The sequence below is a fragment of the Pipistrellus kuhlii genome, unplaced genomic scaffold (genome assembly GCF_014108245.1).
Source record: "Pipistrellus kuhlii isolate mPipKuh1 unplaced genomic scaffold, mPipKuh1.p scaffold_m20_p_16, whole genome shotgun sequence".
In the NCBI taxonomy this organism is placed as follows: domain Eukaryota; kingdom Metazoa; phylum Chordata; class Mammalia; order Chiroptera; family Vespertilionidae; genus Pipistrellus; species Pipistrellus kuhlii.
In genome coordinates, this window is record NW_023425471.1 from 32134926 (window position 1) to 32207014 (window position 72089).

Genomic DNA, 72089 nt, shown 5'->3' on the forward strand with positions numbered 1-72089 from the left:
TGCCAAATAGAATAAGAGAAAGTGAATGACCACTACTGCACATTTTTATGCTAATTTTTCTATTTTTTTATTTTATTCTCATTTTTTACATCTTTTATTTAAGAAACAATTTTTTTCTTTTTTTCTCACTTGATTTTACCTTTTCAATTATTACATTTTTAGTTTCAATTATCATTATTAGTACTGCTATTTTGCATTTTTTGTTTCATTTTTCTTTTCTCGTTTTTAAGTACCATTTTATTTTCTCTTTATTTTACATTGGGATTAGTCTTCTTCATTCTATTTTCATATCTACTATAGCATCATTCAACCCTATCTCAACTCGACCTTTACGCCATCACTCTCTTACTAACCTTTCCCCTTTTCATCTCCTGTTTATCTTAACTCTTTCCTGCTTTAGTTTTTCTCTATTCTTTCTGTATACCCCCTGCTAAAATTCTCACCCTACTTATATACCTAATTTCCAACCCGCTGCTCCAAGTGCATAAATACCACTCTCTTCACTATATTAACTATTAAAAAACAAAACAAAACTGTTCTCCTCTCTGTCCTTTTGTTGTTGTTGGCGTGAATGTTGATTATATTGAATTTTTATGCTTTTTAGTGAGATTGATATGCTTATTCTTTTGTTGTTCTTGTTGCTTACTATTTTTTTAATTACTTTGTTTTTGTTTGTTTTTTTCCTTCTGTTTATCCTAGCCTTGCTTAATATTAGTGGGTATTGTAGTTTGTATTAATCTTCAAGTATTGTTGCTGGCATTTGCTGGGATTAGTGGTTGTTCTATTGGAATTTTCTCCACATATAGATATAGTTTGTTCCCCTTTTCTCTCTTAGTTTGATTCTTCTCTCTCTCTCTCTCTCTCTCTCTCTCTCTCTCTCTCTCTCTCTTTCTCTCTTTTCCTGTTTCCCAATTTCATTTTGCCACATTTTTTCTTTTTTCTTTTTTCTATCTCTTTATTTATCCCTCTTCTTCTTCTTCTTCTTTTGTTTTTAACTTTTCTTCTTTCTCTCCTATCCCTTAATTTGCTTTTCTCTAGTGGTTACCTTTATTAGAGGTTATTAATATCGCAAATACATTCCTGTTCAGTGCCTTTTGTGATGTAGCTGGTAGTGGTATATTTTATGCCTTTAAGTCAAGGCAGGAGAAAGAGAACTATACATAACCAGGCATCCTGAAAAAAGCTTCCAGCAAACAAAAGCCCAGGGCCAGATGGCTTCACAGGAGAGTTTTACCAAACATTCAAGGAAGAACTAAAACCTATCCTCCTCAGACTATTCCAAAAAATTAAAGAAGAAGGAACACTTCCAAACTCCCTCTATGAAGCCAGCATCGCCCTAATACCAAAACCAGATAAAGACAACACAGTGAAAGAGAATTACAGGCCAATATCCCTCATGAACATAGATGCCAAAATCCTCAACAAAATTCTAGCAAATTGGCTCCAGCAGTAAATTAGAAAGATCACAAACCATGACCAAGTAGGATTTATTCCGGCAATCCAAGGATGGTACAATATCCATAAATCAGAAAACGTGAAACATCACATAAACAAATTGAGAGATAAAAATCATATAGTCATATCAATTGACATAGAAAAAGCATTTGATAAAATCCAACACACTTTCCTGATAAAAACTCTCAACAAGGTGGGAGTACAAGGATCATACCTAAACATAATAAAAGCTATATATGATAAACCCACAGCAAACATCATACTCAATGGGCAAAAACTAAAACCATTCTCTCTAAGAACAGGAACAAGACAGGGATGCCCACTCTCACCACTCTTGTTTGACATAGTACTGGAAGTACTAGCCATTGTAGTTAGACAAGAAGAAGAAATAAAAGGCATCCAAACTGGAAAAGAAGAAGTAAAGTTATCCTTATTTGCAAATGAAATGATATTATATATAAAAAACCCAAAAGACTCCATCAAAAAACTACTTGACCTAATAAATGAATTTGGCAATGTAGCAGGATACAAAATTAATGCCAATAAATCTATGGCATTTCTATACACCAACAGTGAACTTACAGAAACAGAGACTAAAAAAGCAATTCCATTGACCATCGTGCCAAAAAAACTAAGATACCTAGGAATAAAGTTAATGAAGGAGATAAAAGAAAACTACATGACACTAAAAAAAAGAGATAGAGGAAGATGTAAACTAGGGGTGTCGAACTCAATCAGAGAAGGGGCCAAAATCTAAAATCCAGCCTAAATCGTGGGCCGAATGGTTTACTGAACAGTCATAAACTGTCATTGTGATGGAAATGCAGCGGAGTGCAGTGATGACAGCGCGGTGCGGGCCACATTGCAAGGCCTGGCGGGACGGATTTGGCCCGCGGGCCTTGTGTTTGACACATGTGATTGTAAACAGATGGAAGAACATACCATGTTCATGAATTGGTAGAATCAACATAATCAAAATGTCCATACTTCCCAAAGCAATTTATAAGTTCAATGCACTCCCCATTAAAATACAAAGGGCATACTTCACAGACCTAGAAAGAACTCTCCAAAAATTCATCTGGAACAAAAAAAGACCCCGAATAGCCACAGCAATCCTGAGAAAGAAGAATAAAGTAGGAGGGATCTCAATACCAGATTTCAAGCTGTATTATAAAGCCACTGTTCTCAAAACAGCCTGGTACTGGCACAAGAACAGACATATAGATCAATGGAATAGAATGGGATAGAATAGAAAATCTAGATATCGATCCAAACCTCTATACTTAATTAATATTTGACAAAGGAGATAGGAACATACAATGGAGTCAAGACAGTCTCTTCAATAAATGGTGTTGGGAAAGTTGGACAGACACTTGCAAAAAAAAATGAAACCAGATTACCAAGTTACACCATACACAAAAAATAAACTCAAAATGGATACAGGACTTAAACATAAGATGGGAAAGCATAAAAATACTAGAAGCATCCACAGGTAGCAAAATCTCTGACATATGCCAAAAGAACTTCTCCACTGATACTGCCCCTAGAGCAATGGAAGCTAAAGAAAAAATAAACAAATGGAACAACATCAAAATAAAAACCTTTTTTACAGCAAAAGAAACCATCAACAAAACAATAAGAAAGTCCACTGTATGGGAGAACATATTTGCAAATGTTATCACTGATAAAGATTTAATCTCCAACATCTACAGACACAGACAGCTACACAACTAAATAAAAGGAAGATGAATGATCCAATTAATAAATGGGCAATGGACCTAAATAAAATCTTTTCAAAAGAAGACAGAAGGAAGGCTAAGAGGCACATGAATACATGCTCAAAGTCACTAATTATCCGAGAGATGCAAATCAAAACAACAATGCAGTACAATCTCATACCTCTCAGAATGGCTAACATGAACAACTCAACAAAGGACAAGTGTTGGTGAGGTTGCGGAAAAAAAGGAACCCTCGTGCACTGCTGGTGGGAATGCAGACTGGTGCGACCACTGTGGAGAACAGTATGGAGTTTCCTCAAAAAACTGAAAATGGAACTCCCATTCAACCCAGTAATCCCACTCCTAGGAGTATATCCTAAGAAACCAGAAACACCAATCAGAAAGGAAATATGCACCCCTATGTTCATGGCAGCACAATTTACAATAGCTAGGATTTGGAAACAGCCTAGAAGCCCATCAGCAGATGATTGGATCCAAAAACTATGGTACATCTACACAATGGAATTCTATGCTGCCATAAAAAAGAAGGAATTCTTATCATTTGCAGCAACCTGGATGGAATTGGAGAACATCATGCTGAGTGAAATAAGCCAGTCAATGAAAGAGAAACACCACATGATCTCACTCATTTATGGATAATAAGGAACATTATAAACTGAGGAACAAAATGTTATATACAGAGACAGTAAAGCAACAAATAGACTTTCAAATTACAGCGGGAAGGATAGGGAGATATGGGGGAGATAAGAGATCAACCGAAAGACTTGTATGCATGCATACAAGCAAAACCAATGTACAAAAAACTCTGGGGAGAGATGGCACGTATGGGAGTAGGGGGGGCAGTGGAAAGATATGTACACATATAGATACAATACTTTAATTAAAAAAAAGAAAAAAGAAAAGATAAACACAGCCTAATACCGGAAATATTGCTTATCTCTACTTTGGATGTACCTCCCAATATATTGAGGAACAGTAAGCAGATAAATATAGGAACTTATTAGATTTAATAAAATAGGTGGGTGTATCTTAAAATGTACCTACACTCTATTGGGGCCCTGAAGTTCCTTGTACATGTTGCTGTCTAGAAGCTGCATTGAAACTATTCTAGATCAAATAAGTTTTCAAACTTATCAGTTGTGTTGAAAAGTGCTTTTAAAACTAAACTAGGATATATTTTTTTCTTTTTTTTATTAAGATATTACATGTGTACATATCTTCCCATTGCACCTCCACCCAGTTTTGTTTTTTAATATTGAACTTTTTCAAAACATAGTCTAAAATTTTGTGCATTCATAGTATTGTACGTTATGTTGCTAAGGCAGTTTGATTCAAATTATATAAATATACATGAAATATTGTTTTGAAAGTTAAACAATTAGTACTGAGACAGAGAAATTATTGTATTTTAAATGGTATAATGTCACATAAGAATACATTTTCTTTTTAGGGGAGAACACCAATACAGTCCCCCACTACCACAAATTATGCAGTCAAGTTTTCCACATTTGGGGAAATCGAAGGGGTCAGCACTTCTGAAGTACAATGGATAAGCTTCACCCTGGGAAAACCAACTTCATGATCTTGGTGTCTCTACTGCCAGGTAAGTATAGGAATATATTTATTTATAGTTTTTCTTTTCATTTTATATTTACAATGATAGAGAAAAATGTGTGAATTTATAATAATTATTGGGGAGACTAAAAAAAACTTTATACTTTCATTTGATATAATTTGGAAGCAGTTTGGTCTCTTGTCAGAGACAGTTCAGTTTTTATTTTTTTAGAAATTTTAAATGTAAAAAAAAAGGCTTTAAAAGGGCTGTAATGACTGTAATGATGCAGTAGAAACTTTTGTACTCTAAATTAACAAGCATCTGCATTAATCTTGAAAGTAGGGGCAAAGAAAACATAGTTAGTTTAGCAATTAGCATATTGGTCCAGAATTACTAAAAAATGAACCTTATCATTGAAAGTATTACATAATTCCTCCTTACCCCCCATTGACCTCTTCCAGCCTCCTCTCAACCCCCAAGCCCTTACCACTCCATTGTCTGTATCCACAAGTTATGCATATATGCATAAAATTTCATTGATTAATCTCTTCCCACCCACCCTATCCTGCCTTCCCTGAGGTTCAAAAGTCTGTTCCATGCTTCTATGTCTATGTATCTATTTTTGTTCATCAGTTTATTTTGCTCATTAGATTCCACATATGAGTGAGATCATGTGATACTTATCTATCTCTGACTGGCTTATTTTGCTTAGCATAATACTCTTCAGGTCCATCTAATATTTTTTAAAATATTATATATACATCATCTTTTATAAAGAATATAATTTTTGATGCAAGTTAGTTTTTAAGACCAATATTTTAAGAAAGATGTCTATTATTTGCAAAAGCATTAATGTTAAAAATTATATCATCATTTACACTCTTTCTCTATGAGGACCTTGCATATGGTAAGCATTGCTCTTCGGCAATGAGAATACATGAACACATCCAACCAGCTGATAATAATTTATGTAAATTTTCATAAAATACCTTATTGGTAATAACCTGTTGAAGTTTATTTCAACAAGGAATTTAATGAAGGACAGTAATCAATAGTTTCCCACTCTCACCAAAACCGGTTTGGCTCAGTGGATAGAGCATCGGCCTGAGGACTGAAGGGTCCCAGGTTCGATTCCAGTCAGGGGCATGTACCTTGGTTGCAGGCACATCCCCAGCAGGGGATGTGCAGGAGGCAGCTGATCGATGTTTCTCTCTCATCAATGTTTCTGAGTCTCTGTCCCTCTCCCTTCCTCTCTGTAAAATAAATAAATAAATAAAATAAATATATTTTTTAAAAATGACAATGAGATACCATATCACACCTGTCAGAATGGCTACCATCAGTAAGTCAATAAGGGAAAAGTGCTGGCAAGGATAAGGAGAAAAAGGAATCCTTGTGCCTTGTTTGTGGGAATACAGACTGGTGCAGCTACTGTGAGAAACTCAAAAAATTAAAAATGGAACTCCCATCTGACCTAGAAATCCCACTTTTAAAAATATATTCCAAGAACTCAGAAACACCAATCAGAAAGAATATAAGCATATCTACATTCATAGCAGCACAATTTACAATAGCTAAGATCTGGAAACAGCCTAAGTGACCATCAGCAAATGAGTGGATTAAAAAATGGTGGCACATCTACACAATGGAATACTACTATGCTATAAAATAGAAAGAACTCTTAGCATTCACAACAGCATGGATGGACCTGGAGAACATTATGCTAAGTGAAATAAGCCAGTCAGAGAAAGATAAATGTCACATGATCTCACTCATTTGTATAATATAATGAATAACATAAACTGATGAACAAAAATAGATCCAGAGACATAGAAACATTAATCTGACAGTCAAATCTCAGATGGAAGGCAGGAAAGAGTGTGAGGGGTTAAGAGATAATCAAAGGACTTGTATACATGCATTTGAGCATAACCAATGGACACAAACAGTAGGGGGTGAGGGCATGTACTGGGGGTGGGAGTTTCCGGGGAGAAGCCAATGGGGGAAAAAGAAGTCATATGTAATACTTTAAACAATAAGTAATTTATATTAAAAAATTCAAACTTGGGAAAACACTGAAAAATAAATAACAGATAATGGATTAATATCTGTAATATCTGGATATCACAGACATGAAATTAGAATATATGAGACACTTCAGAAGAAAATTTTATTAATAAAAGGGCCATAAATATAAAAATATAAATATTGTCAATTAATTTTTGAAAAACATTTATCAGTTAAATCATCAAAATTCTAATTGATTAACAACATAGTTTTTCTCCTTTCAAACTAGCAAAAATAGTTATTATTGAGTTAGTTCTGGCAAGAATATTGTAAAATTGGCACTAATATACATAGAAATGGAGTGTAAAGCAACATAAATTATCTTGTGGGGAACATGGCAATATGTATGAACAGTCTTAAACAGTTTTACATCCCCTGACCTAGTTAATCCACAGATTGGAAATTATTCTGAAGAAATAATCAGTGATACAAGGAAAGATATATTTAAAAGGAGGCTTACTGTAACATCATTTTAATAGCAAACGTTTGGAATCAGTTTAAATATCAATATTAGGAATTATTTAAATAAACTACGATGCATCCAAATGATGGAATATTAAAAAGGATGTTTTAATATCATATGTCGGAGAGAGACAAAATGGAGGCGGGAACAGACAGATGTGTCCCGAACCTTGTCCCAGAGCAGATAGAGAGAACAGCTGAAACTAATAACATCCAACCTGAGTTGGGGAAGGAGTCTCAGCAGGTGAGAAAGTTTGCAGTGGGGAAAGGGCAGAGGATCCCTGGAAAAGGGTAAAGTTGGGGTGCTGGGCAGGCAAGTCTGCCAGACCCCTGAGGGAGCCTACATAACACCAAGCCGCATCCCTGGGGACAGGCACAGCATCTGATGGTGGAAAGAAGGGCCACAGGACTGCTGGACCACAGGGGATTCTAGATCTGTGTGGTACTAGCAGAGCATCAGCAAGAGAGGAGCCCACAGAGACCCAGTCTCTACCCTCTCTATGGTCTAAGCCTTTCTCCACTGAGCCTAGTTCACAGGACCCTTTGGATACAGACACTTACCTGCGGCTGAGGTGAGGGAGAAGGTGCAGACTCTTGGAGTCTGGGGAGAGTTGGGGGCCCAGGAGAAGTAGCAGCATGTCTGGCACTGAGTCATGCCTGAGCCTGGGACCTGGGTTGCCATTTTGTCCTGAAGAGATAGCCCCTCCCTCCAGTTTCCAGGCAACCAATACAGCCACACCCAGATTCCACAATGAATAGCAAAAAGGATTTGAGAAGAAAAAAAAAAATCCAAATAATCCCTGAGATTCCAAAGGACTGCCCAAAAGACAGTATAGAAGACTGAAATCTTATGCCAGCCAAAGGAACGACACTTTACTTTTTCATTTTATTATTATTTCTATTTCTTTCTTCTTTCTTATAAGCTTACCTGTTTTTAGTTTCTATTTTTTTGTTTTATTCTGCTTTATTTTATATTTCTTTCTGTATTATTGTTCCATCACTCTATTTTATTTTATTGTTATTTATATTTTTATACCAATTTTGAAATAAACTTTTTTGTAAATTTATTATCATTATTATTTTCTTCTCATTCTATTTCTTCTTATGCACCCACCCCCCCTCTGCTTCCTCTACACTGAACTGAGGACTTCCCCATGCATTCAATTCTTAACCTTATTTTCTGTATATAAGCTCAACCTCTACAGATTCTGCCCCCACCCTCTTTGCTGGGTGTTTGGTGTTTGCATTTTTTTTTTTGGTTTATCTATTGGTTCTGTGGTGTTTTCTGTTTTTCTTCTTTTTCTTCCTTTATCTTCTTTCCTTTTTCTTTCTTTTCCTTACCTCTCTTTGATATTATTTGTGCTCTCTTTTCTCCCCCTAATTCTCTTTTCTCAGGTGGTTACTTATAGTGGAGTCATTGGTGTTGTGAATATATTCATGCTTTGTTCCCTTTGTGTTGTGTCTTATTGAGGTGATTTTTATACAGTCTGGCCAGAAGCTAGAGAGTGAGCCACATTAACCAGACACCTAGAGAGGAAACTTTATCCACAAAAATGTTAATAACATCCCAGATGCAACTACAGAGGCAGGAAGAAGGCGGCAGTAAGGGAGAGAGTATGAGTGAGAGGCAGCAAAAGAGGAGTGTGTGGTAATGTGGTGTGTGTGTGTGTGTGTGTGTGTGTGTGTGTGTGTATGTGTATGTGAGTAAGGCACAGTTAGATCCCACAGAACCTTCGGGGGCAGGCTAACCAGGCTCGCCTAACAGGGCAGCCTCTGCTACCATTTTAAAGAGTACTGGGAGGCCGGCTTGTTCTCAGAGGCCTATCCTTTTTGAAGGGGAAAGCTGCTGGAACTGGGAGCCCAGCGTCACCTCCACCCAGGGTGCCCTGAGAGAACACCTGGGACTCTACAGCCACCTCTGCCAGGGTCCTGATACCTCAGCTGTGGTTCCACGGTCAATGATAAGGTGAGCACTTTTGGCGGGACAGTCCCGATTTCTAACAATTTGTCCCACATCCCATGGCGTTTTTAAAAAGTCCCATTTTTGAAAAGTATCAGCTACCCTGGGCACAGGCTTTCTGAGTTCTGAAGCAAGCTCCCCTCTAATTGGCCCAACACTTTAGCCCAGGGCACTGCAACCACAGGAGCAACAAACACATGAGTAGCCCACTCCCATCCAAAGAGCAGCAGCCTGTGAGCAGCCCGCCCTGGCCTAAGAGCAGCAGCCTCACATGGCCTTCCCCTGTCCAAGGAGCAGCACAAATGCCAACAGCCCACCCCATCTGAGGAGCAACAGCCACAAGAGCTTCCTGCCCCACATGTGAGTAGCGACAGCCCTGCCCAGCCTGCCCCCAGCTGCTGCATGCAACCCGTACCCTGCACCTGTTCAAGGAGCAGCAGCCACACAAGCAGCCTGCCCCTATCCGAGGAGCAGCAGCAGTGTCAGAAGCCGGCACCCATTTGAGGAGCAGCAGCTGCCTGAGCAGCCTGTCCACATCCAAGGAGCAGCAGCCCTTCACAGCCCGCACTGGTCTGAGGAGCAACAGCTGGCTGAGTGGCCCGCACCTAGCCAAGGAGCAACAGCTGCATGTGCAGCTCACTCCTGCCTGAGGAGCAGCAGCCTCGCAAGCAGCCCATCTCCTGTCCAAGGAGCAGCAGCTGTGTGAACAGCCCAGCCCCATATGAAGAACAGCAGTGCTGCGAGCAGCCCACCCCCATTTGAGGAGCAGAAGCCACCTGAGCAGCCCGCCCCAGACCAAGGAGCAGCAGCCAAACGAGCAGATCGCCCAACTCCAAGGAGCAGGAGTCCTATGCTGCCCGCATTGGTCCGAGGAGAAGCAGTCACACACAACCTGCACCTGTTCCACGAGCAGCAGCTGGGTGAGTGGCCCACCCTCATCCTAGGAGCAGTAGCTGTACATGCAGCTCATGTCGACCTGAGGAGCAACAGGCAAGAAAGAAAGCAGCCCATCCTCCATTTAAGGAGCAGCAGGTGCGTGAGGAGCCTGCACCCATACAAGTTGCACCAGCCTGGCAAGCAAACTTCCCCTGTCCAAGAAACAGCAGCCTCATGAACAGCTAGCCCCATCTGAGTGTCATGAAAAGGAAGGTCAGCATGCAGCCAGCCATGATCCACAGAGCAGCTACCATGTGAGCGGTCCAGCCCTGTCCAAGAAGCAGCAGTCACAGGAGCAGCCTACTCCCCCATCCAAGGAACAGCAGCTGTGCAAGCAGCCTTCCTCACAAGCCAGAGGAGACACCACTGCTGTGAACAGCACCAACCAGAGGAGCTTCTGCCAACTGAGGAGCAGCCACTTCAGCGACTGCCTGAGGAGTAACGGCGGCCTGAGGAGCCACTGCTGCCCAAGGAGCAGCCCCTGCATGACTCTACATCTAGATCAATAGGTGAGACCAAAAATGGGTAGACAAAGAAACCCCCAAAGGAAAGAAAAGAATGAAGCACCAGAAAAGCAGCTAACCAAAACAGAGGCAAGCAATATGTCAGAAAAAATAATTCAGAATAAGGGTCTTATAGTTCATAAACCGAATGCAGGAAAAAAATCAACAACTTATGTAAGAATCAAGAAGAAATGTATGAAAAGATCAATAAATTATGTAAGAATCAAGAAAAATGAAGTGATACAGCTGCAATTTAAAAAACAAAAAAACACCATGGGAAGTTTCAACAAGAGACTAGGAGAAGCAGAGGACCCAATTAGCAAAATTAGAAGACAGGGAAGCAAAACACACCCAAACTAAACTCCAACTGAAGAAACAAAATAAAATGAAGAAGAGCCTAATTGAGCTATGGGACAACAGAAATGCAGCAACATATGAAAAATAGGGGTGCCAGGACAACAGGAAGAGGAACAAGGGTTAGAAAACCTATTTGGAGAAATAATGTCAGAAAACTTCCCTGATGTGGGGAAGAAAAAAGTAACACAAGCTCAGAGAGTCCCAAACAAACAAGATGAACCTGAAAAGACCCAAATCGAGACACATCATAATTATTATGGAAAATGTTCAGGACAAAGAGAATCCTAAGGGCTTCAAGAGGGAGACAGAAAGTTACATACAAGGGAGCTGCCATTAGATTACAAATGATTTGTCAACAGGAACACATAAGGTCAGAAAAGAATGGAAGAAAATTTACAAACTAATACAAATCAAGGGACTGAATCCAATAATAATCTAACCAGCAACCAGCAACTCTATCATTCAAAATTAAAGGGGAAATAATGAGCTTCATTGACCAAAACAAACAAAACAAAACAAACAAACAAAAAACTAAGGGAATTTATTACTACCAAGCTAGCAATGCAAGAAATGCTAAAGGTACTGCTGTAAAAAAAAGAAATGACACAGGCAAAAAAATAAAAATGGCTACAATTTCCTTTCAATAATAACTTTAAACAGAAATGGACTAAATGCCCCAATCAAAAGACATCGAGTGAGTGAATGGATAAAAAAAAGAAGACCCATGTATATGCTGTTTACAAGAGGCCCACCTTAGAACAAGGGACTCACACAGAATGAAAGTGAAGGGATGGAGAAATATATTTCAGGCAAATGGAAATGAAAAAAAAAAGCTGAGATAGCAATACTTATATCTGACAAAATAGATCTCAAAGTGAAGGCCATTAAAAGAGCTACAGAAGGCCATTTCATAATACTAAAGGGATTGACACAACAAGAGGATATAACCCTGATAGACATATATGCACCCAAATGCAGGAGCACCCAAATACATTTTAAAAAAAAAAAGCCTCCTTGAAAATATCAAGAGAGAGATCAACAACAACACAATCATAGTAGGGAACTTTAGTAGACCATTGACATCACTGGATAAATCTTCTAGACAAAAAATCAGCAAAGAAAAAGAAATCCTAAAATACTCACTAGATCAGATGGACTTAATTGACATTTTCAGAACATTCCACCCCAAGTCCACAAAATATAAGTTCTTCTCAAGTGCACATGGGACATTTTCAAAAATATACTGCATGTTGGGTCACAAAAAAGTCTCCCCAAATTCAAAAAGATTGAAATCACATCAAGCATTTTCTCAGAACACAATGTCATAATATTAGAAATAAACTACAATAAAAAAGCCCCAAAATTCAAACATTTGGAAGTGGAATAACATGCTATTAAACAGTGATTGGGATACCAAGTATATCAAATAAGAAATTAAAAACATCCTGGAAACTAATGACAATAAAAACAGAAGCATCCAAAATCTAAGGGATACAATGAAAGCTGTCCTGCAAGGGAAGTTTATAGTGATACAGGCCTACCTCAAATTACAAACAAACAAACAAACAAACAACAACAAAAAAAAACAAGAAAAAATGATAGTTAATCATCTAACTCTACAACACAAATAATTAAAAAGTTAACAATAAGAAAAACCCTGAGTGAGTGGAAGGAAGGATATAATATAGATCAGAGCAGAAAAAAATGACATAGAGAGAGAAAAAAATACAAAAAATCAATGAAACAAATAGCTGGTTCTTTGAGAGGATAAACAAGATTGATGAACCTCTAGCCAGGCTCACAAAGAAGCAAAGAGAGAGGACCCAAATAAACAATATCAGAAATGAAAGAGGTGAAATAACAACAGACCCCACAGAAATAGAAAAGATTTTTAAAAAATACTGAGCAACTCTATTCCAACAACTAGACAACATGGAGAAAATGGACATATTCCTAGAAAAATACAACCTTCCAAAACTCAATCAGGAAGATTCTAAAAGTCTTAATAGGCCAATAACTATGGAATAAATTGAAGCAGTCATCAAAAAGCTTCCAACAAACAAAAGCCCAGGGCCAGACAGCTTCATAGGGGAGTTTTACCAAACATACAAGGAAGAACTAAAACCTATCCTCCTCAGACTATTCCAAAAAATTCAAAAGGAAGGAACACTTCCAAGCTCATTCTATGAAGCCAGCATCACCCTAATAAGAAAACCAGATAAAGACAAAACAAAGAGAATTACAGGCCAATGACTCTCATGAACCTAGAAGCCAAAATCCTCAACAAAATTCTAGCACATCAGATGGAGCAATACATCAGAAAGATCATACACCATGACCAAGTAGGATTTATCCCAGGTATCCAAAAATAGTATAATATCCATAAATCAATAACTATGATACATCACATAAACAAATTGAGTTATAAAAACCACATAGTCATATCAATTGATGCAGAAAAAACATTTGACACAATCCAACACCCTTTAGTGACAAAAAATACTTTCAGCAAGGTGGGAATAGAAAGATCATACCTGAACATAACAAAAAGCATAATACTCAATGTGCAAAAACTAAAAGCCTTTCCACTAAGAACAGGAATGAGACAGGGATGCACACTCTCACCACTCCTGTTCATCATAATATTGGATGTACTAGCTATTGCGATCAGATATTATAGAAGATAAAATAAAAGGCATCCAAATTGGAAAAGAAATAAAAGTGTCCTTATTTGCAGATGCCATGAAATGGTACATAGAAATCCTTAAAGATTCCATTAAAAATTATTAGACTTAATAAATGAATTTGGCAATGTAGCAGGATAGAAAATTAACACCAAGAAATATATGGAATTTCTACACACCAATTCTGAACTTATAGAGAGACTAAAAAAGCAATCCCATTTACCCTTGTACCAAAAAAGTTTAAGATACCTATGAAAAAACTTAACTAAGGAGGTGAAAGACCTATATGCAGAAAAATATAGGACACTGAAAAAAGAGATAGAGGAAGATATAAACAGATTAAAGAACATACCATGTTCATGAATTGGTAGAATCAACATCATTAACACGTTCTCACTACCCAAAGCAATCTACAGATTCAATGCACTCCTCATTAAAATACCATGCGTATTTTTCCAAAAATTCATCTGGAAGAAAAAAACAAACAAAAACGAATTGTTGCAGCAATCCTGAGAAAGAAGAACAAAATAGGTGGGACCTCAATACCATATATCAAGCTGTATTACAAAGCTGCTGTTTTCAAAACTGTCTGGTACTGGCATAACAACAGACATATAGACAAATGGAATAGAATAGAGAACCAAGAAATGAACCCAAACCACTATGGTCAATTAATATTTGACAAAGAAGGCAAGAACATACAATGGAGTCAAGACAATCTCTTCAATAGATGGTGTTGGAAAAATTGGACAGGTACATGAAAAAAAGAAACTAGACCACCAACTTACACCATACACAAAAATAAACTCAAATGGATAAAGGACTTAAACATAAGATGAAACCATAAAAATACTAGAGGAATCCACAGGCAGAGAAATCTCGGACATATGTCAAAGCAATTTCTTCACTGATAGTGCTCCTAGGGCAATGGAAGCTAAAGAGAAAATAAACAAATGGGACTACATTAAAATAAAAAGCTTTTTCAAAGCAAAAGAAATCATCAACAAAACAAGAAAGCCCACTCTATGGAAGAATATATTTGCCAATGTTATCACTGATAAGGGCTTCATTTCCAACATCTGCAGGGAACTCATAGAACTCAACAAAAGGAAGATAAACAACCCAATGAAAAACTGTGCAAAGGACCTAAATAGATACTTTTCTAAAGGAGACAGAAGGAAGGCCAAGAGGCATATGAAAACATGCTCAAAGTCACTAATTATCCAAGAGATTCAAATCAAAATGACAATACAGTACCATCTCACACCTGTCAGAATGGCTATCATCAACAAATGACAAGTGCTGGGGAAGATGTGGAGAAAAAGAAACCCTCGTGCACCTCTGGTGGGAATGCAGATTGGTGCAACCACTGTGGAGAACAGTATGGAGTTTCCTCAGAAAACTAAAAGTGGAACTCCCATTTGACCCAGTGATCCAAATTCTAGGAATATATCCTAAGAAACTATAGACACCAATCAGAAAAAATATATGCACCCCTATGTTCATAGCAGCACAATTCACCATATCTAAGATTTAGAAACAGCCTACGTGGATCAGCAGATGAGTGGATTAAAAACCTGGTACATCTACACAATGGAGTACTATTCTGCTATATAAAAGGAGTTCTTACCATTTGCAACAGCATGGATTGAACTGGAGAGCATTATGTTAAGTGAAAGAAGCCAGTCAGAGAAAGATAAATTTCATGATTTCACTCATTTATGGAATATAATGAACAACATAAACTGATAAACAAAAATAGATCCAGACACAAACATCGATCAAACATCATTAACCCTTAGAGGGTGGGGGTAAAGGGTAGAGATCAACCAAAGGACTTGTATGCATGCATATAAGCCTAATCAATGAACACTGACAAGGGGGTGAGGGCATAAATGGGGGAAAGTGGGGTAATGGAGGAATAAGTACACATATGTAACACCATAATCAATAAAGAAATTTAAAAATATATCATATGTCATGGCTTATAAATATATATAATTTAAATTTATATAAATAAATCAGAATATGACACATAATTTGAATACTTTTACAGCATTTATATACTCAGAGTTATATTCAAAATATTAAACATATACAAATTTTAACGATATTTATTTTTATGCGTTGAGATTTTTTGAATAATTTTTTCTTGTTATTTTTTCTTTCAGATTTTATTTTCTATAATGAAATGCATTACTTTCTCTTATTTTAAAAACGAATGATTCAGAATATTTACATTAAATTGCTGCCATTAATTTTCCAATAGAGGTTTCCTTAAAAAAGCACAGGATATGAATCCATTTGGAGCCTACCTACAGTGAGGTACTCAAAATTTATTTCAACTCAGTATGCATAAAAAGAATAATAATTCAGAAATGTGAAAGTCCTACAGATAGCAAATGGTCAGCCTGAATAAATATTCCTTTTAATATATTGATGTAGATCAACTGTAGAAAGGGAAAAATAAATTCAACAAGTTAAGACATAATTATAATATCAGCATGAAGGGGTTAGTGCAGTTCTTTGATTACAAAGAGAGAAATCACATTTTACTAGTTTCTGAGACAGTTTTTCATTTAGCTTTTTCCTTTCTATAATGCATTATTTTTTTTTATTAGATCCACTTTGTTGTAAGGATGGATTTAGTCATTTAGCATTATATTATCAAGGTAAGCCCACTAGACAACTCACTCAAGGTCATTTTTTTATCATGAATAAATAATTTAAGAATTCCATTTTCAATGTTATAAGACCTTTAAATTGGTTCACAGCATGAACCTTGGTCAACTGGACACAGTCCTTTATTTGTTGTTTAAAGTATTACATATAGTAGTACATATATCTCCTTCCCCCCCGCCCCATTGACCTTCCTCCAGCCTCTCCTACCCCCTGTCGCATGCCTTCATCACACCCCACCCCCCAGTGTCTTGTGTCCATTGGTTGTGCTTATATGTGTGCATACAAGTCCTTTGGTTGATCTCTCTCCCTTCCCCACTCCCAAACACTTCCCAGCCTTCCCACTGTAATTTGACAGTCCTTTTTAATAGTGCTTTTAATACCGTTAATTTAAAATTTAATGGCCAAATTCAGGGGGGAAGGGAATAAGAAAGGTAACATGTGCTTCTTTCAGAATTGATGACAATACTAAAATGGCAGATTTGCCTGCATTTAAATAGCACATTCATGGAAAATGAGCTATTTTTGCATATAATAAAAAAAAGCCCCATACACATGGATAGTCATAGAACTTACAGAGGACAAGTACCTAATTCATCTTTTTAAAAATATATATTACTGTAAAGTATTCTGAAATGTTCTCTACAAAATGGCTTTTACAATATTGGCAAAGGGGAAAAATTGCAACTGATGTGATTACAGTTCTAATAATCATGAGATTAAAATACAATTTAGTTATGGGTATTTTAGCCCTTTAAAATAAAATGCATAGCTATAGGGCATAATGCAGTTACTTTATTCCCATTATAGAGACTGAATCACCACTATTTGCTATAAGAACTAATTAGTACAAAAATAGAATTTACAGGGATGTACCTGTCTTGGCAAGATAACCTTGTAGGTGGCTACAATTTGGAGTATGTATTGTTTTCCTTTCACAACACAAGATTGGCACTAAAGTGAATTGGGCAAGAAGTATATTTTAACATCAATAAGGTTTATATTTTCTCATATACAAATAATAAGAAGCTGGTGGCCATATCTGGTGGCCATGGTTGGAGCTTCCTCCCATACACAAAAGGTTCCAATTCCTAGTCAGTGCACATACCAACATTTCGGGTGCAATCCCTGGTCTGGACACATAAGAGAGGCAATCAATCGGTCTCTCTCTCTCTCTCTCTCTCTCTCTCTCTCTCTCTCTCTCTCTCTCTCCATCTCTTCCAAAACAAAACAAAACAAAACAAAACAAAAACAGTGAAAACAAATGCAAGAGCAAGATCCATACTATCATATTGCATTTACAAATTTTTGTAGATAGTGAAAGTGTGTGTGTGTGTGTGTGTGTGTGTGTGTGTTTCCATGAGTGGAGGAGGAGAGGGAAAAGGAAGGAATAAAGAAGAACATTTGAGAGAACTAGTATGGAGCAAGAAATGGGTAGTAGATTGTGGGGTTAAATAATAAGGATCCACTCCAGCTAATTTTTTTTAAATCATCTAAATAAGTAGTATCAATAAGTAGGTCAAGCCAGGAATTTGTGTCTTAGTCACTGCAACATATAGTGAAAACTTCTCATATCTCTCTTGTTTCTTAATGCATTTAATGCTACTAAGTAAAATATTTTAATGGCTACCTTGGTCATTGTTATTCTATTGTTTTCAAAAAACAATTGGCAAAGTATCATATCAGGAGTTCACATGTGGAAGCCAGGAGTTTGAAACCTATAAAGAAACATAGATAAATTACAACTGAATTTTGAGGACACTGGAGTTAAATGGAAATGAAAAATTGATTCTAACATAGACCCAATATCATCCAATGTATTTGGTGCAAGCAACACTCTCTACATGTCAGGTATATTATGAATTCTACCTAATGCTGACACATGTGGGGGGCTTATTGGCACCAAAATTTAGAAATATGTTCTCTCTCTCTCTCTCTCTCTCTCTCTCTCTCTCTCTCTCTCTCTCTCTCTCTCTCTCACACACACACACACACACACACACACACACACACAGTTTTATTCAACTCAGCTATGTTACAGAAGACATGACTTGAGAATACATGATAGCAGGGAGTTAGTGTGGTGAGAATGTAAGTAGTACATATAGAGAAAAGTGCTACAAATAATTTAACCTCACTTCTTTATGTATCTAAGTTATACCTTCTTTTTCTCCAACTTCTCCCACACTCCAACCATCTCAATGGAATGTGTTCCCTTACTCTTCTAATATAAAGGCCGGTAGCAGAAAGTTAAGTGTAGATTAGAAAAGGAAAAGGTCAATGCAGTGAAAATTTGGAAAAAAACATTTTTTTAAATCTTGATATAATAAAAAAAAGTTCATTTCACCAAACATATGTTGTGTGCCTATTATATTTCAGGACATTGATAGCACTAAGAGTAATAATGTGAATATACATAGGCTTTGGTATTAAGAAGGTTATAATTTAGAGAGGGTAGAAAGGCAAAATAGTTCATTTCATTTTAATGTGATAACTGACAAAATGAACTCTAAATTCCATTTAGGCAGGAGTCAAGCCTAATTTCATTCACTCATGTATTTCTATCATCCTAGCACATTGTCTTTCACATGGTAAATTCTCAATGAGTACTGAACAAATGAACAGTATATGATGGGTATTATGGGATTAGAGAGGAGGGCAGATTACAGTGTGGGGTTTAAGGAGAGTGTCTTTTTTTTTTTTTTTTTTTAAAGCTAAAGCTTTATTGTTAAAAGTATTACCTATACTCTCCTTTCTTCCCCATTGACACCTTCTAGTACCTCTGTCCCCTGCCCCAGGTCTTCACCACCCTATTTTCTGTGTCCATGGCTTATGCATACAAATTATTTGGTTGATTTCCTAGGGAGAGTTTCTTGAAATTATAGCTGAACTGAATAATAAACATTAAAACTTTAGACAGGTGTGTGCTTTTTTAAGTGGGAAGGTCCCAGGAAAAAAGAACAACATAAGAACAGACAAGGAGGCATGAAATGAATGTTGGATATAAAAAGCTATAAGAATTTTGATACTAACAAAATATATTTATATGATCTACAATTTTTGAGAGCTTGGGGATTTTAAATGGGAAAAGAGGTGACATATTTATATAACCTTCATATAATGATTATGGTAAAATATAGTCTTCTATACTTTAACATGTAAATTTGAGCAGAATTGATTTTAAAAAAATCAGTTCAAAATTATGTTAAAAAATATGTATTTATACAAAGTGAACAGTTACCAGTCAATGAGAATAGTGCTTTGAATAGAAGATTTATTCTGGAACCAAGGGTGAATTTACTTTTAGCACTAACTGCTGCTTTCCATCACTGATGGTCTTAATAGTGATTTCAGAAGTTATATAAGTGAAAATATGCCATCATGGAGCCGGATGAACCCAAACATAGCCCCAAGATTAGTCACATAGCCAGAAATTTTATAATTATTTGTGCAGTTATAATCTCCTCTCTAAAATTTGAAGAATATTATGTCCATGTGGATGGTATACTTTACTTTCAGCTCAATCAGTTTCTCTTTGAAATGAGCTTCACTAATGGGTCAGATGTGTGATAATTCAAATACTTCCTGACGTATGAATTCTGAAGACAGCTGCAGGATTTTTTTTTTAGCACAAATCATTTATTTTTTAAATACCCAGATAATACATGATCATTTTAGAAAACAAGAATACACAGATAAATAGAAAAAAAGTTAAAATCATTTCAAACCCCACTATTCAGAGTTAACCATTGCTAACATATTAATATACATACACACATACCTTTGTCCTAAGGGCTTACTGCTTAAGGGAATGGCTGTTCAAGTTTTTTTACTAACAAAACATTGAAATACAGTGTTCCTTAACTGGGTTTTAATTTTAACAATATGTAATTAATATATTTTATGTTAAATAACTACAGGGTTATATATTAATTTTTATAGCTTCATAGTATTTAATTTATAGTATATAATGACTTAATGAGCTTTCTTTCCATGAACATTCAGGTTCTTTTCATTTTTCAGCAATATAAACATTACTGCTATGAATACATATATTCAAATATTTTTACATTCCTTTTCTAGTATTACATTAGGAAAAAATCCTCAAAGTAATGTCAATTAATAATAGTGAAGGGTATGCTATTTTTAAATTTTAATTCTTTATTGTTTAAAGTATTACATAAGTCTCCTTTTCCCACCCATTGACTATTCCCCAGCTGCCCCTAACCACCTGCATATGCCCTCATCACCCCCCTCGTCTGTATCCATTGGTTATGCTCATATGCATGCATACAAGTCCTTTGGTTGATCTCTTAATCCCTCATCCCCCGCCTTCCCTCATAGGTTGGACAGTCTGCTCCATGCTTCTATTACTCTGTTTCTATTTTTGTTCATCAAGTTTAGGTTGTTCATTATATTCCATAAATGAGTGAGATCATGTGATATTTATATTTCTCTGACTGGCTTATTTTACTTAGCAAAATGCTCTCCAGTTCCATCCATGCTGTTGCAAATGGTAAGAATTCTTTGTTTTTTTACAGTAGCCTAGCATTTCATTGTGTAGATGTAACTACCGCTGTGTTTAATCTATTCATCTGCTGAAGAACACTTAGGCTGTTTTCAAATCTTAGCTATTATAAATGGTACTGCTGTGAAAATAGGGGTGCATATATCCTTTCTGATTTGTGTTTTTGTTTTCTTGGGATATATTCCAAGAAGCGGGATTACTAGGTAAAATGAGAGTTTCATTTTTTTATTTTTTGTGGAAAATCCATATTGTTTTCCACAGTGGCTGCATCAATCTGCATTCCCATTAGCAGTGTATGAGGGTTCCTTTATCTCCACATACTCTCCAGTACTTGCCATTTGTTGATTTGTTGATGATAGCCATTCCGACAGCTGTGAGATGGCACCTCATTGTTGTTTTGATCCTCATTTCTCAGATGACTAGTGACTTTGAGCATGTTTTCATATGCCTCTTGGCTTTCTGAATGTCCTTTTTCACAAAGTGTCTATTTAGGTCCTTTGCACATTTTTTGTTGGATTGTTTATCTTCTTTTTGTTAAGTTATATGAGTTCCCTATACATTTTGGAGATTAAATCCTTACTTAAGATAACATTGGTAAATATGTTCTCCCATACAGTGTGGTTTCTTCTTTTTTTGTTAATGGTTTCTTTCTCTGTGCAGACGCTTTTCATTTTTGTGTAGTCTCATTTATTTATTTTCTCCTTAATTTCTATTGTTGTAGGATCTGTATAGGTTAAGATATTGCTATGACAAATGTCTATTTTGCTGCCTATAGCTTCTTCTAGGATCATTATGATTTCACATTTTACCTTTAATTCTTACGGTTTCCCATTATATTTATAATTCCTTTATCCATTTTGAAATTGTTTTTATGAATGGTGTAAATTGGTGGTCTGTTTTCACTTTTTTGCATGTATCTGTCCAATTCTCCCAACACCATTTATTGAAGAGACTGTCTTTACTCCATTGCATTCTCTTGCCTCCTTTGTCAAATATCAATTGAGCATAATGGCTTTGGTCAATTTCTGGGTTCTCTGTTCTGTTACACTGGTTTATATGTCTGTTCTTGTGCCAGTACCAGTCAGTTTTGAGAACAGTGGCTTTATAGTATATCTTGATATCTGGTATTGTGATCCCTTCGACTTTTTTAAAAATATATTTTATTGATTTTTTACAGAGAGGAAGGGAGAAAGATAGAGAGCTAGAAACATCGATGAGAGAGAAACATCGACCAGCTGCCTCTTGCACACCCCTTACCGGGGATCTACCCGCAACTAATGTACATGCCCTTGACTGGAATCGAACCTGGGACCTTTCAGTCCGCAGACCGACGCTCTACCACTGAGCCAAACCGGTTTCAGCTCGACTTTGTTTTTCTTTCTCAATATTGTTTCAGCTAATTGGGGTCTTTTTTTATTCCAGATTAATTTTTGGAGACTTTATTCTAAGTCTTTGAAATATGCCTTTGGTATTTTAACAGGGATTGCATTGAATCTATATATTGTTTTTGGCAGTGTGGGCATTTTAACAATGTTGATTCTACCAATCCATGAACAAGGTATATTCTTCCCTTTGTTTTATGTATTCCTCTCTCTCTTTTGTCAGTGTCCTGTAATTTTCTGAGAACAGGTCCTTTACTTCCATGGTTAAATTTATTCCTAGGTATTTTAATTTTTTGGTTCAATGGTAAATGGAATTTTTTAAAAGTTTTTTTTTTTTCTTTCTGTGAGTTCATTATTGGTATATAAAAAAGTCAAAGATTTCTGGGTGTTAATTTTTTTTATCCTGCTACATTGCTGTTTTTATTAATTCTAGTGATTTTTTTATGGAATCTTTAGGGTTTTCTATGTACAATATCATGTCATCTGCAAATAATGACCATTTTACTTTTCCAATTTGGATGCCTTTTATTTCCTCTTCTCATCTGAGGGCTATGACTAGAACTTCCAGTACTATGTCACACAGCAGTGGGCATCCCTGTATTGTTCTTGTTCTTAGGTGGAATGGTTTTAGTTTTTGCCCATTGAGTATGATGTTGGCGGTAGGTTTGTCAAATAAGGCTTTTATTATGTTGAGGTATGATTCCTCTATTCCTACTTTGCTGAGAGTTTTTATCAGGAAAGGGTATTGGATTTTGCCAAATGCCTTTTCTGCATCAGTTGATATGAATATGTGATTTTTGTCTCTCAATTGGTTTATGTGATATATAATGTTCATTGATTTGCAGATATTGTACCAGACTTGAATCCCTGGAATAAATTTCACTTGGTCATGGGGTATAATCTTTCTAATGTAATGCTGGATCTGATTTTCTAGAATTCTGTTGAGGATTTTAACATCTATGTTCATCAGAAATATTGGTCTGTAATTCTCTTTTTCTTTGTGGTGTCTTTATCTGGTTTTGGGATTTGGGTGATGCTGGATTCCTTGAAAAAAATTGGAAGTGTTCCTTCCTCTTTAATCTCTTTAATTTTTTTGTAATAGTCTGAGAATGATAGGTTTTAGTTTTTTGAATGTTTGGTAAAACTCTCCTGTGCGACTGTCTGGTCCCGTGCTTTTGCTTTTTGTACATTTTTTGATGACTGTTTCAATTTTCCTCCTTAGTTACAAGCCTGTTCAGATTTTTTTTTTTCTTGATTGAGTTATAGAAGGTCATATTTTTTTAAAGAATATGTTAATTTTCTCTAGGTTGTTTAGTTTGTAGAGTTGTGCATGGTATATATATTTTTTTACAACCTTTTGTATTTCTGTGGGGTCTGTTGCTATTTTGCCTTTTAATTTCTTATCGTTTCTTATTTTGTTTATTTGGGTCCCTTTTCTTTGCTTCTTGGTGAGCCTGGCTAGAGGTTCATCTTGTTTATCTTTTCAAAGAACCAGCTCTTGGTTTTATTGATCTTAAATTTTTTTGGACTCTGTGTCATTTATTTCTGCTCCTATCTTTGTTATCTCTTTCCTTTGGCTTATCCTAGGCTTTTCTTGTTGCTCCCTTTCTAATTTTTTAAGTTGTAAAAATAGATAATTTATTACCAGTTTTTCTTGTGTGTGTGTGTGTTTGTGTGTGTGTGTGTGTTTGTTGAGGTAGGCCTGTAATGTTATGAACTTCCCTCTCAGAACTGCTTTCACTGTATACCATAAGTTTTGATTGTTTTGTTTTTATTGTCATTCATTTCCAGGATGTTTTTAATTTCCTTTCTGATCTCTTTGGCAACCCAATCATTGTTTAATACCATGCATTCTGCCTCCAAGTATTTGAAGTTTTGTTTGTTTTTATTGTAGTTTATTTCTAATATTATGCCATTGTGGTCTGAGAAGATGCTTGATATGATTTCAATCTTCTTGAATTTGGAGAGACTTTGCATATGCCCCTATATGTGTTCTATCTTTGAAATATGTATATTCTGTAGCTTTGGGGTGAAATGTTCTGAAGATGTCACTTAAATCCATATGATCTAGTGACTCACTTAGGATTGCTTTTTCATTCCTATATTTTTGTCTAGAGGATTTATCCAGTGATGTCCTTGGAGTATTAAATTTCTCTACTATGATCAGTCGGGGTACCCGAGGCTAAAGAGTCTTCTGACTGGAAAAGCACCTTCTGGAATTTATAGGAACCCTAAATTGAGGAGGCTGGTGTCCCAGTGCTTGTGGGACAGCAGCCAAGGTACCAGGTCCCTGGCTGGAGTGGCTGTAAGGTCCTGGCTGATGTCTGAGGGCACCCTGAGTGGAAGTAAGGCTGGGCGCCCAGTCAGAGCAGCTTTCCCCATCAAGATGGCATAGCCTCTGCAGGAGAGATGGTGCTCCAGAAGAGATTACAGCACTAGCAGAGGCTGCCTGGCTATATAAACCTGGTCCACAAGCCCCCAAAGGTCCTGTGAGATCTAGCTGTCACACACACACACACACACACACACACACACACACACACACACGTCCAACAAGTGTATGAGATTTCATTTGCAAAGAAAACATGTTACCCTACCACAGTTTCATGAATGTTGGTAGAAGACAAGAGACTCCTGAATTAGGTAGAGAGGACAATTTACCATGTACAACATTACCAGTAGCAGAGTATCAACATGTGTGTGTGTGTGTGTGTGTGTGTGTGTGCACACATGCTAAAATCTCAAGTCTTAGTTCTCACATAGTGATCCAAAAGAGGGCCAGATGACACAATAGATTGTATTATAGGAGAAAAACCTTGAGGTTAGGGAACATGAATTTTTTAAAATGGGCAATAATCATTTTTGAAATGATTATGTATATTTGAAATATGTATATTCTGTAGCTTTGGGGTGAAGTCTGTTCTTTGCTATGGAGTAAGATACTATATCTTCCAATCTATTTAGAAAATCTGCTGTTTTGCACTGGTGGGAGCCATTATTTTTGCCTTCTGCTATATAAACATCATTGACGAGATAATACAGGATAAAGGACAGTCAGTGTCTCACTCTCAAGATATTTAGTAATGTTAGAAACCCAAGGAACAGATAATTATCTTCCAGTAGATTTGTTAGTTCAGAATAAATGTGCCTTGTTTAAAGTTTATACTAATTTCCACTCCTAATAATGATTCATGAGTATTCCTATTTCTCTACACCCTCAGCTACAATTATATAATGGCACATCATAAACTTATTTTGTGTTTTATTTTATATTTGTTTCAGGTGTACACATAGTGGTTAGATGATCGTATAATTTGCAAAGTGATCTCCCTGATAAGTCTAGTACCTACCTGGTACCATACATAGTTATTAAATATTATTTACTATATTCCCTATGCTGTACTATACATCCCTGTGCCTATTTTGTAATTTATTAATTTATTACTCCTTTCACCTTTCACCAATCTCCATCATCTGGCAACCCTCAGTTTGTTTACTATATCTATGACTCTGTTTCTGTTTTGTTGTTCCTTTATTTTTTTTCTATAGATTCCTCATATAACTGAAATCATATGATATTTATCTTTTCCTAATGGACTTATTTCACTTAGCATAATATACTCTAGGTCCATCCATACTGTTGCAAACGGTAAGATTTCATTCTTTTTTATACTAAGCTGTGCCCTTTCAGGGTTGTGGTCTCTACTGATTGACTGGTGCAGTGCAGGGGTCATTATCATAGTCATCACAGCTAATCCTGATGTAAGCCATGGTGTCATCCCACCTGGCTTTGTTGCTTTTACTGGGCATGGAGCTAAAATTGAGGCCTAGACATTATCTCTAATTTGACCAAAACTCTTGTCTCTGTAGTCAACAGATCAGAGGCTTCACTCTCAAGATCATTTAATGTAAGTCAGAACCTCATTGTATTGAGGGCTTAATGCTTAAGAAAGTATTTGTGCAAAGGCTTGTATGGTAGTCCTATGTGGCTATTCCTTGGCCCCATTGCTCCTCCTCTAAGGGGGTCTACCATATGACTGTGCACATGCCAAGGACGGAAAGGTAAGGGGACGATGTAAACTGAATGGCCAATGATATTCTATGGGAAGAAAGGTCAACCTGAGGGCATGGTCCCACCTTACAACTTCTTGTTAGGCACCCAGGGCTTTTCACCCTGGTGACTTTCTATACATGGTTTATAGTTCCTACTCTCTCAGGTCTGACTAACTGCCTACTATAGATGCTTTTTAAATATGTCTATTCTTGGTTCTCAAAGTTCACTTTGGATGGAGAGAGCAAAGGCTATTAGTGGACAGAATACATCAGTGTATATCCTATATAATAAAGAAGTAATATGCAAATTGATAGTCACTCCATCACAAAACATGGCTGCCCCCATGTGGACACAAGATGGCCACCACAAGATGGAGGGTAGCTAGGAGAGACCAGGCCAGCAAGGAGGGCAGTTGGAAGTGATCAGGCCTGCAGGGGAGGGCTGTTGGGGGCAACCAGACCTGCAGGGTAGGACAGTTGGGGGCAACCAGGCCTGTAGGGAAGGGCATTTGGGGGTGACAAGAGCTGCAGGGGAGGGCATTGGGTGTGACCAGGCCTGTAGGGGAGGGCAGTTAAGGGCAATCTCTCCAGCAGAGGAGCAGTTAGGCCTTGATCAGGCTGTCAGGGGAGTGGTTAGGAGGTGATCAGGCTTGCAGGCAGAAGCAGTTAAGGGCAATCAGGCAGGCAGGCAGACAAGCAGTTGGGAGCCAGCAGTCCTGGATTGTGAGAGGGATGTCCGACTGCCTGTTTAGGTCTGATTCCACAGTCCAATATCCCTTGAGAGTTCCCAGATTGGAGAGGGTGCAGGCTGGCCTGATGGACACCCCCCATGCATGAAATTTGTACACTAGGCCTCTAGTACTATGTAATAAAGTGTAGTATACAAATTGTCCCATTATTTAGGAGTTTGTCCAGTAGTTCAACTAGGGGCCAAGGCTGGCCAGGGAAAGGTAGGGAGACCCTGGCCAGTAGCATTGGCAGGTGACCAGTGATGGGGAGGGAGGTACCAGTGCAGCAGGCATCAGCTAGGAATCCTACCAATGCATTAATTTTGTTCCCTGGGCCTCTAGTTTCTTTAATATAATCCATACAGAAAATAATCCTTTAAAAATAGAAAGACCCTTAAATACTGTATTAGTCAAGTATTCCAGTGAAAGAGAAATGATAGGATGTATGTCTTTGTGTGTGAAGAGATAGGTAGACATAAGTTTGTAATAAGAAATTGTCAGTTCTTGATGTACCCAACAAAAGGCAACTATTAGTATTAATATTAAATGTAGTTTCAAATATCCAAATTTATGAACAAAATTCTATTCTGCTTCATTTCCCCCCAAGTTTAAAACAAAACTCAAAAATATGCTTAAACCTTAATCAGTTTGCCTCAGTGGGTCCCAGGTTTGATTCTGGTCAAGGACATGTATCTTGTTTGTGGGCACATCCCCAGTGGAGGGTGTGCAGGAGGCAGCTGATCGATGTTTCTCTCTCATAAATGTTTCTAACTCTCTATTCCTCACCCTTCCTGTCTGTAAAAAATCAATAACATATATTTTAAAATATACTTAAGCCTTTTAATTGTAATATATTTGTCTAAATCTTGAAAATAAAAGCAATTGAAATTAAAAAAAAAATGGTTCACATGATTAAAGAGGCTGACAGATTCTAAGATTTGCAGTTGGTAAGTTGAAGACTCAGGTGAGCTGATGATATAGTTTCAGTCTGATTTCAAAGTCAAGAGAAACAAAACAAAAGAAAAGAAAAAAACATGTCCCAGCTGAAAGGCAGTCAAAGAGAAAGAATCATCTCTTGGGAGGTTTGGCTGTTTTGTTCTATGTAGGACATTGGCTAATGGGAAGTTCTCCATTCACATTAGGAAGGGCAATCTGCTTTGTTAAATCTACTTATTCAAATGTTAATCTCATCTGAAAACATCCTTATGGAATAATCTTCAACCAAATATCTGGGCACCCTATGGCCCATTGGACACATAAAATAAACCATTACAAAGGTCATCTAGTTAAAACATCTAGGTTTTCAATTTGAAAAGTGATATCTAATGAGGTTAAGTAAGATAATATTGCTAGTTTATGAAAATATCTGAAACTAGAACCTAGTTTCCCCTCTTCTAGTTCAGTGCTCTTTTCACTCTATAAAATGACATCTGCCTTTATCCACCCTAATGTAGATTAAACAGTAATTAACTATGCATATTACTGTTAAAAAGAAACAACAAAGTATAGTTTAAACAAATGAAATCACCTGGAATAAATGGATGGCTTTTGGCTAAATTCAACATTTTTATCAGTTGATTAATGTTGAAAGAATACTAATTTTAGAGTCAGGAGAAGGTTGTTGTCTTTTTTTTTCTTTTTCCCCCAGTAGATAATCAAGAGACCTAGGATAATCCCTTGCTCTCAGAAGATTTTAATTTCCTCTTCTGAGATGGAGGGGCTACATTTTAGGCTCCAAAATTTATATGCAGACTTCCAATCCTCGTGCTACCCAAAGTATACAAACATGCCACTAAGCTTTTATATATATATATATATATATATATATATATATATATATATATATATATTATTGATTTTCCACAGAGAGAAAGGGAGAAGGATAGAGAGCTAGAAATGTCGATGAGAGAGAAACATCGACCAGCTGCCTCCTGCACACCCCCTACCGGGGATGTGCCGGAAACCAATGTACATGCCCTTGACTGGAATCGAACCTGGGACCCCTCAGTCCACAGACCGACGCTCTATCCACTGAGCCAAACCGGTTTCGGCCAAACATGCCACTAAGCTTTTAAACGTCTGAGTATAGCAATGGATTTCAGGCTGGAAAAGTCATTTTCTGTTTCTGGTCCTGAATTTGTTGGTATCACAACTCAGTTATTAAACTTGTTACTATTGTTAATTTTAATTGCTCTTAGTAGTGACCTAATCTAGAACTATCTCTTCTTATCATGGCCCCTTCTATAAATGATGTTGGCTGGAGTTTTAAAATAAACAAAAGTTTATATAGTAGTGGAATAGCAATTTATCAGGTGTCACTCCATGATGAGTCCCTCCAATTTAGAAAGACTAATATGACTATCAATTTTCTTAATATTTATGCTTTCAGTTCATCTATTCCATTAGAATACCTTGGATTAATATATTTTTGCTCATCTTGGTTCTGCACTGTTTATAATAAATAGTCAATCTATTTCAATAACTTCTTCAAACCAAAATATATTTTTATATATTTTAAGCTTTAGACCTCCTAAAGTAATTTTACCCACCCTGCCATCCTCTTTCTATTAATGTTTGTTTTCAAACATTTTGAACAGAAACATTAAAACCTTAGTTTCACATAATATGTTTCTCACAACTTTTCAACGGTGTTTATGTGAAAGGAAACAAAAGAATGAAGACAACTCATTAAACTGAGAAAAATCCATGTTGCACTATGTCACAGCTATATTCAGGAAAAACACATCTGAAAAGATAAAAGAAAGATAAAGATGTCTGATTGATGACAATAAAGTATGGCATCATTATATTTTCAAGCATTTACTCACTAAAGACTTAACAGTACCTCTAGGCTATAGCTATGGGAGTTACAATTAAGAGACTAATAAATATTCTAATATTAGTCTCTGTTGTTTAAATTACAATTGTAAAATTATTTAGAATGAATTCAGCTATGATTGTGTTGAGGATAATGGGAAATATGTGTGAAACTTAGCCTGTCTCTCTTTTCAACTATTTATGGTCATATACCAGCTGGAATTGAAGGCTGCCCAGGATAGTTAGAAAAATGAAGGCTTCTGAGATTAAAATACACATATATTAAGGTGAACATTTTTATTCTATCTCACTAAAAAATGAGGAGGATGTCACAATAGAGAAAATATATCTTAATATATAAAAAGCCTGGGGCTGTAACTACCTAAACAACCAGACAGATGACCAAACAACAGGCTTCATGGGGCGACCAGGCCAGCACGGGGGTTAGTGAGGGACGACCAAATGATTGAACAGCAGGCTGTGTGGGGTGACCAGACTGGAAAGGGGGAGGCAGTTGGGGACGACCAGGACAGTGGAGGGGCAATTGGGGGTGACTAGGCCAGCAGGGAGGCAGTAAGGGGTGACCAGGCTATCAGTGGCAGTTGAGGGTGACAAGGCAAGCAGGGGGGGGACAGTTGGGGAAGAACAGCCAAGTATGGGGTCAGTAAGGGTCAACCAGGCTGGGGATGATAAGGCTGGAATATAGGGCAGTTGGGGGCAAACAGGCCCGTGGGCAGTTAGGAGCTAGCAGTCCTTGATTGTGGGAGGGATATCCAACTATCAGTTTAAACCCAATCCTCCAAGGGGTCTCATATTGAAGAGGGTTCAGTCTGGGCTGAGGGCTCTCCCACCCATGCAAGAATTTTGTGCATTGGGCCTCTAGTGCATTTTAATAAAAATAGTGCAACTTTCCAACTCTTTACATTTTTTGTTGAGAACTTTTTCCTATATTAGCTCTTTCAGATACAAAGACAAGTCTCCAAATATAGTCATTGAAGTCATTGGATTAGTTCATATGTTTCAAAGAGGAACAGCCTGTCATTTGAGAAATAAAAGGGAATAATTCAGGAATTACAGATACACATGTTTTCTGATCCTTGAGAAAGGAATGAGATACAATGAAAGTGAGAGCAAGAGTTGTGTAGGGAAATAGAATTAGCTAATGGGAAAAAATAGTGAATATGATTAAAATGACTAAAACACTGATATGTTTTTAATATTTAATATCATTCATTCAATTAATTAAGAATATATTAAAACATTAGCTTAATGTCCAATGAAATCTCACTTTAAATAGGCAATATGTAGTGACAGGTATTTTCTCCAAAATTCCCTTGGGAAATGTGAATAGAATCAGTGGCTAGGTAAGGTCGCAGTTTGTTGGCTTTTGTCCTATTTGATACAGTATTGCTGAAATTTCAGTCCATCATTGTTAATTATTCATTATGCTATGTTTAAGGCAATTAATGTGAGAGTTATTTACTGTTCTTGATAATTAGATGTAGTAATTAAAGCAAGTTTTATATTACATTGGAATTTTCTTTTTAAATAACTCATGAATAGGAAACAGCAACTGGGTTTAATGATGTGGTTAGTATGGTACTGTTTGAAAAGAAGTACTAGAAAGTTACATTTTTTCTACATTTAAAGGGTCTTTATGTAATAATATTCTTTGCAAGCCTAACAGTTTATAGAATTAGATAGTAAATCAGTGCCAAATTATTATTGCTTTTTGTGCAAAATGATGTCAACTATTTTTAAGTTTGAGGCCCGACTCTTTTCCACTAGAGCATTTTAAATAGCTACCAGGGACGGGCTTGGATTGTGTTTTATTGGAGTCTTCAGGTATATGAGGCACAGATATGTGAAGCTAGCAACTGTGTTACTTTAAATATATGGCTGGTCCAATCAGAGACAACATAATATGATAAACAATGGAATATACTAAAAAACAAAATAAAAACAAAAACAAAAAAAACAGACTAAAAAGGAAAGAATTATTTACAGTGAAACATATTTAGTAATTCTTTGTCTGATTAGAAATTTGTATGGCCTGGTTGATATTCATAGGTGAAAAGAATGGTTTGCATAACTAAGGAGACTGATTTGGATTATTCAGATAAAGACCATCTTCTCTTCTTACACACATACAAAGGATAAATATAAGTTGTTTCAATTGTAATTATTGACTGAATGCTTCACCTCATATTGTGGTGATGATAGGCATGAGTGTTGAATAGACTTGAACATAAAGCACCAAAGTTTTGTAACAATATCTGAAGATAGGATTTGTGAAATAAATAGTGATATGTGATTTAGTAATATATACCTTTATTTTAGTCAGGGAAAAAACAAGTTATTATTAACAAAACTGTAGTGTCTAGTAAATCAAAGAGGTGAATACAACAAAATTAATTGATTACTTCAGCTTATATATTTGCTAATAATAATCATAACCAAAACACATCAATACCTAATATGTATTTAACATTATGCAAGGACTATTGGCAGTGCAATATTCATTCAAAACCACACACTTAGGATGATGTCATATAATTCTGTGGGGTTGGTATGAGCATTTTCAGAATTTACAGATAAGAAAATGTTGGGGTTAAGTTACTCATCTGTGTTTGCAGTTATTAGATTGCAGAACCATGAAAACAGGCCTGGAAATGACAGTGTGGTTATTTGCTGAGAATTATAAATTAGAGTGATGACATAGAGCCAGCTCATCTAGTCTTTTTTCTCCAATGCTAGTCAAGCCACAGATGGTTTACCAATCTGTTTTTATTTCAATTAACCATTGCCTATAATTTATGAGTAATGCCTCTTAGTTCCATGGATGTCCTCTTGCAGCAGATTGGCTCAAACAAACAGAAAAACAGTTGTGTAACTTTTGACTATTTTGAATAATGTTAAATAAATATTAGGTGATGATATGTTTTGGTTACTATTATTACCTAATAGCTAATCTGCTTATTATGCAAACAAGGTTCCTGAAAACAAGGTTTTAACCCAGTTCATAGATTTTTAATACCAGGGCTCAAGAATTGTAATCAGGCTCTTACTGTATTTTAGTACAATGAGTAGTATAAACAATAGGTATTCTGATCTCAAATTTATATAGGAGTGATTTAAATAAACAGATATACTCAGGTCAATCTTGATATGTACTATTTATTTCAGCTACAGAGCTTTAATTTGAAATCTCTTGATATTAATGTTACTTCAATTCCTCCCTCTTTAATTCCTCTTTCTAAACACAAATATTATTTGTAATCCACTCACAACTTTGTCCTTATGTCAATTACATGTGTTTTAAACATTCCATCATCTTTGTAAAGGAAAAATAAACAGCTCAGTCTTCCAAGAAGTTACAGATTGCCTATAACTTCTTTGGATCATTTTAACACAACCCAGTGCAATTTCTACAAATTGAGCTAGGTCAGTGAAATGAAAATAATGATAACAGAGGGATTAAAAAATGGTGACAGAGTAAGTGAAAGCTACACTGACACTCTTCCAGGACCAAACTGAAAATAGAAAAACCACCTTGAAAAATCAACTATTTCTCATCAGAAACTCTACAGTGAAAAGGGAATGGTATGAAGTATTCAAAATCCTCAAAAAACTGAAAATGGAATTCCCATTTGACCCATTAATCCCACTCCTAGGAATATATCCTAAGAAACTAGAAACACCAATCAGAAAGGATATATGCACCCCTATGTTCATAGCACCACAATTCACAATAGCTAAGATTTGGAAACAGCCTAGGTGCCCGTCAGCAGATGACTGGATCAGAAAATTATGGTCCATCTACACAATGGAATACTTCCCTGCCATAAAATAGAAGGAATTCTTACCATTTGCAGCAAACTTGATGGAATTGGAGAACGTTATGCTAAGTGAAATGAGCCAGTCAATGAAAGAAAAATACCACATGATCTTATTCATTTATGGATAATAAAGAACATTATAAACTGATAAACAAAAAGATAGATATAGAGACAGTAAAGCATCAAACAGATTGTCAAATTACAGCAGAAAGGTTAGGGAGAGGTGGGGGAGATAAGAGATCAACTAAAGGACTTGTATGCATGCAAGTAAGGCATAAGAAATGGATGCAAAACTCTGGGGGTGAGGGCATGTATGGGAGTGGGGTGGGGCTGGGGGCAATGGTAAGATTTGTACACCTATAATACCTTAAAAACAAAATAAAGAATACTTTAGCTGTGTCCCATAGGGTTTGGGTGGTTGTGTGTGCATTTTCATTTGTTTTCAGGAAGTTTTTTGACTTCTGGTTTGATCTCATTTGTAACCCATTAATTGTTTAATAATATGCTATTTAGTCTCCATGAATTATGTTTTTAAAGGTTATTTTTTATTGTAGTTGATAGTTAGTATGATATCAATCCTCTTGACTTTGTATTAAATTGTGTCCTAACATGTGGTTTATCTTTAAGAATGTTCCATGTGCATTTGATAAGAATGCATAATCTGCCGAAACCGGTTTGGCTCAGTGAATAGAGCATCAGTCTGCAGACTAAAAGGTTCCAGGTTTGATTTCGGTCAAGGGCATGTACATGGGTTGCGGGCACATCCCCAGAGGGGGGTGTGCAGGAGGCAGCTGGTCGATGCTTCTCTCTCATCGATGCTTCTAACTCTCTATTCCTCTCTCTTCCTCTCTGTAAAAAATCAATAAGATATTTTTAAAAATAATGTATAATCTGCTACTTTGGGATGAAATGTTCTATAAATATTAGTTAGGCCCATCCAATCCAGTGTCATTTAAGGCCTCTGTTTCCTTGTTAATATTTTGTCTGGAATATCTACCCAATGATGTTAGTGAAGTGTTAATGTCCCCTACTATGACTGTATTGCTGAAGACCTCTCCCTTAAAGTTCATCAAGAGTTTTTTGTTTGTTTTGTTTGTTTGTTTTGTATTTTGATACTCCTATATTGGGTACATATAGGTTTACAAGGATTATATTTTCTTGTTGAATCATTCCATTTAGTGATATGTACTAGCCTTCTTTGTATTTTGTTATGGCCTTTGTTTTGAAGTCTGCTTTGTCAGATATTAGTATTATTGCAACAGTATGTTTGTTGTTGTTTTCTGGTCATATGCATGGAATATTTTTTTTCAATTCCTTCACTCTCAGTATGTATGTATCTCTTATTCTGAGGTGAGTCTTTTGTAGACAGTAGATATATGGATGATGTTTTCTTATCCATTCAGTCGTCTTATGTCTTTTAACTGTAGAACTAAATCCAGTTACACTTAAGGTTATAATTGATAGGTATTGATTTATTGCCATTTTTTTTCTTTATGCCCATGATCCCCTCTCTCTCCTTTCCTTCCTATTCTCAAAGCAGTCCCTTTTATTTGCTGAAAGCTTTTTGATGATTGCTTCAATTTCTTCCATAGTTACTGGCCTATTGAGCTGTTTATATTCTTCCTGATTCAGTTTTGGAAGGTTATATTTTTCCAGGAATATGTCCATTTTCTCCAGGTTGTCCAGTTTGTTGGAATAGAGTTGCTCATAGTATTTTTAAACAATCCTTTGTATTTCAGTGTGGTCTGTTGTTATTTCACCTCTTTCATTTTTAATATTGTTTATTTGGGTTCTCTCCCTTTGCTTCTTTGTGAGCCTGGCTAGAGGTTCATCAATCTTGTTTATCCTTTCCAAAAAAGAGAGCTCTTGATTTTGTTGATCTTTTGTATTGTTGATCTTTTATATTGTTTGTTTAGTCTCTATATTGTTTGTCTCCACTGTGATCTTTATTATTTCCTTCCTTCTGCTTACACTGGGATTTTCTTGTTGCTCATTTTCTAACTCTTTGAGTTGTAGGGTTAGATAATTTATTACCATTGTTTCTTGTTTTTAGCAGTAGGCTTGTAGAGCTATGAACTTCCCTCTCAAGACTGCTTTTGCTGTGTCCCATAGATTTTGGATGGTTGTGTTTACATTGTAATTTGTTGTCATGATATTTTTAATTTCTTCCTTGATCTCTCTGGTAACTCACTCATTGTTTAATATCATTCTGTTCAGTCTCCATGTATTTGATTCTTTTAGATTGTTTTTACTGTAGTTGATTTCCAGTTTTATGCCATTGTGATCTAAGAAGATGCTTGATGTGATTTCTATCTTCTTGAATTTGAAGAGACTTTGCCTATGTCCCAACATATGGTCTATCTTTGAAAATGACCCATATGCACTTGAGAAGAATGTATATACTGTGGCTTTGGGTGAAATGTTTTGAAGATGTCAATTAATTCCATATGGTCTAGTAAATCATTTAAGATTGATTTTTTTTTGCAGATTGATCTTTTAGAGTATTTGTCCAATGGTAATAGTGGGATAATAAAGTCTCCTACTATGATTGTATTTCTGTTAATCTCTCTTTGATATCCTTAGGAGTATTTTTGTGTATTTGGGTGCTCCTGTATTGGGTGCATATATGTTTACCAGAGTCATTTCTTATTGTTGGTTTGCTCCCTTTAGTATTATGAAGTGGCCTTCCTTATCTCTTGTTATGACCTTACTTTGAGATCTAATTAGTCTGATATAAGTATTGCTACCCCAGCTTTTTTTTTTTTTTTTTTTTTTTTTTTTTTTTTTTTTTTTTACCATGTTGTCTTCTAGCTCACTGATGTGGTCCTCTGCTTCTCCTATTCTACTCTTGATGCTTTCTATTGAGTTCTTTACAACAGTGATGTCATTTTTTATTTCTTCTTGGTTCTTCATTTCTTCTTGGTTCTTACTCATATTGTCAAATTTGTCTTCCATTCTTTTTAGCTACCTTATGGTCATTTCTCTTAATTCTTTCTCTGATAGGTTGTTTGCCTCTAATTCATTTACTTCCTTTTCTGGTGATGTCTCATTTTCTTTAATATATGGGCTGTTTCTTTGTCTCCCCATGGTCTCTGTTCTTAGGATGCCAGGTTATGTAGTTCTCTCTTTCCTTATCCCCAGTGAAATCTGACCTTTCCATAATGGAGTGAAGAGCTCCTTTGAATCCGTATGTTTGTGCCAATTGGGGACAGGTGTTCTCAGGCTCTCATCTGTTCAGTGGTTGCTGCAGTTATGGATATTCAGGCTTCTGATAAGATCCACTTTACCTTTCAAGATGTCATGGTTTCCCCATCTGAGCCCGTAGCTCTGGGAGGGTACCCAACTGCAGTGTGGGCTGCCTGGTCAGGGGAATCCCATCCAGCAGTCCCCCACCTTCTCCTGGACTTTAGGTGTCTCTTAGTTTGCCAAGGAACACTCTCCATGTGACCCTCAGCTACTCATTTCTGTTCCAGGACAAGGCTCAGAACACATCTGCCTATTCTTTCACCATTTTCTCCCCTTCAACCAAATGTCTTAAAGCATTTTCCCATGCCTCATCTCATTTGATCTCCACAGAAGTCTTGGAGTAGTTAGATAGGAAACTCGGTGGAATTCTATTTTCTTTTCATTAGCTGGATCCACACATGTCTCCAGCAAAAGGCTGGGAGAAAGTGGCTGCTGTCTTCAGATGAACAACAGAGCATTAGTGGATGAAGATGAGTTATGACAGGCAGCAGAAGTCCAGCTAATCAGGCATAATGTAGCACCTCTTAAATTCTGTGGCTGAGGTGAGGGAGAAGGTGCAGAAACTTGGAGTCTGGGGAGAGTATGGGGCTCAGGAGAAGTGGCAGCATTCATATTTCTTAAGTATTCTTGAGTCATATTTCTTAAGTATTCTTGAGAGGACATTTCATAATATTACAGACCTACCTCAAGAAATTTTTTAAAATCACTAGTAAATTATCTAACCCTACGACTAAATTGGAAAGAGAACAAGAAAATCCCAGAGGAAGTAGAAGGAAGGAAATAATAAAATTCAAATTAGAAATGAATGACATAGAGATAAAAAAACAACAACATACAAAACAAACAAACAAAAGCAGTATAAAAGATCAATGAATTCAAGAGGTGGTTCTCTGAAAAGGTAAGCAAGATTGGTGAATGCCTAACTAGATTCATCAAGAAACAAAAAAGACCCAAATAAATAAAATAAGAAATGAAAGAGGAATAATAACAATGGACACAACAGAAATACAAATATATTAAACAAATACTATGAGCAATTATATGTCAACAAACTGGACAATGTGGATGGAATGGACAAATACCTATAAAAAATACAGCTTCCAAAACAGAATCAGGAAGAAGAATGAAACCTGAATAGGACAATAACAGCTGGTGAAATTCAAGCAGTAATTAAAAACTTTCCAGTAAACAAAAGTCCTGGACTTCTTGGATTTATAGAATAATTTTACCAAACACTCAAAGAAGAGCTAATCCCTATTCTCCTCAAACTATTGTTAAAAAATGCAAAATGAGCCAGGACCGGTTTGGCTCAATGGATAGAGCGTCGGCTTGGGGACTGAAAGGTCCCGGGTTCGATTCCGGTCAAGGGCATGTACCTTGGCTGTGGGCATATCCCCAGTGTGGGGTGTGCAAGAGGCAGCTGATCGATGACTCTCTCTCATCGATGTTTCTGACTCTCTATCTCTCTCCCTTTCTCTCTGTACAAAATCAATAAAATATATTAAAAAATTTAAAATAAAAAAAATAAAAGTCTCAAAAAAAAAATGCAAAATGAGGGAACACTTCCATGATCTGTTTATGAAGCAAACATTATCCTAATTCCAAAACCATATAAAGTCACTACAAAGGAAGAAAATTACAGGCCAATATTCATGATGAACAAAGACGCTAAAATCCTCAATTAAATATTAGTAAATAGTTTATAGTAATATAATAAAAATATCATAAATCATGATCAAGTGGGATTTATTCAGGGGACTTACAGTTAGTACAATATTTGAAAATAAATAAATGTGATATATCCATAGACAAAATGAAAGATAAAAATCATATAATCATATCATTAGATGTAGGAAAAGCATTAGACAAAAATCCAGCAGCATTTTTTTAAAATATATATTTTTTATTGTCTTAAAAGAAGAAGGCAGAAAGAGAGATAGAAACATCAATAATGGGAAAGAATCATTGATTGGCTTCTTCCTCCAACCCCTATACCCTCTCACTGGGGATTGAGCATGCAACTTAGGTATATGCCCCAACCAGAAATTGAACAATAACATTCTAGTTCATAGGTCAATACTCTATCACTGAGACACACTGGTGTCTCAGTAATAGAGTATTGACCTATGAACTAGAAAATAAAAACTTTCAGTAAAGTGTGAATAAAAGGATCATACCTTAACATAATAAAGGTAATTTTTAAAAAATATATATTTTATTGATTTTTTACAGAGAGGAGGAGAGAGGGATAGAGAGCTAGAAACGTCGATGAGAGAGAAACATCGACCAGCTGCCTCTTGCACACCCCACACCGAGGATGTGCCCGCAACCCACGTACATGCCCTTGACCGGAATCGAACCTGGGACCTTTCAGTCTGTAGTCCGACGCTCTACCAGAGCCGAACCGGTTTCGGCTAATAAAGGTAATTTTTGACAAACCTACAGACAACATAATATTCAATAGGGAAAAACTAAAAGATTTTTTCTTATGAGCCAGAATAAGACAGGGATGTCTGCTTTTATCACTCTTATTCAACACTGAAGGCCTAGTGCATGAAATTAGTGCATGGAGGCGGTTCCTCAACCCAGCCTGCACCCTCTGCAGTCTGGAACCCCTTGAAAGATGTCCAACTTCCTGTTGAGGCCCAATCCCACCGGGATCAAGCTTAAATGGGCAGTTGGACATCCCTCTAACAATCTGGAACTGCTGGCTCCCAACTGCTTGCCTGATTACCTGCTTGATTGCCCCTAATGGCTTCTGCCTGCCAGCCAGATCACTCTCTAAGCACTCCCCTGCCAGCCTGATCAATAGCAAACTGCTCCCCTGCCAGCCTGATAGCCCATAACCACTCTCCCTTAGTGGTGTGGTCACCTTAAACTGCCCTCCCCTGTTGGTTCTGTCACCCCTAACTTACCTCCCCTGCAAGCCTGGTTGCCAATAACAGTACGCCCCTGCAGGCCTGGTCACCACTAACCTCATTCCCTTGCCAGCCTGGTCTCCCCTATCTTCCCTCCCCTGCCAGCCCGATTTCCACTAACTTCCCTCCCCTGAAGGCCTGGTCCCTCCCAACTTTCCTCCCCTATTGGATATCTTGTGGTGGTCATCTTGTGTCCACATGTGGTCAGCCATCTTTGACCACATGGGGGCGGTCACATGGGGGCGGCCATCTTGTGTGTTGGAGTGATGGCTAACTTGCATATAACCTCTTTATTTTGTTTTTTTTTTAATTTATTTTAAAAAAAATATGTTTTATTGATTTTTCACAGAGAGGAAGAGAGAGGGACAGAGCTAGAAACATCGATGAGAGAGAATCATCGATCAGCTACCTCTTGCACACCCCCTACTGGGGACATGCCAGCAACCAAGGTACATGCCCTTGACTGGAATTGAACCCGGGACCTTTCTGTCCACAGGCCGAAGCTCTATCCATTGAGCCAAACTGGTTTCAGCTATTACCTCTTTACTATATAGGATAGTACTAGAAGTCCTAGCCACAACTATTGGACAAGTAGAAGAGATAAAATGCATCTAAATGGGAAAGAAGGAAGTAAAGTTGTTTTATTCGCTGATGATATGATATTGTACATAGGAAACCCTAAATACTCCACCAAAAGTGACTGGACTTAATAAATTAATTTGGCAAAGAAACAAGATTCAAAATAAACATTAAGAAATGGATGGCATTTTTATACATCAATAATGAACCCTCATCAAAGGATACTATAAAAAATTCCATTTACCATTACAACAACAACAAAATAAGATACCTAGAAATAAACAACCAAGGACATAAAATATCTGTATTTCGAAAACTATAGGACATTGAAAGAAGTAGATACAAACAAATGGAAATGTATACCATGTTCACAGATTAGAAGAATTAAATCATTAAATTTTCTATACTGCCCAAAGTAATCTGTAAATTCAGTGCAATCCCTATAAAACTACCAATGACACATTTCTCTGAAATAGGAAAGTACTCCAAAAATTTTATATGGAATGATAATAAAGACCCCTAAATAGATTAGCGATCTTGAGAAAGAAGAATAAAGTTGGAGGGATCACAATTTCAGATATGAACTATACTACAAAGCCATTATAAAAAAACAAAACAAACAAAAAAAAAAACAACCTGGTTCTGGCACAAGAACAGGCATATAGATGAATGGATCAGAACAGAGACTCCAGAAATTGACCTTAACCATTATGGTCAATTAATATTTGACAAAGGAGGCAAGAGCATACAATGGAGTAAAGACTATCTCTGGAAACCACAGAGACATGCAAAAAGATGAAAATAGACCACTAAATTACACCACACAGAAGAATAAATTCAGAAAGGGTAAAATACTTAATAGTAAAACATTAAACCATAAAAATCTTAGAAGAAAACATAAGCAGGAAAATTTCAGATATCTCATGTAGCAGAATTTTTTCTGAGACATCTCCTATGTTAGGAGTAATATGGAAGAAATAAAATATGGGACTACATCAAAATAAAAAAACAAAAGAAGCCACTATTAAAATCAAAAGGGAATCCACTTTATGGAATAACATATTTTCCAATGATACATCTGATAAGGGATTAATATCCAATATACACTGAGTGGCCAAATTATTATGATCTCTGAACACATAATAATCTGGCCATTCAGTGTATAACCTATATAATAAAAGGCTAATATGCAAATCGTCCCGTCAATCAGGAGTTCGACCAGCAGGCAGGCCGGCCAACTGCCCATGTCCCCTTCCCCTGGCCAGGCTGGCTGAACCCACCCATGCATGAATTCATGCACTGGGTCTCTGATATATATATATATATATATATATATATATATATATATATATATATATATATACACACACACACACACACACACACATATACACACACACACACACTGAGTGGCCAGATTAGTATGATCTCTGAATGCATAATAATCTGGCCACTCAATGTATATTAAGTACTCATACAAATCAACAACAGGAAGGTAAATTTTCTAATTTTAAAAAATGGGCAGAGGAGCTGAATTGACATTTTTCCAAAGAGGACATACAAATGGACACATGAAAATTGACATTTCTCCAAAGAGAACATACAAGAGACACATGAAAAATTGTTCAAACTCACTAATCATCAGGGAAATGTAAATTAAAACCACTATGAGATATCACTTCACATCTGTCAGAATGGCAATCATCATTAATCCACAAACAGCAGATGTTGGTGATGATGCATAGAAAAATAAATAGTAGTTCACTGCTGATGGGAATATAGATTGTTGCAGCCATTATGGAAAACAGTGTGGAGTTTCCTCAAATAATTAAAAATAGAACTTCTGTTTGACCCAGAGATCTAACTTATAGAAATATATCCTAAAATCCCAGAAACACCAACCAGAAAGACTATATACACCCCTATGTTCATAGCAGCATTATTTACAATAGCTAATATCTGGAAACATCTCAGGTGCCCATCTGTACATAAATGGATAAAACAGCTGTGGGTCATTTACACAACGGATTACTATGCAGTTCTAAAAAGAGCAATCTCTTATCCATTGTGGCAGCAAGGATGTATCTGTAGGCTATTATGCTTAGTGAAATAAGCCAATTTGAGAAAGGCAAATATCACATGATCTCACTTATTTGTAATGGAATCTAATGAACAAAATGAATTGACCAACAAAATAAGACCCGAAGTATGGAGGCATAGAACAGACTGACATATCTTGATGTGGGAATGGGGGGGAATCAAGAAGATATAAAGCAAAGAACTTATATACTTACTAGTGGCCCGGTAATGATTTTCTTGCACATTAAAAGGGAATTAATCAGAGGAAAGATTTTAATATTACTATTTGCCCTTTCTCTATTATATAAGTATCAGAGATGAAATAAAATTAGTAAAATGTATATGAAATTCTCCTTCTTGTCAGAGTCTGGGTGCACCACAGGACCCAGAGTCAAGTCCCCGCTCACCTGTATGCACCTCAAAACTGTTCAAGACCCAGACCCAGCCAACCCTACCCCTGTTGGGCCCCACAGAACAGGGGGTACAGCCTTAGGACCCCCAGCCTGTCCTCAGGTACCCCATCCCCAGTTCTGGGGCAAGGGGCACACCCTCAGGTCCCCTCCCTGGCCCAGCCTCAGGTACCCTGGACCCGGTGCAAGGACATGAGGGCATGATGACCATTTGCATATTAGCTCTTTATTATATTGGATATGTATAGCCCATAGACATGGGCAATAGGCTGGTAAGGCCTAGGATATGGGTAGAGGCCAGGGGAGGGGGATAAAGGAGATTAAAATGGGAGACATCTGTAATACTATCCTAAATAAAAAGATATATATTGAGAAATATTAACTATGTTTTAAGTGAACATTAATCAAGATTCCAGATTCTTCTTGATAAAACTATTCTTCTTTGAAGAATTTGAACCATTTACTGAAGATGAAAACTTGTGGAATATTAGAGAAATACATATCATATGTTTTGATAGAGGTGGGTGATTAAATGCAGAACATGGTTTTAAGTAGATTAGATATATTATTGGTATGGCATAATATTTCAGAGCAAGCTTTTAGTGGCAAAAGACTATGAAATATACACTTTGGATGTAAGAGCAGATGTGTAAAATATGCTGATGAGAAGAGAAATTTTAAAGACTGGTGGTCCTGAAAACTCACCTCTAATGAACAATTAAATAATATGATTTGTTCATTATCTATAGGTTTCAAGTTCAGGAAATTAATAAGCTAATACAGGGCCCAAAATAAATGAACAAAAAGCACCAATTCTCTCAGTGTACAGGAATTGAAAATCTGTTATTACTGAAAACCTGAATGTGCAGTGGGGTAAATAATAAATTACAAAGCTGCTGACTCAGAGATGAGAACCCATCTTCCTATCAAGGGAAAGCAAATGGGTGGCTGAAGGGAAGGTAGTGTAATTTTACAAGATAGCTCTGGGAATATAAAATTGAGGAACTCTGTATGAATGGAGGTGACAGATTGCTACGTGTATGGATTAAATTATAATAGCAGCACAGAATTTAAGGCTATTTTTAGTCAGATGGAGCAAAAGGTTACAGTGCACCTGTACCATTTCTGGGAGGAAATATTTGCACATAACAAATGCGTGTGTGCAAATGCAGAGTTGACAATCAGTGTAGCACATTTTCATTTTATCTTAGTTATCACAAGTTGCTTAGGGAACAAGCAAGCATTCTGAAAAGTCATTTGAAATCTTTGCTCTATATTCCCCATGGGGCAAACCTAACATTCTTTAACTGTCTTAGTGCTCTAATCTTCAGATTTACCCCTTCCTGCTTTAAGGGATTTGGATTTCATGCTCAGAGAGAGCCAAGGCAGATGGGAATTATTCATAATTTGGAAAAACAAGGATGCTTCAATTAATGGGCTGCTGGCAGGAAACTTCTGCAGTGCACATTTTACTCCCACATACATTTTGTTCAAGCACACACACACTCATGCCTATGATATCTTTTACCTTTTAAAAAGCATCTCACACTTCAGTAATGACAGAATGCCTTTGAACAAATTTCAATATGTGTTTTGTCTTAGCAGTTTAATTTAAAGATATAAAGGGGACATATGAAAATCCAATTTCAGAACAAAGATGTAACGACATATTGGGTAAAGGCAAGTCCAGTTTGAAAACTAGTCTTTCCCCCAATATGTTGAAGACCTAATTAAACTTAAGTTTACTTCAGAGCAGGAAAATAAATATTTATGCTTAATATATTTGTGTGAAGGAGGTATGGCATGGAGAATACATTTGGATTCTTACTTGAAAACAAAATAGGTTATTTCAAAGGGAGTTGAAACTGTTGCATTTTCTTTCAAGGCAGAATGATGATAGTTCTTGGTTCTTAGCTAGATTCCAAGGCAAATATGGGAAAATAATTATAGAATGTATAATAATATAACAACCTTGGAATTCATAGATCTTCCTCCCTACAGAATTGTTTTATTGTTTCACTTTCTTACATGATCATCAAGTGAAGGAGGCACAGATTTCTACGAAATAGATTTGGGGAAAATATTTCTGATTATATAATATAGTAGAGGCATGGTGCATGAAATTTGTGCACAGTATGTGTGTGGGGGGGTGTCCCTCAGCCCAGCCTGCACCCTCTCCAATCTGGGTCCCCTCAAGGGATGTCCGACTGTCCATTAGGCCCAATCCTGGTGTTGGACATCCCTCTTGCAATCCAGGACTGCTGGCTCCCAACTGCTCACTTGCCTGCTTTCCTGGTTGCCCCTAACTGCTTCTGCCTGCCAGCCTGATCACCTCCTAGCCACTCCCCTGCCAGCGTGATCGATGCTTAACTGCTCCCCTGCCAGCCTGTTTGCCTCTAACTGCCCTCCCCTGCAGGCCTGGGCCCCTTCCAACTGCCCTTTCCTGCAGGCCTGGTTTCCCCCAACTTCCCTCCTCTGCTGGCTTAGTCAACCCTAACTGCCCTCCCTAGTAGGCTTGATCACCCCCAACTGTCCTCCCATGCTGACCATCTTGTGGTGGCCATCTTGCATCCACATGGGGGCAGGATCTTTGACCACATGGGGGCAGCTATTGTGTTGGAGTGATAGTCAATCTACATATTACTCTTTTACTACAATAGAAAAGATAGAGGCCTGGCACATGGTGGGTCCAGCTGGTTTGCCCTGAAGGGTGTCCCAGATCAGGGTTGGGTTCCCTTGTGGAGTGCGGTGGCCTGAGAGAGGGGCCTGTGGTGGTTTGTGGGCCTGTCACGCCCCCCAGCAACCCAATCGGAGGCCCTGGTATTTGGAGTTTATTTATCTTCTACAATTGAAACTTTGTAGCCTGGAGAGAGTCAAGCTTTCTGCTTGGTCCATGGTGGCAGCCATTTCTGTTGGAATTTATGTTTCTTCTATAATTGAAACTTTGTAACCTTAAGCGGAGGTCTGGGCCGGCCAGGATATGTGGAAATCTTGGCTTCCTCAATCAATGGGGACAACCCTAGCCTCCTGCTCTTTCAAGCTCTGTGGCTGCCGCCATTTCTGTTGGAATTTATTTACCTTCTATCATTGAAACTTTGAAGCCTTGAATGGTGGCTTAGGCTGGCAAGGGCAGGTGGAAAGCTTCTCTTCCTCCATTGCCTGGGAAAACCAAGCCTCCCACCTGAGCTCTGTGACTGTAGCCATCTTGGTTGGGTTTGTTTGCATATTTGCTCCTGTTTGGCTGGTGGGCATGGCATATGGTTGTAGTGGAGTGATGGTTAATTTGCATAGTACTCTTTTACTAGATAGTATTTTATTATAATAACATTAAGCAAATGTCATGAATTAACAATTATTTGTGTTGTTAAAGGCAATTAGAAAAGCTTGAGAATTAATGAGTTTGAGAAGTGAACAGAGGCCACCTTTCCTGTGCTATATTGTTATCTTCAGTAAAGTTGTGTTATCTATTGCTCTACTAGATCTGTCAATTTTGTATTACAGCCATCTCTACATAGAAAAAATTGTCCTAAGTTCCAAGCAATAGAGAAAGTTTTATTTGGAAAACAAGCAAATAAACAAAACAAAACAAAAAAAAAACACCAGAAGACTATTAAAATTACTAAGTGCATTTCTCAATATGTGAAGTTAATACTTCAGAGTATATTAGATAAAAATATGGAGATCAAAGACTTGAAAATAGGCTGTTCTGAAAATGATGCTGCCTTTAATTTAATCCTGAGGGTGGCTATATCTTTCAATGAGGAAAATGTTACCAAATGTTGAACAAGCAACTAGAGAACATGATAGACAATAGGCTGCCATAACAAGAGAGAAATGATAAGCAGGAGGAAAGCTTAAATATTAAAATGATGAAAAGAACTATTAAGCTACTACAGCAAAAAATTACTGAAAGTGTTTTATAAATAAAACACAGTTCTTATTTTTTTTTAAAAAAATCAGAACCATGATTAAAAGTGAAAAAAAGTAAATACACCAAGAGCTATACATCAGATGAAGTAAGTGATGTGACCTGGAGGAATGGATATGTCCAAATAAATTAGCATCATAATTTATAGGAAAATTAACCTTATTTTTGAAGAATATAAAACTTCTTGAAGTTGAAAGTTATGGCTTGGTGGCCATGTTCACCAAGTATCATTTGTTATTAGTTTTTGGGCTTCTGAGATTTCTTTTTAAGATACTTCTATACTGAAGTATTATCTTTGCACACTGATCTTCTATTTTACATTAGTTTTTCTGGCCTTTGAAGCCACAGATCTGTTTATGAGATAGGGAATACTCTAAAAGGCAACTTGCAGGATGATTGCTGTTAAAAAGGCTTAACTTGAAATAATGCCTATTAATGCCACTGATTTAGCATGAATATCTCCACTTTGTTCAGTACACACATTTGCTTTTTGAATACATTCCACTAGGAATTTTTCTCTGCTTTGGTGTTATAATCTTCTATTCTTTATTAATTTGACACCAAGTGTTGCTAATTCTCACAAAAAGGCCTGAAATTTAGAGGAAATCCTATCTTTTTAGCTGCCTTACTGGAATTATGATCTGCCAGTTAGCAGGAAGAATGATTATATTGGGAAAATGGATGAATATTTTCCTGGCTGGCTAAATACAATTGTTGAAATAAAATGAGATTTTACATAAATGAGAATAGGCAGAATTTGATTGTTATTCTTGTTTTAATCTCAGAAAAGGAATTTATCATGTTTTCCTCTATTTTTTTATTTATTATAAATTTCTCCTCTCACTATCAGGAACAAAAGAACAGATACTTTTAGAGGTAGTTTTTATTGATTTAACAACATTTCACATGCAAAAGCAGTCCACCAAATAAATTTATACTATCAGGTATAGAAAACAGGCAATTGACGTTTTTATGATTAACTATTGAGCAACATTAAACATAATATTCAGAAGACAGTTCTTTTTCTTTATTTCAATATTACCAAAGAGGTCTACTTAATAGCAATTATTCAAAAGTAGAGAGAATAAAACGCAAAAGCTTTAATGAATAGAAAAATTGGGAACTGCAGAAATTCCATTGCACTATTTACTATTATATAAAAGCCCACACACTGCCACATTTCTTCAGGATCAATCCCTTGGAATGACTCTAGTTATGATTAACTACATCAAAAGTCAAAGCATCTCTTATCTATGTTCATATAACAATCATGCTTAGTCCAGGCAGAGTATAGACATGGGAGAGCACAATCAGGTACTCATATTTTTGTGAAAAGCCATACTGCAAAAGCACTTACATTTGAGAAAATAATCTCCAATTGAAGATTTTGAAAATATTATAAAAACATAACTTAATACTGTGCATGTGTGTCTAAAGTTTACCCATTAATTAGCAAACATTTTAATGCATGTGTCAATTGCAGTTGTAACTACTATTTATTTGCAATGATGTGAGAATTATTTCCACATTTTTTAACCTTAGTTTTCTACAATGAAGTAAAATATTCTTACATAATAGTTAATGTCTTTCTGAAATTTTAGGAGCTTTTAAAGGAATGGAAATAAGACACTTTAGGTTCATGACACTTTTAGGTTCAAGAAGTTGTGAAAAATTTAGAGAATGTCTGATCTTGAAATGATTACAGGTTACTTTTGAGATTACATGAAAGCTCTTTAGTTTGGAAAAGTTTTATGTTTTTAGTGAACACCCATTCTTGAGAATCCCAGACTAAATGGAGCCAACATTGACTCTTCAGAAGTGTTTTTATCAGCATAGTTTTTTTTCTGATTAGTGAATTTGCATCATAACAATTTAATACTATGCATTTATGCATGTGCAAATGTCAATATATTCTATTTCTGAGCCCAGCCAAAAATTATTGACAATAATGATTTTTCTTTCTTTCTGGACAGATCATATATTCTAATTGTACATTGCTTTAAATTATTTTAAAATATTTTTATTTAAATGTAAATTCCAAAATGAATTAAATGAGGAATTTTAAAAATTGTTAGATATCTTAAATGTGCATGGGAAGTAAAGAATGTTATGGATTAAGTAACCCATGTATATCTTTGGCTACTAGTTCACTGGGGCCTGCTCTAGTCTTTATACATGATGCCAGGGAGGCCCTAGGAACAATGTGTTTTCCCAGTTTGTCTAGATAACAATGATAGTGACTCTCTTAGAGGAAACTTTGAGTGAAACTGTTTTCTCTGTACATTATCAGATATGTATCTGATATATTTCACAATTTTGGTTGATTGTTGACATTAATTTCAGGGAAGAGTCCAACAAACTGTGAACTTTCTCATTTTGCCTGATCTGTTTTCTCTGAAATCCTGTGCCAGCTGTCATCAAACATGTTAGGCTCCTAAAGTAGAGTTTAGACAAAGCCCATCTAAATGTGAAAAGTAGTGTTTTAAAGGTCCTTACATTAAATTTATATTAATAAACTCTATGCTTTAATGTGAAACACTGGGATGACTTAAATGGTACTACTTTTAAAAACTATACCAAATCTACCATTATTATCATCATGAATATATATTTACTGAGTGGATACCACTGTGTGCCTGATATCATACTAGGAGCTTGAAGAACATATTCAATGATTACTCAAAATTTATCTTTATTCATGCAAATTATAACTTCATGTATATTAGGAACTGAATCAGAAGCACATATACCAAGCAATACTGAATAGTTTTAATATCAGTATAAAATGAGAATAGAGAGTGTTGTGGATATATTATCATAGTTTTATATGTTCTTTAAACATTTTACACTTTTATTTGGGGAGAAGTTATTGGTAGGTTTCCTGGGTCTGAGCAGACAGATAAGGAAAGGAAAAAGAATAGCGAACTAGGAAATAAGCTAGAAGAGAGGAAAAGAAAAGGCCAAATAAGAGAAGGGTAGAACTACTATGCAGTGCAGGTTTCATCAGGACTTTCCTTTCTCTTTCTTGATAATGTATTGCTTATCCCTGCCAGACATAGGCAGTCTCCAAGGAGCCACTTCTATGACTACTTCTTTTGATATCTATGTAACTGTCAAGTCAAATACTCTGTGGTATCAGTAGAGGGAACAAGATGGAGGTGTGTTCTGACCACTATGAACTTGTGCTGAGGGTAGAATACTATTTTATTTGATATCAGATCTGTGCCAGTCCTGAAAAGCATTTTCTTTTCTTAGATTTTTATAAACAATATCTGAATATTTTATTGAGAGAGAGGCAGCAATGTATCATTAAAAGAGAATATTTACAAACTTTGGTTCAAAATCAGGTTATATAATCACGAGCAAACTATTTAAACTTGCTTAGCAACACTTTTTTATTTCTGAAAATGATCAAGCTAAAATCAACAATAACACATACCTAGGAGAGTGATCATTAGAATTTTATCATAATAATATTCAATGTTAAATCTAGAGCATGGAATAGAATGCAAACAAAGAAAATATTAGTTCTACCACATGAGTTTTGATAATTAAGAATCTGTAGATACTATGTGAATTAATCACTTAAATATTTATATGTGTGATCTGATAATGGTTAAATTTTGGTTTCTCTCATGAATAAATATTTTATTTATAATTTTAAAAAGATAAATATGAAGATGATAGGTTTGGATTAATTCTGATGATTTTTTTTCCTGAGGTGAACCAGAGGAGATAAAAAGATTATGAATAATTTGTATCACCAAAAGGATTAGCCAACTGAAAAAAAAATTGAGGAGTATTATATTAAACTGGAGGCCTGGTGCATGAAATTTATACACAGGATCGGGGCGGGGTGTTCCTCAGCCCAGCCTGCACCCTCTCCAATCTGGGATCCCTCTCACAATCCAGGACTGCTGGCTCCCAACTGCTTGCCTGACTACCTTCCTGATTGCCCCTAACCACTTCTGCCTGCCAGCCTGATCACCCACTAACCACTCCCATGCCAGCCTGATTGATGTCTAACTGCTTCCCTGACAGCCTGTTTGCCCCCCAACTTCCCTCCTCTGCTGGCCTGGTCATGCCTATCTGCTCTCCCCTGCAGGGTTGATCACCTCCAACTGCCCTTCCTTGCAGGTCTGGTCCTTCTCAACTGCCCTCCATTGCAGGCCAGGTGCCTCCCAGCTGCCCTCCCATGTTGGCCATCTTGTAGTGACCATCTTGTGTCCACATGAGGGCAGGATCTTTGACCACATGAAGGCAACTATTGTGTTGGAGTGATAGTCTGCATATTACTCTTTTATTAGATAGCATAGAGGCCTGGTGCATGGGTGGGGCCAGCTGGTTTGCCCTGGAGGGTGTTCTGGATCAGGGGGGTTCCCTTGGGGCAGGGGGCAGCCTGAGTGAGGGGCCTGTGGTGGTTTGCAGGCCAGCCACACCCCCTGGCGACCCAAGCAGTGGCCCTGGTATCTGGGGTTTATTTACCTTCTACAATTGAAACTTTGTAACCTGGAGCAGAGTCAAGCCTCCTGCCTGCTCCGATGCCTGCAACCATTTCTGTTTGGATTTGTTTACCTTCTGTAATTGAAATTTTGTAGCCTTGAGTGGAGGCCTAGGCTGGCAAGGGCAGGTGGAAAACTTGGCTTTCATTGCCTGAGAAACCCAAGCCTCCCTCCTGCTCTCTGTAGCCATTTTGGTTGGGTTAATTTGCATACTCTCTCTTATGGACTGGTGGGCATGGCTTGTGGGCAGAGTGATGGTTAATTTACATATTACTCTTTTATTTGTAGGGCTAGAAGCTTGGTACATGGATTCATGCACCAGTGGGATCCCTTGGCCTGGCCTGTGGGGATCAGGATGAAAATGGCTCTCTTACATCTCCTGAGGGGTACCAGATTGCAAGAGGATACTGGCTATGCTGAGGGACCCCACCAGTGCACAATGAGGGCTTTGGGACATTTGCAGCCCATCTTCTCCAGTCCCCATTGAGCAGACCTCAGCAGCAAGCTAACCTACCAGTTGTAGCATCTGTCCCCTTGTGCTCAGTGTGTGTCATATCAACTGGTCAAATGAACAGACACTTAGCATATTAGGCTTTTATTATATAGGAGATCACACTAGAAAATAGACTTAGAGGTTTGAATTTTTATTCCTGTTACTATATTGTAGGGATAAAGAAACTCCTCAAAATTGAATGACTTCAAAATCAAACATTACTCTAAATATAGCTTTGAAAATATCTGTTGTACAGACACAAAATGTACTGATTTCTGTACTAGGTCAATAATATGTTTACACTGTAGACGTTGACATGCTTAGTCTCAGGTCCACATTTCATTGCAAACATGATCTGAGAAACTGTCCACACTTTTTATTGTTTTTTTTTATTATTATTATTCAATATCATTTAGAATGCTTGGCTATTGGTTAGACTTGAAACTATTTTCTTATGATAGTTTTCATTCATTTTTATTTGTAAACTAGAAGCCCAGTACATGATTTTTGTGCACTTAGGAGGGGTCCCTCAGCCCGGCCTGCACCTTCTCACAGTCCAGGAGCCCTCAGGGGGATGTCTGACTGATGCAGGGAGCAGGCCTAAGCCAGCAGTTGGACATCCTTAGAGCTGCCACAGAGGCAGAAGAAGTTTCTGCCACTGCTGCTGCACTCACCAGCCATGAGCCTGGCTTCTGGCTGAGTGGCACTCCCCTGTGGGAGTGCACTGACCACCAGGGAGGCAGCTCCTGTGTTGAGCATCTGCCCCCTGGTGATCAGTGTGCATCATAGTGGCTGCTCATTTAGCCATTAAGTCAATTTGCATATTAGCTTTTTATTTTATAGGATTATATTGCAAATATTTTAGAATTACTAATTATTTTCTATGTAGTCTTGGGAAAATTATTGCAACCTTGTTAGGCCACACTCTCATGTCAATCGGGGCAGACTAAATAAGTTTTCAACTCTGTCATTTTATAATTTGACATTTATAAGTTTAATTTTTCAATTGCCCCAGAATAACACTTGGTCAGGTTGGAATAGTCCAAAAAATTGTTGAAAGCAATTCAAATAGCAATAGATGCTTTTTGGAAGCTCTTTGAAAATTATAGAGAAGAATATAAGCATAAGATATTATTTAACTTTAATAGCTTTAATTTTAGAAATAAGTAGATTAAACACGGGATTGAATGTGCTTGAGATTAACTGCCACTTTAAGGATTCCAGCATTTTCTTCCCATACTTAATATCTAATAGGCATAACAGTCTATGGCAATAATAGTAGTTGTAGTAGTAATAGTAGTAGTAATACCTGCACTATTAATTGAACATCCACTGTGGGACATATATCTATCTATCATCTATCTATCATCTATCTATCTATCTATCTATCTATCTATCTATCTATCTATCTTAAATTGTAAAGTGGATATCATTGGCCTCAGGATACTGAGGGAGAAGAATTACAAGGTCATACAAATAGATAACTTGCTTAAATTTTATTTATTTTTAAAAATATATATTTTATTGATTTTGTACAGTGAAGAAGGGAGAGAGATAGAGAGTTAGAAACATCGATGAGAGAGTCATTGATCAGCTGCCTCTTGCACACCCCCTACTGGGGATATGCCCATAACCAAGGTACATGCCCTTGACCGGAATCTAACCCGGCACCTTTTAGTCCCCAAGCCGACGCTTTATCCATTGACCCAAACCGGTTTCGGCAACTTGCTTAAATTTTAAACCTAGTTAACATCAGGTATGAGATTCTGGCCCCAAGTTTTGACTTCAAGGTCTGTTTCTAAATACTCTACCTTGAGGTCATTGACTGTCTACTTTCACTTTCCTTATTTATTACTTCTCCTCCTATGCCTGCAACTTTTTTGTTTGTTTGTTTGTTTTACATGACTACTTTAAAAAAGTACTGGGAAAAAGAAAAACAAATTTTGAGGCTTAAGACTCTAGCAGGTCTTGCTTTGGTCAAATGCTGAGTTATGGAAATATAAACTGCAACAAATTCACAGATTCTATTTTATTATATGTGTGCAACATTTGCATGTTTTTTGTACTCTGGTACCTTGTAGCTATTTTTTCCAAGAAAACAGTCTTAAATATGCTTAATATGCTTATAAAAATGACAAGCTATTGTTACAGTAGGCATAATTTATAGGGAGGTGTGTTTAGTTCCAAGTGTGAGCACATAGACACATTCACATTTTATTATTCTTTTGCTTCTGGAAAGGCCTGGCCCACATCTGCTGATTGAAGTTTTATGTTTCCCAATTTATAAAATATTTACCAAAGGTATAATAGACTTTTTACAGATGATATGTCAAGCTGGTTGAGACATCGGTTCATGGAAGATAGCTTCTGTCTGTCAGAACTGTGATAGTGGACAATGAGTTTTCTTTCTGCCAAAAGTCTGATTTCTAATTTAAATTAAAAAAGTTAAATTGGAAATGAAGATTCTTTATCATTCTGACAATGAATTTGATCTTTAATACTCACACATGGTGGAAGATTAGAGATTTCAAAAAGTTACTCAAAATAAATTCAATTAATATTTATTATAGTTGGATAAAAACTATTATTACATGGATGAATTAAATATCTCTTGAATATTCCAAAAACTGTTTATACACATTAAGATAAGGAAAACTATCAGTTTTTTTAGTTTAAAAATATTATTGTTTGGAAGCCTGGGAGAGAGAAAATATTGTGACACTGTCCTGGAAGTATGAAAGTCCACGGTGGTTTTCATTCCTCTTTGATGGATTCAGTTTGGGACAAACTCAATTGGCTACTATTTTTTCTTCTCTTCCATTTTCCCCATCTTTTTTTCCTCGTGATTTCTTTTCTACTCTTTTCATCCATTCACACAACAAACCTTTTGCGTCACACTTACTATGACTCAGTCACCAAATTGTTGTTGTTGATCTGAAATGAAAACAAAACAAAATACTGCCTTTAAGTAGTTCTATGTATCATGCTACTATATCATTCATTCATTAACAAACATGCTAATTACAAATGTTTCTACTTTGCTAACAAATTCGAAATTTTAGTCTCAAATATTTGCTAACCCAAATACTTAAAAATGTCATTTTTTCACTGAGTCAAAAAGGGTTATTAATTTTATATTTTAAAATAAATTTTTTTTGAAAACTGTATACGTTGTCTTCTTTGAATTCATCTCTCCCTTCCTTTCCCCAGTCTCTGGATGTCTGATGCTCTATCCCACATGTGTCAAACACAAGGCCCGAGGGCCAAATCCGTCCCGCCAGGCCTTGCAATGTGGCCCGCACTGTGCTGTCATCACTGCACTCCGCTGCGTTTCCATCACAATGACAGTTTATGACTGTTCAGTAAACCATTCGGCCCGCGATTTAGGCTGGATTTTAGATTTTGGCCCCTTCTCTTATTGAGTTTGACACCCCTACATCCCTTCCTCTTCTTCTTTTGATTCACTAAAAGGCTAATAACATAGGAGGACACTGTGATCATGGTGTTGAAAATATCATTGGTGTTGAAAAAATATATATTTGTGTGAGACTATAATTCATTTACTTGTGTTGCTTTCAGCCTTGACTATCTCGGTTTCTAATACAAGAATGGTAGTTAATATATTTTACTTGCTATTAAATAACAAACTTGTTCTCATTTAGATGGAAAGCCTTGATGATAGGACTGTTTCCTTTTCAACATAGTGCTTATCACTATATTGCCTATTAATAGACACGTATAATTAAATCCCATTAATTTGAAACTGGAGATTATGAAAAATGGACTCTGAATTAAGTAGAATATCTATTATTTTATTTAAGAATAGGACATGTAGTTATCTAGAAAATTATAATTGTTCAACAGATACTATTGACTGAACTTAAATGATATTTTATGTTGTAATAAACTATGTAACAATGCATAGAATTAAGATGCTAAACATCTGATAGTTTTGAATGTAACTATTGTGCCACAGTAATGCACTATTTCCACATAAATGAATAATCCTAAAAATGAAGAAAGTTGGAGATTTAGAGCAATGTAGTTTAAAATTCATGAAAATCATCTTATTTTAATACACATTGAGGTAGTAATAACAAGATAGTATGTTGCATTGAACAAATTGGAGTTACTATACTAATCAGCATTCATTTAGTAGAGATAGGGCACTTCATTTATGTAAAAACTTCAAAACATTATTCAGGTAAGAGATCTTATGAAATAATTGATGGACAAAAGGCTGCATATCTAGAAAATATACTATTGGTTGCATAGTCCTGCAGATTTTTTATTTTATTTTATTTTATTATTCTTTTGCTTCTGGAAAAACCTGGCCTACATCTGCTGTTTGAAGTTTTATGTTTCCCAATTTATAAAATATTTGCCAAAGGCATAATGGACTTTTTACAGATGAAGTATGAAGTATATCAGGCTGGTTGAGACATCGGTTCATAGAAGATAGCTTCAAAATAAATGCCAAACATGACAATTTCTTACTTGGCCATACATAAATGGTGTAGCTGAAAGACTTCAAAGGTGTCGGTGTGCTACCTTTTTGCTATGGAAAACAGTGTTTAAAATAATTTTCCAACCATAACTTATTTCCCTTCATGCTTAATTTGCCTCATTCATCCATGAACTGTTACTGAAATTTAAAAGAACATAAAGTCCAGGTGTTTGAGGAGGCAAGACATATCTGTTTAACAGATAGCTCAGCAGTTGTGAAAAAAATTATTCACAACCTGAAAGCAGTACAATCTCTCCAAAACACTGTTCTCAATCCACATATTTTTTTTTAAAGAGAAAGTGAATTTTATGCTGTCTTTAACTCTTACTATACCTTTGAACAAATGAGGTGTTTCTAAATTGACAAACTAACCTTGCTTCCTGGAACCTGAACTAATGTCACTCTTATTTGCTTTTTATGGAATATGAACCAATCAGCCATGCATGTGGCTTCTGAAACAATGCTGAACTTTACTTATTAGTATTGAAACACCAAATATAAAGACAGAATTTATTTTGGGAGAGATACCTATTCTACTTCTGAATTCTTTTTTTTTAAATACATTTTATTGATTTTTTACAGAGAGGAAGAGAGAGGGATAGAGAGTTAGAAACATCGATGAGAGAGAATCATCGATCAGCTGCCTCTTGCACACCCCCTACTGGGGATGTGCCCACAATCAAGGTACATGCCCTTGACTGGAATCAAACCTGGGACCTTTCAGTCCCCAGGCCAACGCTCTATCCACTGAACCAAAACGGTTTTGGCTCTACTTCTGTATTCTGATGCCTACTTTATTTATCTCTAAAACTGTGATATAAAAATTAGAGAATAATTAATTAGTTCTTCCAATTGGCCAGTGGCAAAACTGTCTTAGATGAAAGACATAATTGATACCTCAATTTCATTTGTGGCTTAAAGTGGGTGAGATTTTAAAGGCTTTCAGTGGTAATACTTTCTGTTTATTTATTTACTTTTTATTGTTCGAACTATTACAAATAGTGGTACATAAGTCTCCTTTTTCTGTTTAACTGTTTAATTCTAATGTCACATGACTGTCTTACATTTTCTCATATCAATATAACCACAAATATATAACCTCACATGTTTCTTCATGCGGTTATCTATTTTGAGCAATAAGTCCCAAGGATATTTGTGACCTAGAAGTGGATTTCCTTTGATTTATTATAGTTGTCACTTTTTGTTTTACAATGGGGAAAGCCCTGGGGTTTTGTATTTTTATTTTATTGTTTAAGGTATTACAAATAGTAGTACATATGTCTCTTCTTTTTTTCCCCACTGATCTCCCCCCAGTCTCCCCATCCCTTGGCACTTGCCCTCAGCCCCCATCCCCAGTGTCTTGAATCTGATGGTTGTGCTTATATGCATGCATACAAGTCCTTAGGTTGATATCTTACCCCCACAACCCTTCCCCTAGCTTCCCACTGTAGTTTGACAGTCTGATCTATGCTTCTCTGTCTCTGGATCTGTTTTTGTTCATCAGTTTATGTTGTTCATTATATTCCATAAATAAGTGAGATCATGTGGTATTTTTCTTTCATTGCCTGGCTTATTTAACTTAACATAATGCTCTCCAGTTCCATCTATGCTGCTGTAAATAGTAAGAGTTCCTTCGTTTTTAAAACAGCGTAGTATTCCATGGTGTAGATGTACCATAGTTTTCTAATCCACTAATCTGCTGATGGTCATTTGGACTGTTTCCAAATATTAGCTATGGTGAATTGTGCTGCTATGTACATAGGGGTGCATATATCCTTTCTGATTTGTGTTTCTGTTTTCTGGGGATATGTTCCTAGAAGTGGTATTACTGGGTCAAATGGCAGTTCCATTTTTAATTTTTTATGTTCTCCCATGCAGTGTTCTTTCTTGTTGAATTGTTGATGGTTTCTTTTGCTGTACAGAAACTTTTTATTTTTATGCAGTCCCATTTGTTTCTTTTCTCTTTAGTTTCCACTGCCCTAGGAACTGTATTGGTAAATATATTGCTATAACAAACGTCTGCTATTTTGTTGCCTATGGCTTCTTATAAGATTGTCATGGTTTCCCATTATGTTTAAGTCCTTTATTCATTTTGAGTTTATTTTTGTGTATGGTGTAAGTTGGTGGTCTACTCTCATTTTTTTTTTTTTTGCAAGTATCTGTTCAGTTTTCCCAACACCATTTATTGAAGAGACTATCTTGACTCCCTTGTATGCTCTTGCCTCCTTTGTTAAATATTAATTGAGCATACTGGCTTGTGTCGATATCAGACAGTTTTGAGAACAGTGGCTTTGTAGTGTAGCTTGATATCTGGTATTGTGATCACTCTTACATTGTTCTTCTTTCTCAAGATTGCTGCAGCTATTCGGGGTCTTTTTTTTTTTTTTTAATTCCAGATGAATTTTTGGAGAATTTGTTCTAGGTATTGGAAGTACACCATTGACATTTTAATGGGTATTGTGTTGAATTTATAAATTGCCTTGGGTAGTACCGATATTTTAATTATGTTGATTGTACAAATCTATGAACATGATATATTCTTCCGTTTGTTCATGTCTTTCTCTATCTCTTTTTTTGGCGTCCTGAAATTTTCTGAGTAAAAGTCCTTTGGCTCCTTGGTTAAATTTATTTCTAGGTATCTTTTTTTTTGCAATGATAAACTGTACTGCTTTTTAAATTTCTCTTTCTGTTAGTCCATTATTGGTGTATAGAAAAGCCACAGATTTGGGGTGTTTATTTTGTATCCTGCTGCATTGCTGAATTCATTTATTAAGTCTAGTAGTTTTTTAATGGAGTATTTGGGGTTTCCTATGTACAATATCATGTCATCTGTGAATAAGGAAAGTTTTAATTCTTCATTTCTAATTTAGATGCCTTTTATTTCTTCTTCCTAATTATTAAAATGACTAGTACTTCCAGTGCTATATCGAAGAGTAGTGGTGAGAGTGGATATCTCTGTGTTGTTCCTGTTCTTAGAGGAAATGGTTTTAGTTTTTTCTCCCCATTGAGTATGATTAGGGATGTGTGTTTGTTATATATGGCTTTTATTATGTCGAGGTATTATCCTTCTATTCCTACCCTGCTGAGAGTTTTTATCCAGATAGGGTGTTGGATTTTGTCAAATACTTTTTCTGCATCAATGTATATGATGATATGGTTGCTTCCTGATGAGCCTGGCTAAAGGTTCATCAATCTTGTTTATCCTTTCAAAGAACCAGCTTTTGGTTTCATTGATCTTTTGTAATTTTGTTTTTACGTCTATGTCATTTATTTCTGCTCTGATATTTATTATTTCATTCCTTCTGATCACATTGGGCTTTTCTTTTTGCTTTCTTTCTAATTATTCAAGTTGCAGAGTTTGATGGTTTATTACCAGTTTTTCTTGATTTTGAGGTAGGCCTGTAATACTATGAACTTCCCTCTCAGGACTGTTTTCACTGTGTCCCAAAGATTTTTGGATTGGTATGTTTTCATTGTCCTTTGTTTCCAGGATGTGTCTTATTTCTTCTTTGATCTCTTTGGTAACCCAATCATTGTTTAATAGTGTGCTATTCAGCCTCTAAGTGTTTGCATTTTTGTGATTGTTTGTAATTGATTTCTAATTTTATGCCAATGTGATCTTAGAAGATGCTTGATATGATCTTAATCCTCTTGATCTGGAGAGACTATGCCTTTGTCCCAATATGTGGTCTATCTTTGAAAATGTCCCATGTGCATTTGCAAAGAATGTGTATTCTGTAGTTTTGGGGTAGAATGTTCTAAAGATTTCAATTAAGTCCACATGATCAAGTGAGTCATTTAAGATTGCTGTTTCTTTGCTAAGTTTTTGTCTAGAGAATTTATCCAGTGATGTTAATAGGGTATTGAAGTCTTCTACCATGATTGTGTTGCTATTGATCTACCCCCTAATATCTTCCAGACATTTTTTTTTTTAATGTATTTGGGTGCTCCTGCATTGGGTCCATAAAGGTTCACCAGAGTTATATCCTCTTCTATCTATCCATTTATCCATTTAGAATTATGAAGTGGCCTTTATTGACTCTTGTTACAGTCTTCACTTTGAGGTCTACTTTGTCAGATATAAGTATTGCTACCCCAGCTTTTTTTTTTCCATTTGCCTGATAGATATTTTTTCATCCTTTCACTTTGAATCCGTGTGAGTCCCTTTGTCTGAGGTGGGTCTCCTGTAAACAGTATATATATATATATATATATATATATATATATATATATATATATATATATATATGGGTTATGTTTCCTTATTCATTCACTCACTGAATGTTTTTTGATTGGAGTATTTAATCTGAATTCATTTATTAAGTCTAGTAATTTTTTAATGGAGTATTTGGGGTTTCCTATGTACAATATCATGTCATCTGTGAATAAGGAAAGTTTTTTATGTTTAATGTTATTATTGCTAGGCACTTGTTTGTAGCCATTTCTGTACTTTATGCCTGTGTTCCTTTCTCCCTTTCTATTTATTCTTTTTATAGCATTCCATTTAGCATTTCTTGCATTGTTGGCTTGGTAGTGATAAACTCCCTTAGCCTTTTTTTTTTTTTTTTTTTTTGTCTGCGAAGCTCCTGATTCCCCCTTTAATTTAATTAATAGTCTTGCTGGATAAAGTATTCTTGGATTCAGTCCTTTGCTTTTCATCACTTTGTATACCTTCTTACATTCCCTTCTAGCTTGATGTGTTTCTGTTGAGAAATCATTTGATAATCTGATGGGGAATCCTTTGTAAGTAACTCTCTGTTTCTCTCTTGCAACCTTTAAGATTCTCTCTTTGTCCTGAACATTTGCCATTGTAATTATAATGTGTCTTGATGTGGGTCTATTGGGATTCATCTTGCTTGGGACTCTCTGTACATGTGTAATTTTTTTCTTCCCCATATCTTGGAAGTTTTCTGTCATTATTTCTTCAAATATATTTTCTAATTCTTGTTGCTCTTCTTGTCCTTCTGGCAGCCATATTGTACATATGTTACTTCATTTCATGTTGTCCCAAAGCTCCGTTAGGCTCTCCTTCTGCTTTTTATTTTTTTCTCCAGTTGCTGTTCAGATTGAGCTTGTTTTTCTACCTCATCTTCTAACTCACTAATTTGATTCTCTGCTTCTTCTAGTCTACGATTAAAACCTTCCATAGTGTTTTTTATTGTGGTTATATCACTTTTGATTTATTAATGATTTTTGCATAGGTTGTTGATTTTCTCATCCATCTGGTGTATGAACTGTATGAGCATTACTCTGAATTATTTTTCTGTCATGGTGCATGCTTCTATTTCACTAATTTCCTTTCTTGGCAGCTCCTCATTCCCCCCACCCTCTGGGGATTGTGTTGTCTCCCCATTTTGATTATCACCAGAAGGTTCAAACTTCAAGGTGTGTGGGACTGGGCCATGAGCGGTGGGAGCTTTGCACCCCTTGAGTGTCACTGAAGAGCTCCAACCTCAAGATGTGTGGTTTCTGTGGGTTGGTGGGAGCCATGTTCACCCAGGATCAGAGTCACAGGCTCTCAGTGTGGCCTCATACATGCACCTAGTATCAGGGACCCTGCCTGTACCTCACGAAACAGAGACCTCGTTGACATATGCCAAAAATTAGAGTCCCCTATCACACCAGGAATCAGAGTTCCCCTGTGCCTTCAACAAGAATCAAGTATCAGAGTGTTTGTTGCTTAGTATGGTATTACACTGAGAATCAGGGTCCTTGTATGTGCGTGCACTAAGAATTGGAGTCACTATCTTTTAGCATGAATGCACTGGGAATCAGAGGTCCCAGGTGCCCGGGGTAAGAAACAGAGTCAAGTCACTGGTGCTCAGTGCTGCTCCTCACCTGGAGAATCAGGGTCCTGGTCAGCTTAGGGTACCAGGTTGCACAGTAGCACTGTGCCTTCAGGAGGTCCACTCTTGTGCTGTGAAATAACAGACTTCCATGTGCAATTACCCACAATCTAAGTCAGGTGGCACTGCTGCCTTTGCAGGCATGGGTTTCGTTTGCCCAATTATGTTTTGGGGAACAGATTCCCAGTGTTCGTGTGCTCCCAGGCTCAAATTCCTGTAGCTGTGGTGTGGCTTGTGCAAAGGGCAGGTCTAGCTGTTCCTATGGCACTACCAAGAGCCTGCAGGGTGGGAAATGGGCTCTGTGATTCACAGAAATCTGCAGCCTGAATGTCTGGATTCCTGGGTCTACAGCTGTGGTCACAGGTCTCTGTCCTCAGTGACTGCAGGGTCCTGGTTTGCTTCTGAGACCACACGGGGTGGTGCTGAGGCCAGGATCCTAGTCTCAAGCAGTTCTGTTTTTCAAGATGGTGTGGTCTCTGTGCCCATGCTGGCTGCCCCCAGAGTGTCCACAGTGGCAGCGAGGCTCTGCTAAGACTGCCCAGTTTGGTAGCCCCTTGGAAGACCTACAGGATCTAACTCTCCCTAGCTCATACACATACACACCACATACATCCACACACTACTCTATGGCTCTCTCACTCTCTCCCTCCCTACCTTCCTTCCAGTCACCATCTTCTTCATTATAGTTGTCACTTCTTGATTTCTTTGAATGATTATTTTTCTCGGAGAAATTGTCAACAGCCAAGGAATCTATTTTTTTGCTTGTGAAACACATTAGCTAATATGGGAATAGATCCAATTACAATTGGATCCAATTAAAATATTATTTCTTTTTAATTTTTTAATCCTTCAAAAACCATGTATTTGTCAGTTCCACCTGAATAGGTAGTCTCAATCATAAACTCAATGCATAGTATATTTATGTTATATCCAAGTAGAATGATTGACATACAGATTCATATTGTCCGAAGTGTTGCCTTCAACCAAGCTCATACTCACATGATCTCAGATATGGAAAGGGGATCGAAAATATTTTTCAGTAAACAGTTTTTTAAAATTCTAAACCCTCAAAGTTTCTTCTTATTGCTATAAGAGGTCAGAGAAACCTAGGATTTGTTAACTTGAGACTCTCTTCCATATAACACCATTTATTTTAGCAATAAATTGAAAGAAAATCTCTTTTGAGATATTTGTAAGATAAAATACAAATACCAAGTAAAAATCTATTCTCTTTGTAGCTGATTGATACCCTCATGCTATTTGAACTTATGCTTTATCTTAAGCATGGACAGTTACTTTCATTAAAATATCATTAATTCAGCTAATTCCAAGGATTTGTTCCTTTCATGATGTAACTATCTCTACTTTGTTTCCTAGCCATAGACTTTACTTGTAACCTTAATCAACCCTATAAAATATAATTTCCAAGGGATCCAGGAGGTAATGTGGATGGATAAGCACACTGCCTCACTTTTACTTGAAGAAAATTTTGAAGTACTGATAGTTTCTGTTGTATAATTTCCTTACAGTATTTATAAAAAGCACTCTACCCACTGTTGCAAGGGAAGTCTATTATAATGCATATATTCATTTGATAAGAAAATCATGAATACAAAAGCTTCCCTCTTTTAAAATGATCATATTAGGTCAATGGAGTCACTTTTCACCCACTGATGTTCTCAAAACATCTCCTAAGTTAGACACTCATGCTAATTCCCGAGATGACATTGCAATTGCTATTTGTGTCAGAGATGTACTTAAGATAGCCATACTCAGCAAAAGAATGGCACATTTTTCTTCCAAACTAAGGCCAAGCTTTATGTTTTACATTTCACCAAACTTGGTGCTTTAGGAGAAGAGTTATAGTGGCTATCAATCACTAGCAGCAGCCACCAGATCATATTAATTCTGATAGCTAAAACTGCCTTATCAATTGCAAGCCTGTGAACATTGTGCTTTTTTAAAAGAGTATGTATTTTAGATATTTCTTCACCTCTATGTCCAGTCAAAAGTGCTACAGTACCCTATACGTTTTCCTAGAAGCCATGTTATTTTACTAGGCTATTTCCTGTGCTTTTGTTAATTGGCCCATTGGTTGCCCATCATAAATTACTGGACTGGTAAATAAGTAGTACTTAGTCATGAAAGAATTTGAAGCCTACATAATTTCACTCTGATATCACTAAAGAAAGAAACTTTACTCCTTTTCCTGCTTCTCTCTCTCTCTCAAAATTCAAAAGGTGGCAATGATATAGTAGAAGAAAACCTTACCCGGAAACTTTAAGGCTTATATTTTTGCATTGACTAGTTTAGAGAAGCTATGTATTTAGAATGGAATGCATTTTTTTTTTAATTAGAAGAATTTTTATTCTTCTGTTTCTATTCTGCTCAGACTGGCACATGCCTGTGGGACATGGCATTTCAAACTGCTTGTGTTCCACTATTTGATTTTCTCCATGGTCTCTGATGCAAAATCTCAGGAAGCATCAGCAAAATCTCAGGAAGCATCAGATTTTTGCAATGAAAAAAGTTGTGTTATTTTCTTCACAACTTGGTGGATCTGAACCTCCAAATTGGTCAAACCCTTTGCTTAATTGATATGCTGAGTATCTCAGATTGTTCTAATTGATATCAGCCAAATTCCTTCCAGGAGGTCAGATCTATTGGCAAAGGAATTACTAGACTAACGAATTTTCACTTTATTATTCATTTTCCAGTTTTATTACCTTGTATCATGTGGCATAGCTAGAGAGGGGTAAATATTTTTAGTACATTATTTTTAAAAATATTTTTTTTTATTGATTAAGGTAGTACATATTTTGTACATGATTTTGCTTCCTCGTTTGATTAACTCTGGGCATAAATGACTACACTTTCCAATTGGGATCTAACTTGTCTAGATATAATTTCCTTAGTAATCATTTGGTTGTAAAGAAAATTTCTCTATTTACATTATTTCAGATGAAAGGGGATTTGTTGAAATAATACTATGGATAATTTGATTAACTTTCATCGTTATAAGCTATCAGGCCAGAAATAATAAAATAACCATTAGTTGTTACATTTTTTTCATATATTACATCTGATTTGTAATAAAATAACATTGATTTAAATCTAATGTCTTCTCACTATATCCAGTGCTATAACTCTAATCCAAGCCATGATAATTTCTCATTTGTAATTTTTCTATTGTCTCTATGTTATCTTTGTGCTTTACCCTTGGCCCTACATTATAGTCTTAGCACAACAGCTATTGTATTTTTTTTTTGACTGAAATTTGATAAAACTACTCTCCAACAAATCCACATTTCACTTATGGTTTAAACCAAAGTCATATCAATGATCTACAAGGCCCTACATAATCCCCACCATCCTTGTGTCATAGTTTTAACTTCATCTCCTAGTCTCCTCACTTTATTCAGCTTATTTGATCATAGACACATGTGCATCTTTGCTATTATTTTTTTTATTTCATAATTTAAAAAAAAAAACACCTCCTATACATTTGGCAGTTTCAATCATTATTCATAATTCACAAGGACATTTTTTTTGTTGAATCAGTGTATATCATCTAAAATCTGCATTCTTTAGTCTGAATTCAGTTTCTGGATTCATTAAGCAATATAAGCTAGGACAAGATTCTACTATTATTTATTGAATATTTTAGGTGCACATCTGCATGAATGTCTGTCTGATTATTACATCTGTATGAAAGTGCCCTGTACCCCCACATATATCTATAGGGTCAAATCCTTCACTTCCTCCAACTCTTTATTTAAATGTCATTTTAATTACAAATCCATTTAATCCACTTGCACCCCGTATTGTTGCCTCCTTCATAGTTACTTTTTCTTCTTCTTTTCATAGTATTTATTACTTCTGTCACTTGCGTAATTTACTTTTAATGTTTATTCTTTGTTGTCTATCTTCCACCACTAGAATGTAATCTCTATGAGAGCAAAGACCTTTATTTTATAAACTGATACAATATTGAGGCTTATAATACTATTTGACACATGATAGTCATTTGAATGATATTTGTTGCATGAATTAAATAATTATTGGTTAGAAAAAATGGATTATTAAAAGAATAAGAAGTAGAAGAGCACAGGGCTAGATAAGAAATGATTCGGAATGCAGGGAACTAAAGGGACTTACTATTTCTCATCGAGCACTATGATCTTTTCCTTGTTTTTCTCTATATGTTAGTTCCATAATCCATTCAATGGCATCTTGCAGCTTCTGGTATACAAGTCTTACACTTAATTTGTTAGTTACTCTTAAGTATTTTATTACTTTTATCTTATTATCAATGCAATTTGATAATAACTTAATCATCATAGCGCTTATTGTTTATGTATAGAAATACAATTATTTTTTGCAGTTTTTACCTTTCATTTTATTAGTATGCTGTTTTACATTGATTTTCAAATGTTCTACCAACCTTGCTTTCCTGATATGAATTCTATTTGATCATGTTAATAGTTTTGTATAATCCTTTTTATATGTTGCTGAGTTTGGTTTACTAGTATTTTGTTTAAGGTTTTTGCATCTGTATTCAGGAGAGATTTTGGTCTCTAGTTGTTCTTTTCCATTAAAATGTATTTGTAGGGCTTAGGTATCAGGCTAATGCTGGACTCATAGAATTAATGGGAAAGTGTTCCCTCCTCTTCACATTTTAAAAAATTCTAGAAAAATTGGGGATAATTCTTTAAATATTTTGAGAATTTACCAGTGAGCTCATCTGGCCCAAGACTTTCTTAACTGGCAGTTTTTAAAAATTATTTACTAAATCAATCCCTTTACTTATTATAAGCCTACTCAGATTTTCTATTTCATCTTGAGACTACTTTGGTAGTATGCATATTTCTAGGAATTTACCTATTTTATCTAAAATACATAAATTATTTGTATACAATTACTCATCGTATTCCTTCATAATGCTTTTCTTCTCATGAGGTTGGAAGAAATAACCTCTCATTTACTTCTTTCTTTTTTCTTTTAAAATTTTTATTAACGTATTATATGTGTACTTATCTTACCATTGCTTGACCACCCCAATCCCATACATGCTATCATCCTCTAATGTTTTGCATCCATTGGTTATGCTTATATAGATGCATACAAGTCCTTCAGTTGATCTCTTATCTCCCCAACCACTCCCTAACCTTCTTGCTGTAATTTGACAGTCTGTTTGATGCTTTACTATCTCTGTATCTATCTTTTTGTTCATCAGTTTATAATGTTCTTTATTATTCATAAGTGAGTGAGAACATGTGGTATTTTTCTTTCATTGACTGGCTCATTTCACTTAGCATAACGTTCTCCAATTCCATCAAGTTTGCTGCAAATGGTAAAAATTCCTTCTTTTTTATGGCAGCATAGAATTCCATTGTGTAGATGTACCATGGTTTTCTGATCCAGTCATCTGCTGATGGGTACCTAGGCTGTTTCCAAATCTTAGCTATTGTAAATTGTGCTGCTATGAATATAGGGGTGCATATATCCTTTCTGATTGCTGTTTCTAGTTTCTTAGGATATACTCCTAGGAGTGGGATTACTGGGTCAAATGGGAGTTCCATTTTTAGTTTTTTGAGGAAACTCCATACTGTTCTCCACAGTGGCTGCACCAGTATGCATTTCCATTAGCAGTGCATGAGGGTTCCTTTTTCTCCGCATCCTCCCCCACACTTGTCATTTGTTGATTTGTTGTTGTGTTTTTATTTTTATTTATTTTTTTTGATTTGTTGATGCTAACCATTCTGACATGTGTGAGATGGTACCGCATTGTCTTTTTGATTTGCATCTCTCAGATAATTAGTGACTTTGAGAATGTTTTCATATGTCTCTTCGCCTTCCTTCTGTCTTCTTTTGAAAATATTATATTTAGGTCTATTGCCCATTTTTTTATTGGATCATTTATCTTCCATTTATCAAGTTGTATAAGCTGCCTGTAGATGTTGGAAATTAAACCTTTATCAGTGATATCATTTGCAAATATGTTCTCCCATATATTGAGCTTTCTTATTGTTTTTTTGATGGTTTCTTTTGTTGTGCAGAAGCTTTTTATTTTGACGTAGTCCCATTTGTTTATTTTCTCTTTTGCTTTCATTGCCCTAAGGGCAGTGACAGTGAAGAAGTTCTTTGTGCATATGTCTGAGATTTGCTGCCTGTGGATTCCTCTAATAAATTTTTGGTTTCCTGTCTTATGTTTCAGTCCTGTATCAATTTTGAGTTTAATTTTATGTATCGTGTAAGTTGGTGATCTAGTTTCATTTTTTGCATATATAAGTCCAATTTTCTGAAAACCATTTATTGAAGAGACTGTCTTGACTCCATTGTATGCTCATGCCTTCTTTGTCAAATATTAATTGAGCATAGTGGTTTGGGTCAATATCTGGATTCTCTATTCTATTCCATTTATCTCTATATATTTTCTTTTTTAAAAAAATATATTTTATTGATTTTGTACAGAGAGAAAGGGAGAGAGATAGAGAACTAGAAACATCGATGAGAGAGAGTCATCAACCAGCTGTCTCTTGCACACCCTCTATTGGGGATATGCCCGCAACCAAGGTACATGCCCTTGAACGGAATCGAACCCAGGACCTTTCAGTCCCCAAGCCAATGCTCTATCCCAGGGGTGTCGAACTCAATCAGAGAAGGTGCCAAAATCTAAAATCCAGCCTAAATTGCGGGCCGAATGGTTTACTGAACAGTCATAAACTGACAATGTTAACCAGAAATGTCAATTTAAAATGAGTGGAACAATCTTTTCCTTAACAGTGCTGTTAACCAACTCACATGCTATCAAGCAAAACAGTAATATTGGTATCAAGCAAAACAGTAATATTGGAATGTACCTAAAATGCTCATTGTTTTGTTTTCTGGCTAGATGTCTGACACCGTTTTCCCCGGATCAATGAGTCAATGTTTGGTTTTATTTCTTGGGCTGTAGCAACCCGCAAAACAGCATGGAGGTTGTCATCGGTAATGCATGATCTGTGCTTGTTTTTGTTCAGATTCATTATTGAAAACATCTGTTCACAAAGATAGGTGCTCCCGAACATGGGTAGAATACGGGCAGCATGAAGTCAGAGCTCTGGCATTGAGTCAGGGGGCAGTAGAGGGTAGAAGTCCTCAATTTCAACATCCTGAAACCTTGATTTCAGGCCACTGTCAGACTGAAGCTCTATTATCTCCATCTGAAGGTGATGGGGCACATTGTTGACATCAACTGTAAAAGGATTGGCAAAGATGTCAAAGCCTGAGTGCTGTGTTCTAAAGTCAGAGAAGTGCCGCTCAAATTCACTTAGTAAACGGCTAACTTTGGTAGCCAACCGACTGCAAGGAAAAGTACCAGAAATAGTGGTTGAGATACTCAAACAAACGGGAAAGTGGGCAAGATTGTCCTGTTCCAGTTGGGACTTCCATAGTTGAAGTTTATGCTGGAATGCTGTGATCATGTCAGACATCTTCGTGATGACTTGTTTGCGTCCCTGCAGCTTCAGATTCAGTTGGGCGAGATGCTCGCATATGTCACACATCATAGCAAAATCACATAGCCAGGCGGGATCCGACAGTTCAGGCAAGGGCTTTCCTTTACTTTCCATGAAAAGAGCAATTTGTTCTCTGAGCTCAAAAAATCTTTTGAGGACTGCGCTCTTGCTCAGCCATCTTACTTCTGTGTGGTATGGCACGTCTCCATGCTCTGCACCCTCCTCCTGTAAAAACTGCTGGAACTGGCGATGATTCAGGCCATGTGCCCGTATAAAGTTAATAGTTTTAATGACTGTGGTCATTATGTCATTCATGTCCAGAACTTTTCCACTTGGTGGATAATGCAATGATAAGTAATCAAGGGTGTGTGGCAGTGACTTTTTTGCATTCTTTCCTTCATTAGTCCAAACAAGCCTTTCTTTTCTCCGCACATTGAGGGTGCGCCATCGGTAGTTAGCCCCACCAACTTTTCCCAGGGTAATTTAAAATTATTTATAGATTTCTCCACAGCCTCAAATATATCTCTACCAGTCGTCGTCCCATGCATGGCAGCTACATCCAAAAGTTCCTCAGTGACAGAGAGGTCGGTCTTCGTAGCACGTATAAAGATGGACAGCTGCGCTGTATCAGTGTTGTCTGTGCTTTCATCGATAGCAAGTGAAAAAGCGAGATAACTGCATGCCTGTTCGGCCAGCTGTGATGATAGATTTCCTGAGAGTTCTTGAACTCTATCTGCAATGGTGTTTCTTGACAAACTGACATTTTGAAAACTCTGTATCTGGTCTGGGCATACTTGCTCACACACTTTTAGCATGCATTGCTTCAAAAAGGCACCCTCTGAAAAACACCTTGAAGTACGGGCAATTTCTTCAGCCACTATAAAGCTTGCTTTCACTGCAGCATCATTTTTCACTGTAGCCTTTGTAAACATTTGCTGCTGTGATTGTAGTTTGCCTTTTAGTTCTTTAACAATTTTATGCTTTTCTTCCAAAGTATATTTGCCATACTTAACATTATGTTTGGTGTCAAAATGACGATGTATATTGTACTCTTTCATCACCGACACTGTCTCATAACACAATATACACACTGGTTTGCCCTCTCTAAGCACAAACATGTATTCATTTTCCCATTTGTCATTAAATTGTCTGCCTTCACCATCAACTTTTCTTTTCCTGGACATTTTGGGATCAATATTGGCAGTAAAAGATGTAGTTTATTGGAAATCTGCGTTAGAAGGAAAAAGTTGAAAACTGCACAGGGATAGCTTGATTTGGCAGATGGAGTGGAGAAAAAAAAAAGTCAGTCAATAAATGCCTGGCTGGGTACAGATAGCAGATTCTGTTGCGATTTTTATGCCTGCACTTTATGCCAGGAACTGGCAGCTTCTGCTGTGTATTTTTTATGCCCGCACACTCACTCTCTCCTCTGCTCTGCCACCTGCACAACCACATCGGATGCCGGACTATAGGTCACGCCTCCTGAATCTCCTGTGACTTGTTATCTATGCTCATGCATAATAGATAGCAAGTACAGCGGCCGGCAAGGCGGCCGGCGAGATCACAAGCCTCCTATGTCACCGCGTGTCATTGTGATGGAACGCAGCGGAGTGCAGTGATGACAGCGCGGTGTGGGCCACATTACAAGGCCTGGCGGGCCAGATTTGGCCCGCGGGCCTTGTGTTTGACATGTGTGCTCTATCCATTGAGCCAAACCGGTTTTGGCTCTATATATTTTCTTGTGCCAGCACCAGGCTGTTTTGAGAACAGTGGCTTTGTAATACAGCTTGAAATCTGGTATTGAAATCCCTTCTACTTTATTCTTATTTCTCAAGATTCTTTTGGCTATTTGTGTTTTTTGTTCGTTTGCTTGTTTTGTGTGTGTGTGTGTGTGTGTGTGTGTGTGTGTATGTGTGTGTGTGTGTGTGTGTGTGTGTGTTAAATTCCAGATGAATTTTTGGAGCGTTCTTTCTAGGTCTGTGAAATATGTCATTGGCATTTTAATGGGGAATGCATTAAATGTATAGATTGCTTTGGGCAGAATTGACATTTTAATGATGTTTATTCTATAAACCCATGAACATGGTATGTTTTTCCATCTGTTTACATCTTCCTCTATCTCTTTTTTTAGTGTCCTGTAGTTTTTTGTCTATAGGTCTTTTATCTCCTTAGTTAAATTTATTCCTAGATATCTTAATTTTTTTGGTGCTATCATAAATAGGATTTCTTTTTTAGTATCTTTTTCAGTAAGTTCACTATTGGTGTATAGAATTGTCATAGATTTCTTGGCATTAATTTTGTATTCTGCTACATTGCTGAATTCATTTACTAAGTCTAT

General features: G+C 36.5%; 1 long non-coding RNA gene and 1 other non-coding gene across 2 annotated transcripts; both read right to left on the reverse strand.

Annotated features, from left to right (window-relative positions):
• Positions 1 to 4641: 4641 nt before the first annotated feature.
• On the reverse strand, positions 4642 to 4805 carry LOC118720285. The gene has a single exon (XR_004988385.1). It is a non-coding gene; the product is annotated as a U1 spliceosomal RNA (small nuclear RNA).
• Positions 4806 to 41118: 36313 nt separating this feature from the next.
• LOC118720118 lies at positions 41119 to 56419 on the reverse strand. The gene is made up of 3 exons (XR_004988370.2): positions 56407 to 56419; positions 53733 to 53737; positions 41119 to 41255 (listed from the first exon to the last, which is right to left on the reverse strand). It is a non-coding gene; the product is annotated as an uncharacterized LOC118720118 (long non-coding RNA).
• Between the last annotated feature and the right edge of the window lie 15670 nt (positions 56420 to 72089).